Source organism: Onychomys torridus, chromosome 3 (genome assembly GCF_903995425.1).
Source record: "Onychomys torridus chromosome 3, mOncTor1.1, whole genome shotgun sequence".
Taxonomy (NCBI): domain Eukaryota; kingdom Metazoa; phylum Chordata; class Mammalia; order Rodentia; family Cricetidae; genus Onychomys; species Onychomys torridus.
In genome coordinates, this window is record NC_050445.1 from 13,106,770 (window position 1) to 13,173,763 (window position 66,994).

General features: G+C 48.3%; 2 protein-coding genes across 2 annotated transcripts in view; both read left to right on the top strand.

The window, feature by feature from the left end:
• Positions 1 to 3,544, top strand: part of Aqp1 (aquaporin 1 (Colton blood group)) — a 12,467-nt gene extending 8,923 nt beyond the window's left edge. The window contains exons 2-4 of the mRNA XM_036181519.1: positions 367 to 531; positions 813 to 893; positions 1,644 to 3,544. Of these exons, the coding sequence (XP_036037412.1) occupies positions 367 to 531; positions 813 to 893; positions 1,644 to 1,823 (426 nt within the window). The 3' untranslated portion in view covers positions 1,824 to 3,544. The remainder of the gene's footprint in view (positions 1 to 366; positions 532 to 812; positions 894 to 1,643) is intronic.
• Positions 3,545 to 30,128: 26,584 nt separating this feature from the next.
• On the top strand, positions 30,129 to 42,466 carry Ghrhr (growth hormone releasing hormone receptor). The gene is given in 15 exon segments (XM_036182801.1): positions 30,129 to 30,185; positions 32,755 to 32,857; positions 32,974 to 33,081; positions 33,688 to 33,785; positions 34,742 to 34,839; positions 35,676 to 35,808; positions 37,052 to 37,205; positions 37,472 to 37,532; positions 37,952 to 38,021; positions 38,587 to 38,678; positions 39,263 to 39,392; positions 40,603 to 40,644; positions 42,163 to 42,270; positions 42,396 to 42,434; positions 42,437 to 42,466. Coding segments are annotated over 15 exon segments (1,323 nt in total).
• Positions 42,467 to 66,994: the final 24,528 nt, after the last annotated feature.

The following is a 66,994-nucleotide window of genomic DNA, read 5'->3' on the forward strand; positions in this document are numbered from 1 at the left end:
CATGCTTCTCTTCTCCCATGGGTGTCCCTGACCCCTTCCTGGGCCTGAGGCTCACCTCTCACCTGTAATATTGAGCATTCCACAAGGAGGCCCTGCTTCACCCTGGGCCTCTGACCAGAGTGAGGCAGGGTCTAGACGGGACTAGGGATCAAGCTAGAGGATCATCAGGTGTCGGAGGGGACAAGGGGTGATTTTCGTTACCTGCCTCATATGTCTGGTGCCCTCTGGGGTCACAGGGTGAGAAGGTGAGTAATAAGCTATGAAGCAGGTGAGCGTCTGTTGGTTCCTGTGCCTAGTGATCTGGGAATCTTGCTACATTTGCCAGCTGCCTGGCTCACTGGGCCTTCTTGCTCCTCCCCCTTGCAGCTGGCTCGAGGTGTAAACTCCGGCCAGGGTCTGGGCATCGAGATCATTGGCACTCTGCAGCTGGTGCTGTGCGTGCTGGCCACCACTGACCGGAGGCGCCGTGACTTAGGTGGCTCAGCACCCCTTGCCATTGGCTTGTCTGTGGCTCTGGGACATCTGCTGGCGGTGAGTAGGGGAATTCCTAGGTTGGGGCCATGGTGGGGGTGAGGGCCGTGTCAGGAACTGGTGAGTAGGGCTAGTGTGGTATCTGTGGTACTCTGGATAGAACTTTCACCATGGGGGGAGGGATAGCAGACCCACTCTGGGTGCCAGGACAAGGACACAAGGACCTCTGATTATGTCCCTTTCTCCTCTGGGGTTGATTTTCCCCTTCTCTGCTCTTCTTATCTCCCTACCCTCCCTGTCACTTTCTCCACATTCCTGTTATTTATATGCTCCCCTTCCAGATCGACTACACTGGCTGTGGTATCAACCCTGCTCGGTCATTTGGGTCTGCTGTGCTTACCCGTAACTTCTCAAACCACTGGGTAAGTTACCGTGGGCAGCCAGGCACATGGTGGAAACAAGTTATACCCCACCCTTGAGGCATATTTTCCTCTCACAGAGATTCTGGGAGACACATAGGGCAGAAAAAATAAAGGAATCAAAGCCTGAGATGAAGGAGGGGGTTTGCATCATGAAAAGACTGGTGTCTAGTCTCCACTCTGGCAGCTCAGGCCTACTTCCCTGGCCAATGTCCTTCCCTATTATCCTAACAATGCAGTAGAGAGTGGCGTTGGAATCTTGGCTCTGCCACCTTTGGATTTAGCAGCCCCAGACAGGCTTTGTGCCTTGGTTTCCCAGGCTGTGAATGCAGTAGGCTTAGGAGAGTTGGCTCTCCCAGGGTTTCTAGAATCAGAAGAGGACCCATGTCTACAAGCAGAGCTCTGAGCAGAGGAAACATTGCGTAGGCTTTAGCTCTAATTACTGTTGGTCTGTGTGCTCCTGGCCAGCCTTCTATTAGACTAGCCCATCTCTGGGGACCTTCCAAGGCTGGGAGAAGAGTGTAGTAGCCATCCTCAGGAATAGGCTGCTACAGAGATGCCTGAGTTGCGTTCAGAGGCCAGGACATGTCCCTACTATACACCCTAGTCCGGGCCCACTCTGAGGGGCATTGGAATCAGAAAGTAGGGGCCTAGTCTATCTACTTCTGACTCAAGACAGATAGTGGGAGGTCCCCAAGGGGAGAAGGGATGGTATGGCCAGCTGTCCTCTAAACTCTCATGCTTCTTTTCTAGATTTTCTGGGTGGGGCCATTCATTGGGGGTGCCCTGGCAGTGCTGATCTATGACTTCATCCTGGCCCCACGCAGCAGCGACCTCACGGACCGCATGAAGGTGTGGACCAGTGGCCAGGTGGAGGAGTATGACCTGGATGCTGACGACCTCAACTCCAGGGTGGAGATGAAACCCAAATAGAGGAGGCTTGGCCTAGGCATCCATATGGGGGTGGGGCAGGGATGGGCGGAGGGAGGGGAGGGCTGAAATCTTATTGTAGACACTCTGACAGGCTGACCAAAGACTCCCCAAGACCTGCCTGACCTGAGTGGTCCCGCCTTATCTGGGGCAGCATTATCACTGTCTTTCTTTCTGTTTCCTGGTCTCCAAGCTTCCTGGGGACCAAGATTTATCAACTCAGCACCTCATTCCATTGACATCATGGAGGAGTGAAAGGGAGGGACCCAACTGCTAGTTGTCCCCTCAGAGTGTGCTAGGAAGTGCCCCTCATCCCAAAGTTGCCCAGCAAGTCACCCGCCTTAGGTGCCTGGGATTCTGCCATTGTTGCTCCGTGCCTTTGATCATGGCCTTCCTTGAGTAGGCCTTCTGTCCCCAAAGGCACATTGAGGGAGAGGAGGTCCCCTAACTTCTGCCTTTGGTCTGACTTACCTCCAGGACCCTTCCCCTTAGACTCACTATAGGACCTTGAAATTGTCCCTCTGCTGGGACCTCAGTGACCACATCTGGAAAGTGGCAAAGATGAGACAGCCATGGACCCAAGTGTGGACATGCCACAGGTTCTAGAAGGAACAGTCTAGATATCACTGCTTTGTCTACCTGGCCCGAGCTCTTTCCCAAAATCCACAGCCATGAGCACATGTGGATGAACTAGAAAGCAGAGATGTAGTTCAGGATGCTGGAAGTGCCTGTCACCCAGAGAGGCTTCCCTTAGGTAGGTTTGCTGTAGCAGAATGAAGGCTGTTTTGTCGTGGAGGAAGAGCTCACACTCTAATATCTAGCTCTACTTGATCTGCCCATCTAGCATGGCACTGACTGGGTAGTTTATTTCAGTTCTCCAGTCCCTCTTGGAGTGTAGATCTGGGGAATGGGTTTGTTAGAGAGGATTGAACTAGCTGCAACACCATGTCTAAGGAGGGAAGCAGCGGATGTGGAGCAGTCCGGAGACAGATGCCCATGCTGGGTATGCAGGGGCTTGGGTGCCCCTAGTTCACATCATGATGAAGGAGGCCACTCCTGCCCTGGCTTATGAGCTCCTGGCCAGCTGCCTTTGGTCAGAGGCTGGACAACATGAACAGGCTTACTGTGTGACCCTAGGCATCATCTTTCTTTATTGACCTGATGAAGCAGCTTCTGCTGCAGCCCAAGGACAGCTCAGAGTAGAGTTAGTTCAGGGGTTGGCATCTTGAATTCAGCTAAGTTAGTCCATTCAATCCCATCAGGCCAGAGTTGCTCCAATACCATGCCATTAACCATGTTGTGAACATAAACTGAGAGATACATTCTTCAGGTGCTTAGGAGCAACAGGACAGTCAGGAGGCCTGTGGCTGCATACTCTTCTCCATTCCCTAGCAGGCACTGTAGCCCACTTAACAGATAAGGACACTGAGGACCCATGTGCCCAACTAAGTCATATTGGGTCAATCTTAGCAGCCAAGGCCATGTCTGATCACATCGTCAATGAAGTGGACTCCTCTCACCTCCAATGTCTCAGTTTCTGCCTAGGTAATAGCTCAGGGCTTGGGGTAGTGGTGAGGGATATGCTGGAGGGGGCGGGGCAGGCCCATCCCACCTGGTTCTGACCACTATGATCAAAGACCCTGCATCTGTCTGCTCTGTGTATGTTTCTTTGCAATTGAAATTTCATCTTATGGTAAGAAAATAAAGGAATGACTTATAAGGTCTTCTGGGCTTCCTGTGGTTTTTGCTTTGCTGGTGTTGCATCCCCACAAAGGAACCCTGATCCACAGGGGATAAGTCTCACTGCTATGCCACCCAGTCCAGGAAGAAGGCAGATGCTCTTGTGTCCTAAGGGGATGGGTACAGCTACACCACAGGCCCTAGGGGGCCCAGGGTCTTGCTCTTAATAAGGAGACTTCTGAGGATGTGGAGATCTTGGGACAACTGTGGAGAAGTGAAGGAAAATTTGGGACCAGTTTAAATGGAGTGATGGGAGTCATTTTGTGTTCCAGAGGATGGAAGGGTTAAGGAAAGCAGGGTTAAGATCATACCCCTGTTAACCCCTGTTCTCAGGGCAGAGTCTGAGAACCCACGGCTCTGCCAGGCCTCTACCCTCCCTCAGATCACCTTAGAAGCCCTGCCTATACTTGTGTCTTGGGACCCCCAGGAGAGCTTTTTGGGGTTGATTCATCAGAGAAAATGACTCTTGTGCTGTGGTATACTGAGATTTGGACAAAAGTTCCTGATACTGATTCCATGTGAGGCATATAACACACTTCAGGGAAACTGTGAACCAGGCTATGGGCAAGCCTGCTCCTTCCACAGAGGCTGGCCCTGGAAGGTGAGAACTCCCATCCTCATGGAATGCTCTCCAGACCACAAGCACAAGTGTCACCAGGAGTGTAGGCTGAGAAGGGAAGGGCACAAGGGAGGCTCTGCACTCCATCACGTTTCCTGATGACATAAGAGGTGATGTCGAAGAGGGCTTAGTGTTGTGCGAACAGTGCTTCTTACTGCAGTGTGGATGGAACCTGGAGCTGCTTCAGCCCATCCAAACTTCTCTGGCTTCTTCCTGGTGAGGTATTGTGTTGCTGGAATGAGAGAGTGGTTGCCAGACTATAGGAATATTATAGAGGCTAGCCCAAAGCCTCACAGCTTCACTGGTGAGGGTATGCCAAGGTGATGTCTCACAGTCCCTTTTAGCCTGCCTCCTCCTTGTTCCATCTCTCAGATCTCAGGTCCCTCAGTCTCCAACCACTGTGTGTTCCAGTTACTTAATTTCTGCTCAGCCACTCCCATCTCAGCTCCATTCCACACTTTCTTATATGACTTCTGTATGTTGCAATTTCTAGAATCCTAGAGCACAGAGGCAGGTCCTGGAGAAGAGGCCAAATTGGGATTTCTGGAGTACCTACTAGTTATTAGGGACCCTGCAGTGGCTTACAATTTTAGAAGGTAGAGCTATCTGCATTTACAGAGGTTGCTTAGGCTCCTGAAATCTTTTGCTTAAGGCTACACTACAGGAGTGGTATTGAGATTTGAACCTGCTCTGCCTGGCTTCAGTTGGCTGTCTCCATCATGTGATGCTGACCTGTTTTGTTGTGATGCTTTGCAGAGTTAGTTCTGGGCCAGCAGAGAAGCCAGGCTGACCTATAGATGCATCCACTCCTACAGGGTGATGGAGAGGCAGAAGGGAAAAGGGCTGGCCCTGGAGCCTTTAACACTCTGAGAAGCTTGCTCTTTCTAGATAGACTCATATGGTGATGACTTAAGGCACAACCAGGCTGAGGATACTTCCATGAAACTGTACCTATTCCTGACTAGAAGGGAATATGATCAACTTGCTTATAGAGTATATGAACAGGATAAGGCCAATGCTGCACCATGAGGGATAATAATGCACCAAGCCAGGTCTTCAATACCTTGTAGGTTTGGGTGTAATAGCTTTGAGGCCAGGCTGTCCCAGACTCTTCCTGTAGCCCATGGGATTAGTGTTCCAGGTATCCCTCTCCCTGGGGTCTGCAGACTTTGTTCTGCTCATGTTCTACTCGGCCCAGCACAGACGAGTGGGTTTGGGGAATAACTGGGATGGGATGGGACTTCTTGAGTAAGCAGAGGCCCTTGTCTGTTTTGTTCATTAGATTTTAACACAGGCAGCACATTTCCTGAAAGACTCCAGGACTCAACCTTTGTCCCCAGGCTCCTGAATAGTCTGGTGACTAGCACGTGAGGTGGCTTGGTGAGGGCACCTGTCACTGACCTCTAGATTGTGTCCTTGTTGAGATTAGATTACAGGTCACCCACCCCTATCAAAACTATTCACAGCATTAATCTGAGGATGATTCACGCCTCTTGCAGCTGGCCTACAAGGAAGCAGGATGTGTTCTAGCAGCCACTGAATCCTAGAATATTTGTCTTTCCATTAAACTCACAAGAGGCAAAATGCTGAAACACTACAATTGTCACACTTCACCAGAGGCCCCTGATCAGACCTGGGACAGGTTAGAAGCTTTTCCTAACTCCTTTACAGGGAGCACCAGCCATAGTTCTGTGTTCAGGGTCCTGTCAACAAGAGGTTGGATTAGTGTTGGGCGAATCATCTTTTGTTTCTAAACATGTAGAAGTCTGGAATCTTTGTGTGTGTGTGTGTGTGTGTGTGTGTGTGTGTGTGTGTGTGTGTGTGTGGTGTGTGTTCATGTATGTGGGTGTAAAGGTCCAAAGACAGCCTTCAGGTATCAGTAAGTGCCTTCCACCTTGTTTGAGGCAGAATCTCTTTGTGCCAGGCTAACTGGCTGCAACACGACTGGATATTGTTCTGTCTCTGCTTCCATCTTCCTGTAGGGACATGCTGAGTTTACAGATATTACTGCATTCTTTTTATTATTATTATTTTTAAATTGTTTTGTGTGTGGATTCTGAGGATTTGAACTCAAGTTATCGTGCTTTGCACAGCAAGTGCTTTTACCTACTATATCATCTCCCCAACTCCATATTTCTTCCTTTAGTAGCTCAAATTTCCCATCAGAATCAGAGGGATTCTGTGGTCTGGGTGCTGGCGAGGTCTGTAAGAGGATGGGCCTATGCAGGTAGTCTGGGCTAGATCACCCGCTGGTTAATGTGACATATGACACTGGCCGTGGTCCTGGCACCGTAACCTTTGGGCTCAAAGCTCCGGTGGAAGGTGTGGTGGTTTAAGGCATCCGCTTGCCACTTGACCCTACGGACCACAGTACCTTTGGGGAAGTTCATAGATGTCCGGAGGGTTCTTTTTCTTTGGAGCTCCCAGGCTGGTCCTCAACATCTTTGGAGCCAAAGCTAGAAGCCCAGTTGGAAAAGCACTGGAGGAACTGGTGCCAGGCCCCCACCCTCTATGTGGCCAGGCCGTGTGTGGGGCCATTAGGGTTTTTCCATGGCTCCTGTAGAGCATACCTTCGTTGGTCAGAGGCTTCTCAAGGAGGGGACAGTGATTAATGTTTTATGGACGAGCTGCTGGGCATGATGCCTTGTTTTCTTTAGGTTTAGAATACAATGAAGACGATGATTGGAATTCGCTGCCTAGCAAAGGGGGCTGGGTGAGGCCATTCTTGGGAGGCCAAGGACCAAAGGTGCTGCTGGTGTTTACCATTCTTTGTGCCAAAGGGAAGGAAGGCGAAGCCTTTTCTTAGAGGGCCATCTTTACCAGCTCCATGAGACCATCAGTCCCCGTTTGTACTTTGGGACCAATGTTCAGCAGGGCCTGTGACAAGGGGTATCTATCCAGAAATTTCAAGAAATTGCCTGCCCAGGTGGTTCCTCTTCATGCTGGTGAACTACTTTGACTACATGTAGAGTCTGTCCCATTACTCTTCTTGGAGCTCACTGATTGGGCACAGAGAGAGGGTTCCACTGCTCTGCAGCTCTAGGGCAACTGGGCTACACTTGGTTTTGTTGATTTGGGATGTTTGTTTATTTAGATAAAGTCTTCAGGTTGGCCTTGAAGTCTCTATGGAGCTAAGGATGAACTTGAACTTCTGATCCTCCGGCTTCTACCTCCTAAGTGCTGTGCCATCAAGCCTATTTTATGCAATGCTGGGGGCAGAATCCAGGGCCTTGGGGATGCTAGGCAAGTACCCTACCAACTGAGCTACATTCCTAGTCTCCGTGTCTGTTTTTAAAATATTATAATTGCTTCAGGTTGGAGAACACATTTAATTCCGAGTTGTCCATGCAGTAAAGGTTAAAGGCCAGAGTATGTGTGCCCATGCACTTGTGTTGGCCAGTGGGGACAACTTTCATCTATCATACCCTGTTTTAATTCATCCTTCTACAGACCCTTCCCTGTAGTTGACTGTCCTGAGGAAGGCCAGTTCAAGCCTTCAGGAGCACACAGACTCAGGTCTCTGGGGAATTGCAGCCTAGCCCAGGACCAAGTCTACCACACAAGCAGAGGCCACAGAAATATCCTATAGTTGTTCTAGCCACGGGTGCCGTTTGGTTTGCCTACCTCCATCCTGCTGTTTGCATTTAACTAGCTCAGCTTGGGTCACTGGGTGGCTAGCACATGTTTGAAAGTAAGCTGCAAAGTAAGTGACAAGCTCGTAATCTGTCTGCGGTTATGACATCATAGGCAGAGGAAGAGAAACTCTGCAATGTAGTCTAATCCAAAGAGGGGGAAATGAAAACCCAAAGCATTAGTTAAAGAGAGACGCATCCTCCAGGTGACTTGGCATGAGCAGGGGCCTGACATGCACAAGACCTTGCAGTCAGCATCCAAAATGTGTTATCCTGCATCCTGAATGTTCACCTGCACCTTGGGACTTCAATGATGGAGAGATGGATGGACAGGAACTTCCAGGCTCCCCTGGCACCTGATCCTTTTGCCTCCTGCCCCTCTCTGCACCATCTTTCCTTCTATTATGCTACAGACTCAAAGAAGCTTCTCTGCCCCTCCTGGGGATTTCTAGGCCCTGAGATGAAATGACTGCTCAGCCGCTCGTGAAGTTCCCGGGATCACTGATTCACCTGGACTGTGGCTGATGGGCCAGAGCACTGACCACGCGAGACGGACTCCAAGAACTGCACAGCTGCTGGTGACCTCCTGAGCTGGGAGAGGCAGCGCATCTGCCTCCAGGAATGTGGGGCCCAGAGATACCAGACCAGAAACTCAGGGACCAGAGACAACAGACTGGAAACTCTTAGAGGGGTCATGACTTTGCTTTCAGAAGATTCCAAGAGCCCCTGATCCCATTCCTTGTCAACTTTCTGTTTGAGTGGCAAGCCACCCTAAGGTCACCCTTGGCAGGATCTTTGGCAGGAAAAATATTCTAGAATGGTAGATCTGAAAGGAATTGAGCAGACTTGGGGATTTCAACCATGGTGATTTTCCATTTTCTTCTGTCTGCCCATCTCTGGAGGATGCAGGCCAACATGTCAGCCAGGGAGCTGTGGTCCCCACCAAATGCCACGCCACCTTGCCTTCACCTAGCTGTGGTACCCTGGCAGCCTCTTTCCATCTCAGGTCCCCCGAAATACAGCACTGAGAAGAAGGCCTAAAACAGGTCATCACAGGCTATACTTGGCAGAACCCCTCAGTGTTCTGGCCACAGGAGTAAGATCCACTCCAAGCTGCTTCCCTCACATGGTTGTCTGTCATTCCACATCCCTTGCAGCTTATCTAGGTGGAAACAGCACCCTACCCCTGAGCCCAACACTTTTGGAAGGTGCTGGAGAGTTACGTCCGAAGGCCTAGGTCTGCAGAAGCTGTTTATGAAGCCCTGTCCTCCAGACTTTCTCACTCATTCCTCCCTGCCTGGAGACTAAGCTGTTTCTGACCTCCTATGGGGCAGGTCCTGGGACTTAGTGGATCTCGGGACAGTTGGTTGAACAATGGAGAAAAGAAGGGTGTCTGGAGCTCAGGTTTTACTGGCTGTCCCCCAAAGGGTGGCCAGGAATGCTGGTTTCCCTAGTACTAAGTGGAGGGACTAGGGTATGGGGAGATAACTGGGGAGCAAGGGCTGTGGGAACTGTTGGAAGGGTTTGGAGTTCTCGGTAGCTATATATTTCAGGATGGAATCTGGGCCTGGAGGTTGGGGGTCCCTGACTAAAGCCCTCAGAGCAGAGAGGGAGGGCCTGCATTGCTCCTGCAGCATGTGTCATTGTACAGGGACTTTATAAACACACTAGCATACTTGATGTTGATAAATGAGCTGAGCGTGAGTGATTCCGTACTTACTACATCTGAGAAATCTGTATTAAGCTCCTCCTAGGTGCCAGGCACTATTCTGGCTGCTTGGTATTAAGCAGAAGGGGTAGCGTTTATGTTTTATGAAGAATAAGTCAAAGAGGCTAGGCAATAAGCCCAAGGTTGCCAGAAAAGGCAGACCAGGATACAGAGTCAGAGCTGGGGAGTTCTGAGATGGAGTTCTTTCCACATCTGGGTACTGGCTGGGCAGAAAGGCAGGGTGGTGAAGTAGAGGGCTTCAAACTACCTGGCTGTTTAAGTCAAGGCAGCTCACTTTTTGTTCTGAGCCTCATTTTTCTCAACTGACTTCTAGGCCCTTGGCCAAGCAGTGAGAAATTGCTCCTGGGCAATAATAGAAATTAAAATTTTGCATGAGAACAGCTGTCCACTTTTGAGCAAGGTCTAAGGCATTAGCTTCTTCGACATCTATAGGAAGGCGGGGATGGTTCCCCAGCAAGGGAAGGGATTTGCCAAAGCATCCCTGAACTCCACATGCCCTGGGCTCCTCCCAGTTCCCCAGAATTGGTCCTCGGGTTATCAGGGGAAGCAGCTGAGGCTGAGGACAAACAGGCAGGGCAGGCAGGGACACGGGGACATGTGGTTTATAAATAAGGGTGGGCAGGACAAGGACAAATCAGGTAGGAAGTGGGGAGGGGAGCTGCAGGGAGAGGCAGAAGGTCTCAGGTCTCCACCCCCACCTTGGATTGACATCCCTTCCCAAGGAGCAGGCTCCTCCTCAGATCAGAACTGACTGTCAGCCCCCTGCCCCAGCCCCAGCCCCAGCAGCTCTGAAGGAAACAGAAGGGGCAAAGTCCTGGCCCAACTCAGGTCCTCCCAGAGGGATTAAGACTGCTTCCTTCTCAAAGTCTTCCAGACTCTCTGGACCACATCAGGACACTCTCTAGGTTTGTAAATGGAAGGAGGAAGGAGGGGCACATCAACACCAGGTTCTTAGGTAAAGGAAGAGCTAATGGAGGTGTGTGTGTGTGTGTGTGTGTGTGTGTGTGTGTGTGTGTGTGTGTGCGCATGCGCACACACACACGCGCGCATGTGCACGCGCGCCCTAGCATTCACTCTCTCCAGCTTCTCACCTCTTGCTTAGGACTCTGTGGCCATCTCATTTTTTGTCACTTTCAGCTCTCCCAAGACACTTCAGTTATTTATTTCATTAAAAAATAGAATGTGTAGTCAGGCATTGGGGCATACTTCTATAATTCCAGCACTCTGGAGGTAGAGATAGAAGAATCAGAAATTCAAAGTCAACCATTTTGAGTTTGATGCCACCCTGGGCAACATGAGACAGAGTCAGACACCTTGGCTTAGAATCTGGGGTCTGATACCAGCAATGTGATCTTCAAGGGTCTCTGTGCCTCAGTTTCTCCATCTTAGAAAAGGTCACACCTCCAGAGGTGTGGGTGTAGATTCTCCACACTACAGTGCTCTGGCTCACCCCTCCTCATTTCCCTAACTCTACAGCCTCAGCCCTGTCCCACCTACACGTTGAAGACTGGATAAACCCCAAGTGGGGTTGGGATAACTATTTCCCCAGGGAACAAGTAGGGGGCACAGAGTAGAGTGGAGAAAGAAGCAGAGAATCAGGGCCAAAGAAGCAACCGATAAGGGCTTGGCCTGGAGGTGCCCCATTTTGTAGGTCCCACCACCTCTTCCATCTACTAGTGGCTCTAGGCAGAAGTGGCTGGTCAGGGGCCACTGGACCTGAGTCCTGACTTGGTGGTGGCTGGCTGTGTGATCCTGGATAGGACTGCTGCCCTCTCTGGTTCTCTGTGTTTCTACCCATAGAGACAAGTGAAAGGATTCCAATCCTGCCCGCATCAGCCTGAGGGCACTGTGCTTGACCTGACACACTCAGGGGCCAAGGCCAAGCTGGAGTTCAGTTTATAGCCCTGCTTGCTCCTTCTCAGCTGGGTCTTGGGGTTCCTTCCCTCAGCATGCTCCCATAGTGCTCTGTGGGTGCCACTCCCTGTGTTCCTTAAGCTAATATGCAATAACCACTTTACCACCCAAACCAAGACTTTGTAGATCTGAATAAAAACATCACAGGACATGGCAGCATGGGTATGGGGCTGTGTGCCTGCGGGTTCCCACTTAGAGAACCTTGGATGTCCCACTTTCTCCAGTGCAAACTCAAGCCAATTATCACACAGGGTACATGCAAGGAACAGCTGGGAGGAGGGCAAAGTCTGTGGAGAAGTTGGGAGTTTATAAAGGAATGAGTTATCCATGTACACATCAAAGTACTCCTTCCGCTAGAGAAAAACAAAGTGACACATTGTTCCCACATTGCCTGGCCTGGCTGGAGGCCAGCGCTCCTCCCCAGCCTTGCCTCTCACACTTACCCTGCCCTGTACCTCCACCTCCTTAGCGGTTGCCCTGAACAGATACCCAAAGGGGCCAGACTACTTCTGGTAGAAAGGGAAATGGGCATCCAGGAAATGAACCAGGGTCTGGGCAGGGTGGCCTTAGGTGGGCATGGCCAAGGTCAGGTAAAGATGTAGCATGGTCCTTCTACCCCCACTGGGGAAACTGGAATTCTCTTCCTCCATGCCCTAATTGTTTCTCACAGGTGACATTGGGCATCCAATGTCCAGTACGTGAACTCTAGGGACATAGTACCATAGAAGACCCAGTATACTTCTTACCTTGACTCCAATTCTGACCCCTAATTCTAAGCCAGAAGACATCCTAATAAACCCTGGACAGAAACAGTTCTGAGAGTGACCCATGAAGGCTGGGTCACCACAGGGATCAGGGGAGAGTGGCTATTGGCTGCAGATCTATGGCTAAGAAAGGGCTGGGGCTGGGGCATCTGCCTTTGTGTGATCCATTATGAGGTGCCAGGGCTCCGGCTTCTTCTAGACCAGTGGTCCTCAGCCTTCCTAGAACAAGGACCCTTTAGTACAGCTCTTCATGTTGTGGTGATCCCCAGCCATAAAAGTATTTTCGTAACTACCTCATAACTGTAATTTTGCCACTTTTATAAATTGTATTGTAAATATCTGATACGCAGGATATCTGATTTGCGACCCCTTTGGGGTCACGATGAGAATCTCTAGATTCTCTGTTCTAGACTTTTCTTTTCTCTGGAGGGAGGGCAATATGAGAGCAAAGCTTGGGATTGTGGTTATCCTGATCTTGCTCTGAGCACACCCTGCAACCTACAGCAAAAAGTCATTTGAGCCAAGTATGTAGAGGCAGCTGACCCCCTGAACCTGTCCATGTCTAAGGCCCTAACCCCAGACTGGATAAGTGTTAGAGAATCTTGACATTCCTTGGGATCGTCTCCTGAGTCTGCTGCTGGAAGACGATGTAGATGCTCACGTTCACCACCAGGGGCGGTGGACGCAGGCGGGACCAAATGTCTCAGAGTGGCTTTGGCAGCTTTGCAGACACCAGGCGGCTCTCCGTGCCAGGGAGAAGCCAAGTGCCCACTATCAAGGAGTCCACCTGTTTATGGGATGGGCAGAAAGACTTCACCCTGGTATCTCCAGTGCTCACCCAGCGTGGCAGGAAACCCCTACCATTCGCTACTGCCATAGTTTAAATGTAATTGTATATGTGGTGTCCAGATAAATATTTTTTTAAAATTAGAGTATTGGAATAAAAGATAATGCTTGTTTTGGCGGTTTACCCACATTACAGAACTCCATGCCCTGGCCCTGGAAATGTCTAGACTTTCACAAGACACTTTTATATACAAACATAGGGTTTTCCTTAAAAAAAGAAAAAAACAAAACAAAAGCCCTATTTCTGTACTTTCTGTTTTTGTCTTAAGACCTATGTATTTTAATTAGATTTATTGAATAATGGTTTACATATAATATATTTCTAAATATAGGATTTGGGGGATTTTACCCAGTGTGCATAACCGCAACCTCTGGAACATTCCTAGCATCCCCAAGCATTCTCTCCCCAGCCAACCCTGGACTGTTCATCCACACCCCTCCCCCATGCCCCAGTTTCCTTCAGCTTTTCTGCTGCTGCAGTTTTGTTCTTCTAGAATTTCACCTGGAAGGAATCATACCGAGCCTGACTTCTTTCACTTAGCACAATGCCCTTGACATTCACCTCTGTGGTGTGTAAGTGCTACATCCCTTTTTATCATCAAGTTATATGCCGTGTGGACTCCAGCCAGTGGGGAATCTCTGGAGTCTCCCAGGTTTGAGCTACAGTGGATAGAGATCTCTGGATATTTGAATACAAGTCTTTGTTTTATCCTGTTTTTGTTGGTCTTGGGCAAATATGTACTTAGAAGGAAGATTATGGGCTCCTATAAATGTGTTTGACTTCATATTTAACTTCTAGCCTGTTTTCTAGATAGGCTCTGTTTTGTATTCCAGAACTGTGGATGCTCCCATCTTTGCCAATGCTTGCATTTGCCCTTCACGCAGTTAGCCTTTCTAGTTTGGTGTGCAGTGGGGTGTCATGGTGGAGTTTATATTTCCCTAATGGCCAGTGATGCTGAATATCTTGAAGAGCTCTCTTATTGGCTATTCATAGCTTCCTTGCCTAATAAACTGTCCATTCTTCTAAAATCTTTATGCTCCCTTATCATTAAGTAGTAGGTGGTTTTTGATTTTTTTTTTTTAATGAAATATATGCTTTAGAAACATTCCCTCCCAGGAACTTTCCTTTTCATCTTAGGTAGTTTTACTTGGAGAGAACATTAGAACTATTGCAGAGGTCACACTGAGTTCTCCTAATGGTGAATCTCAGCCACAGTACAGTGATCAAAAGTTAGAATCAACACTAACACCGCATTGTAAATAGCTGCCTGCTTTCTCAAGACCAAGATCCAGTTATATCTCCCTGGTCTGTTCTAACCTGTGTTGGTCTAGCATTTTATAAGAAGCCCTCCAGTGCTTTGTACAAGGCTTTCTCCTATTAGATTGGGCTCCTAGACTTGAAGAATATGACACGTTCTCATTACAGCACACCACAGTGCACCCAACTTCTCACTGGAGGTGATAGCTTTGAATGTTTCATATCTGATGGCTTTCTCTACTGGTTAAGTTACCATTTTCCTCCTTTATGTCTAATGCAAATTTGAGAGAGACACTTGGAGACCAGACAAATATCCCATTCTTCCTAAATGTTTGCACTCAGTGGTGGATTTGCTGGTAGTGATTGCTCCCGTGATATTCTGACAGTGATGTTGAGTCTCTTGTTTCAGCTACCTGTACTGACTGGAGTCCTATTGCAGGGAAGCATTCCCTTCTCTGTCATTTATTTACAGCACTGTGTGGGTGTTTGCTTTTCTCTTTAGATCATAACTCCACACCTCTGCCCTTTATTTGGCCGCTCACCTGCCCAGTCCCTGCAGTGGGAGCTCTGCCAGCTTTGGCTGGTCCTGTGATGCCTGGGTTTTCTCTTTTTCTTCCTCCTGAATGCTTATGCTGTTTCTATCATCAAGAAAAAATCCTCCAGGATCATTCTGAATTATTTGGGATGTAGTTCCCAAGCCAATACTTTCTTAAACAACCTTAGGTCCTATACTGTAGGTGTTATTTAAATGCATTTAAATACCAGCCAGCTACTAGGTGCTGTGGGGATATTGCTGCTTCTGTGATGTCATAGGCCAGAACCAGGACATTTTTGAACATGAATATGTGTGCACATGTATGTTTGTTTATGGACTGACCAATTTGTATATTGATAATCTGTTGATCTGTCAACCCACCATCCAGCATATCATCTATTAAAAGGAAGCCCGATTTTATACTAACACTGATTCTGGTCCAGCACAAACTGTTTATTACTCTTTACTTCCTAGCTTCCAAACTATAATATTTGTTCCACCATACAGTAACCATTCAGATTTCTTGACTTACATCCTGCCAAGTAACATGCTGAGAGAGCATAATATTTGTACAATTCTTTTTGTCTTTAGCCTCACAGCAGCCAGGTGAAATATTTAAACCATATCCTCTCCTTTCTCTCTGCTACAGGTGACTAAGTCATACATTTGTGATCCAGCCAAGCTAATTTGTCACAGCCTGCTCTCATCAGTAAAATAGGGACTGCACAATGCAAAGAATCATACATCCAACACCACACACACACACACGCACACGCCAGCCCCTTCTCCTTCTCTAAGCCTTAGGTAATTACTAACTTGCTTCCTGGCCCACCATATTGCCTTCCCCTAGAGTGCCATAGAAATAGAATGGTATAGAAATAGAATGGTATGGCATATAGCCTATAGGATTTGACTTCTTATATTTTTAGTCTGTGAGGGTGGATATTAATCTATCTATCTACACTGTTATGTGAATCAAGCATTCCTTTTCACTGATGCATAATTTTCCCATGAGCAAGCATTCACACGTTGAAGGCCATCTAGGTAACACACAGGCTTTTGGAATAAATATACCTACTATAAGCATTTGTGTATAGGTGAACTTACATGTTCAATTAACCTGGACATACACCTTGGAGTAGGATTGATTGCAGGTGTATGTGTAACATGAAAATAACCCATCACATGGCTGGCAGGAATCCTGTGCTCATTTGGACAGACATCACAAATAGGCAGGGCAGCTTCTTCAGTGCTGGCAACCCCAAGTTCCAGAGGGCCAGATGCTTGGGGCCAGGGTTGTCAAACCTAGGCTTGTCACCTGGCCTCTGAGACCTGGAATCTTATAGCTCGACTGTCAAATACAGAGACAAGTTCTGGGCCCTCGAAGTTAGCAGCCCTGCTGATGTCATGAAGACCCCTGAGCTGCAGTCACTGGCATGCTTGGCTCTTAGCCCTACCCAGTTCTCTGGAAGTCTCATGACTCAGTCTCACTGTCTTGGCTTTTCACAGCCTCTTGCCTTCTGTCCTCAGCTTTCTGCGGTCTGTCTTAGTGTTTATGCCCTCCTTATAGTCTCTGTTCTTGTTACTCTCTGGAGCTCCCAGCAGTCTCCTGAGTCCTAACTAGGCTGCAGACCCATTGGCTGTGGGGTTCATGGAGTTGTTGTCATGGCAACAATCCTTTACATCTACCTCCTGGCTACTGCTAGTGGGGTCTTGGGACTGGAAGTCAAGGATTCTCCTGTTTACCAACTCAGCTTCCTCAACTTGGGAGAAAAGTCAGAAGTAGACCATCAACAACCCAAAAGAAAAAAACTAAAAGACAAGCCTTTAGTTTGGGGGTGACCCACCTGAGATAAGCCTGCAGGAACAGAATGATCCTCAAACGGTGACAACCAACCAGCTTATCTGCTAGAAGAGGGGCATGCACAGGCACGGTCTTTGACAGCTTCTGGTTTCATCAATCACAAGCCTCCCACAAACCACCACAGGTTCTCTGCTAAGTCACTGAGGAGGTGCCCCCTTCCTGCTGCAGGGTGACCAGAGCCATCTTTACCTCAGGAGGCTGATGGCCCATGTGAAGTCTGTGTGGAACATTAACTATGTAAAGTCGTGTTACATTTGTTTATGTTGCAGAATATTATTTTTAACTATGTAAAGGTGTGTTACATTTGTTTTTGCTGCCTGTTTAATTATTTAAATGTGTGTTGCATTTGTTTAGGCTGCATTTGTTTAAGTATGTAAAGATGTGTTGCTGTGTCACCTTGCCTGCCTAAGGCACCTGATTGGTCTAATAAAAAGCTGAACAACCAGTAGCTAGGCAGTAGGGGGATAGGTGTGGCTGGTGGACAGAGAGAATAGGAGGAAGAACTTGGGTGGAGGGAAAAAGGGAGAATGAGGGAGAAAGAGAAGGAGACACCTGGGGCCAGACAGCCACCAGACAGCCAGACACAGAGTAGGACATACAGAATGCAAAATGTAGATAAAGAGAAACAGGTTAAGTTATAAAAGCTAGTGGGATAAGCATAAGATAAGGCCGAGCATTCATAATTGATAATACATCTCCATGTCTTGATTTGGGGGCTGGCGGTCCTAGAAAGCCTGCTACAGAAGTCTCCTTGACTTGTGCAAGGTGTCTGGAGTAGTGGTGTCTTGAGCAAGCCGCCCAGGACCAGAAACTGTGATTGCAGAACTCCTGCAACCTGCACGGGCCTCCCTGTGTGCCTATGGTGTGTTCAAATCAGCTGAGCTGCCATGTGACCATCTGGCTGATTGTTCAAGGAGGCGTTGTTTGGTTGACATCTCCCAGCTCAAGGCAATCAGCACAGGTGAAGATTTGACAACTGTCAATCAAAGGGTCAAAAAGAACCCATCTCCCCAGTAGCTTAGCTTATCTGAAGGTAAACTAGGTATCGAAGAGTGTTTATAGTAAGGACTTATCATGACATTGAGATTTTCAACAGTACTTAGTGGTGTTTAACCTCTGGCCAACTGTCCTTAGGGAGATGTGGACCCCTTCTGTCTTTCTCATTATAGAGTGTTTTCAAACTCAGGGGCACTGTTTGACATTCTTAGCAAAGGTTACAGAGGGCTCCAGTTGCTCTGCATCTTTGTAAATACTTAGTTTTATCAGTTTCCATTTTTTAGCCATTCTAGTAGGTGCTAAAAGGTATATAGTTTGTATTTTGTAGCTTGTGGTTTTAATTTTCTTAGTGACCTATGTGGAGAATATTCTCAAATACCATTTGCCATTGATATGTTTTCTTGGAGAAGTACCTGCTTAGTTCTTTTGCACATTTAGAATTTTACTTTGTTTTTCTCTAACTGGGTTTTGAATGCTTTCTCTATGTTATTGGCACAATTCTGATTTAAGATCTGATATCTGGCCAGGCGGTGGTGGCGCACGCCTTTAATCCCAGCACTGGGAGGCAGAGGCAGGTGGATCTCTGTGAGTTCGAGGCCAGCCTGGGCTACCAAGTGAGTTCCAGGAAAGGTGCAAAGCTACACAGAGAAACCCTGTCTCGAAAAACCAAAAAAAAAAAAAAAAAAAAAAAGGATCTGATATCTGATCTGTAAGTCCTTTAAGAAATAATAAACTGATCTATGGTTTGTTTTCATCTCTTTGCAGAACATATGGCTTTACTCTGTTGGATAATAATGTGCTCATTTCCCCCTCACATTGGTTTTGCTGTGAATTGTCTCCACTATGGACAAACTCAAAGACCTGCAAATCTCCCTGAGCTTTCTTCTGTGTTATTTATTGGTTTTGGGCCTATGATCTGCTTTAGGTTAGGTTTGTAAATGCTGTATGGTATATATTGAGGTTTACTTTTTTTCTTTCGTGTATGGACATTCAGTTGTTCGAGCAGGGTTTGTTAAAGGGATGATCCTTTCTCACCAAATTGCCTTTGTACCTAAATTTTGTAGCACAAATCTTAAATTGAGCACATCATTATCCAACAGAGGTTTTGTATAGTGGAGTCTGTAGCATGAATCTTAAAGAGTCTTATAAATAAAATCAAACCTGAGGCCAGTTATTGGGGTGAATACTGGAAGATCAGAGAAGCAGAACAAGCCATAGCAACCTCACCTTGCCAATTCCTCAGCTGATCCTATTTCCTCAGACTGGAAACCTCTGTGTCCTCATTTCTGAGCTGAACTGCTGCTCCAAAGCTTAAAAGCTTAGCCAGCCAAATGCTGCTAGTTTCTGGTCCTCATGCCTTATATATCTTTCCGCCTTCTACCGTCACTTCCTGGAATTAAAGGCTCGCTTTCTGGGATTAAAGGCGTGAGTCACCATGCTTGGCTGTATCCTTGAACAGATGGATTTCTGCCTCTGGAATGCTAGGATTAAAGGCGTGTGCTACCACTGCCTATCTTCTATGTTTAAGATTGTGGATGTTCTGTATCTGATCCCAGGTAAGTTTATTAGGGTGCACAATATTTTGGGGAACACAATACCACCACACAATTTGAGCGGCTCTATTTCTGGGCACCCTGTATTGTTTTCGTTCTTCTGTGTGGCTGTCCTTTTGCCAATACCACACCAGCATGTCTACTGTAGCCTTGAGGTAGGTTTTTAAATTGGATGGTGGGCACCAGGATCTGAGCATGTTAGATTGCCCATGGCTCATCTCTGAAGTGCTTGTGGTGTTATTTTCAAGGCTGTGGAGCTGTTAGGGAGTGGAGCCTTGGCAGCAGGAGGACACTTTTGAAGATCCTACCCACTTCTGGTACTAGCCTGCATTCTCTCTTTCACATCCTGCAAGATGCCACCTGTCTGTCACCATAGAGCCATTCTGCTGTGCATTCCTAACTGTGGGGGGCTGGAACCCTCTGAAAACACAAGCCAAGGCAACCTTTCCTTCCTGAGTCCTTTCTGCCAGATATGTTGCCACATCGGTTCAAGTGGTGTCTCCCACAGCAGGGTCCTTTAACTTCCCTTCTTTAACAGAACTATGTTACCTATTTTACTTCCTTTGGTTCTCTGTAAAATTACTAAAACATGTTGGCAAAGCAGCTACCTGAAGCTATGTTGATTTTACAGTTCAGATCAGAGAGAACTAAAAAAAGCATTTTCTTTTTAATGTTTTTTTTTTATTCTTTGCAAATTGCATATATCTATAGAATTTATGTTAATCATATTTATCCACCATCCCTTCCTCCAACTCTCTCTAGTGCCCCTGCTCCTTCCCCCTCCCAGATTCATGTCATCTTTTAGTTTAACTTAACTCTGTTATGTTAGTAATAACTCCTGAGTCCAATTAGTGCTATCTGTATGCACATGGGTGTAGGACCATCCACTGGATCATGAACAACTCATTATGGCCACATCCCCAGTGAAGAGTGACTGTCCCTTGCTCAGCAGTCTTCACCTGCCTATAGCTCATCTGTTAGGGTAGGACTTTGCGGACCCCTCTACCACTCATGCTAGCATTTTGATTAACTTGCTTATTATGCAAGCAACCACAGCTGCTGTGAGTTGATGCATGTGAAAGCTATATCAAGCCCAGAAGTTAGCATTTCACAGCCCTCCTGCCCATCCACCAGCCCTCCTGCCCATCCACCAGCCCTCCTGCCCATCCACCAGCCCTCCTGCCCATCCACCAGCCCTCCTGCCCATCCACCAGCCCTCCTGCCCATCCACCAGCCCTCCTGCCCATCCACCAGCCCTCCTGCCCATCCACCAGCCCTCCTGCCCATCCACCAGCCCTCCTGCCCATCCACCAGCCCTCCTGCCCATCCACCAGCCCTCCTGCCCATCCACCAGCCCTCCTGCCCATCCACCAGCCCTCCTGCCCATCCACCAGCCCTCCTGCCCATCCACCAGCCCTCCTGCCCATCCACCAGCCCTCCTGCCCATCCACCAGCTCTTACGTTCTTTCTGCTCCCTCTTCTAGGATATTCCCTGAGCTTTGGAAGATGGGAAGTTGATATAGATGACCTATCCACAGGTAAGCACTCAGTGCTATTTATACTCAGCACTTCAAGAGTTAGGAGTTAATGCATTAACTTCTACCCATTGCAAAAGAAGCTCCTCTGATCAAAGTTGAGAGCAGCACAAATCCATGGATATAACTATTAAGATCTAGAAGGTAGTTTGATAATATGACTATTTATCAAAACAACAACAGTAGGTTACCCCCTAGGGCCTATTATCTCCTGGTCATGGGCATCTGACTCAGTTGGAAAGTAATTGGTTACCAATCAGAAAGTAGTTGGTTATCACCAAAAACATCATGTCACTATTGCACCAGTGAGCACATTTTGCTAGCAGTTAAGTGTTATATCACAAAGGCTCCAGACTGTTGATGCCTTTTCTCCCCCAGAAGGCTGCATAGACCTAACCCTTCTGGCATTAGCCATCAGGGAGATGGGTTTCTGATCAGTTCCAGGTTGAGTTCTCTTTGCCTTGCCTGCAAAGTGGGTGATGTCTTCAGCAATGGGGTATTATCATCTAGTTGTGGTGGAAAACCAAGGATAATGGCAATACCTTGTGTTGTTTTGGCTGCCTCTGGGGCCTCCCTGATCAACAACTCATAGAGATGCATCTAAAATACCTACCAATGAGATTTTCATTTAATAGCCCTTATATTCTCGGAGCAGATTGTCCACCCATGAAGGTACTTCTGTTCAAATTCCTTTTGAAAATACATTGTTGTTGTTTTTAATTGCAGCACTTTTAATAATGAAGTTTGAAAATAATTAAAAATATATGTTATATATATTTTAATATTAATATTAGCTCATAAACTGGTGGGTTTCCACAAGGTTTCTTCATATATCCTTAGTTTTAGCTCTACTTCAGCTTTCACCTGTTGCCAACCTCCCACTTAGACCTCTAACCTCAAGTACATCCCACCTCTCCTTTCATGCCACGTATGTTCTAGTGTCTCCTTCTAATTGAAATTTTTCTTGCATTAGAAGTTTCCATATAGCTTTTTCCATGCATACTTCATTTTTATTAAGGCTCTTGCAAGCATCTCATTTCCCTATCCACCCCACTCCAGGCTTAAATGTTTCTGCATCCAGGATCCCCACTCCCTCTTTTTAAACTTCCTTTTGCTTTATCTGTACTTTACAATTGGATGTCTACACCCAGTGGTCCATTTCCTAGCATCCTGGCTTCCACATGTACCCTGGGTTAAACATACCAGACAAAAGTATTAAAGCCAAGGTCTACATATGAGAAACAACACGCCACATTTGTTTTTCTGTGCCTGGAGGACTTCACTCAGTATCTTTTTTTTTCTAACTCCATCCATTTACTGGTATCTTAGTTACTTTTCTATTGCTGGGATAAGACACTATCACCAAAGCAACTTACAGAAGAGTTTACTGGTGGCTTACTGTTTAGAGGGTTAGAGTCCATGACTACTGTGGTGGCAGGAAGGCACGAGGCTGGTGCAATATCTGAGAGCTTATATCCTGACCTGCAAGTAGGAGGCAGAAGGAGCTAACTGGAAATGACATGGGCTCTTGAAATTTCAAAGCTCACCCTCAGTGACACACCTCCTCCAACAAGGACACTCTTCCTAATCCTTCTCAAACTGTTCCACCAACTGATAACCAAACATTCAAATATATGAGTCCATGGGATCATTCTTATCAAAACCACAACATTTTGCAAAGTTCATGATTTCAGTTTTCTTTACAACTGAATAATATTCCCTTGTATGTATGCACTACATTCCTCTTATCCATTCATGAGTTGATAGCTTGAGAAATTCCATTTCCTAGCTATTGTGAATCAAGACACAGTGAACATGAATGTTCAGGGTTTCTGTAGAAAGATCTACACTCCATTGGGTATATACCAGGAATAATAGGGCTGGGTCAAATGGTAGTTCTATATCTAGTTTTAGAGAAACCTCTGGATTGATTTCCACTGATGGTTTATAAGGGTTCCTCTTTCTCCACATTCATACCAGTATTTGTTGTCATTTGTATTCCTGATCCTGGCTCTCCATGACACTACTTAATCCACCAACTAGTTCTAGGAACTTTGCTGTGGGTGTCTTGAGTTTTCTACAAATTATGATGTCTACTAAAAGAAATCCAGAACAAAACAAAATTAAAAAATAAGCTTTACTTTTTCCATTGCCATCTATAGCTCCCGACTTTCCTTTTGATACTGAGTAGGAGTAGGGAAGGATGCCCTGTTCTTAGATCCCTATCTTAGGAGAAATAACTAACCTTTTGTCATTTATCACAGCAATAGCAGTGCTTTGAAATGTTATTTGTTTATTTAGAGAATTTCCCATGTGAGTAGTGTATTCACATCATTTCTCCCCTTATATGGCCCTGCCCCGAGATTAATAGCTATAAATCAATGGCTGCTGAGAGAGGGAAAAATTCATCTTCTTTAGGGATGAGAACCCTGAAAGATTATCCAATTCCAAGCAGTCAGCCCTGATCACTTATACATATGAGCAACAGTAAACATATTTAGCAAATTATATTAGAAATATATATGTAATAATAATTAAAGAATAAGAGGCCATGATTTTGAGAACGAATTGTGGGGGCAACACACAGGAGGAGTCTGAGAGAGAAGCCCATTATAGCACGGGTGTGACCTGTGAAAGCTGCTTTTCTGGAGGCCTCTATGCCACTTGTGGGCAGCTCAACAATCAAAGAATCTCTTCTCATCAGCAAGTGTTATCTATCTATCTATCTCCTTATGAAAGACGTAAACAAATTCTCTGGTAAGTAGACATGGAGAGGGGCCATAGCTAAGAAATAAAGATGGTAAACTTCAAGGATGGCCAGCTTCTTCCTCACTCTCCTGACCTGAGATGAAAGCCAGCAGCTTAAAACAAAGGCCCTGTGGGATCTTTCTCTGCCTATAGGTCCCTTGTTGATGGACTGACTCAACAAGTTCAAGGCTGGATCAGGCCCAACAGTTGGCCAATCAGCTATCCCAGTCAGTTTCTTCAAACTAACCCTAGATTAGGGGGGTGGGGGACGACTTTTTACACTTTAAAAACTCTCTGCCTTCAAGGAGAAGCTATGCTTTGGCTTTTCCCTGGGTGCCTGCTGTAGGTGTGTGCTTTCTCACCCCAATAAAGGCCTTTGTCAACTGTTGATTCTGTCTGCTCCTGTTTGCTGCATTAACAGCTGCCACAGCTGTTACCTGTCATGCTTGAGACTTTTCCTGCCCTTTAACTTGTAGAAAAAACAAACCTGATCAAGACCCCCTAGATGCTATCAGTTTGGGAAAGGGCTTGTAAGTTTCAGGATCTTCCTGAGTCACAGCATTTCATCAGGTTCCTGAGTTGTGGCTTGTATGTGCCAGTCTACTGGAGACTGATTTCCCTCATATTTCCTCAGCCTTTGTCTCCTTGAGCAATGAGTATTTTACATATCTGACTGGGTTTTTCTGTTTCCACAGCTTGCTACCTCATGTTCCATAGCCTCACCAGTTAGTCTGTGAGAGGCTCTTTTATTCATTATTTGAATCCTTTTTGGTGCAAGTAGTTCAGATGCTGAATGCTCCCTGATTATCAGTTTCCTGTACTGGGCTGGTACTGAGGCTCCCATTTGAACCATAGGTTTTACTCTTTGTATTTACATTAAATACTGAACCCGAGGGCTGTCTTTTATCACTTCTATCACATTCTTTTCACTATCCAGTTCTTCCCCTTTGGATCCTAGAAAGCACTCTTTAACACAGATATAACTTACATTCTTATTCTCTCACCTCCTTCAACCATTAAGACACAGCAAGACAATACCTCCAACTCATCTCCTGTATTATCTGTTTTTTCCTGCCAAATCAGAGGCTTGTGTGCCGGTGTTTTTATCACTGTTCTGTTACTGCGAAGAGACACCAGGGCCATGAAAACTCTTACAGAGAAAGCATTTTAGCCGGGTGGTGGTGGCGCACACCTTTAATCCCAGCACTCAGGAGGCAGAGACAGGCGGATCTCTGTAAGTTTGAGACCAGCCTGGTCTACAGAGTGAGTTCCATGCAGCCAGGGCTACACAAAGAAACTTTGTTTTAGGAGAGAGGGGGGAGGAGAGAGAGGGAGAGGCAGAGGGAGGGAGAGAGAACATTTAATTGGGGGCTTGCTTCTAGTTTCAGAGGCTTTAGTCCATCGTCATCATCATGGTGGGGAGCATGGTGGCAGGCATGGCAGGCGCTGGAGAAGTAGTTGGGAGCTACATCCAGAGAGAGTGAGACTGAGCCTGGTAGGGGGTTTTGAAATCTCAAAGCCCACCCCCAGTGACACACTTCCTCCAACAAGGCACGCCTCCTAATTCTTCTCAAATAGTGCCACTCCCTGGTGACTAAGCATTCAAACACATGAGCCTAAGGGGCCATTCTTATTCAAACCACCACAGCTAGGTAGCATCTTCATGTCCTTTTCTTATGGTAACTGTTTTGTTACATGGGCAACTTCTTTGGGGGTCAACAGATTAATGTCTCAATATTGAAATTGACTGCACAGTCTGCTTCTAGTTCTGTCTCACATATGCTACTTGAGAGTGCACAATGTTCTTTAACCCATCGACCATTTAGGAAGCTATACCGTATTGCATTTGTGTGATGGACCCCATTCATCAAGGAGGCACGCTACCCTATTTAGAAGAACATCATCACCTTGGAATTCCTCAAGGATACACCACTCTCAGAGAGCTTGGCTTTGTTAGCATGTCTTAGCATGTTTATCACAGGATCATGCAATCACCACTATGGCAAGGAGGTACACCATGAGGAAAGGAGCCCATGTTGAGACTGCCTCCTCAGACACTCAATCTTCACCTAGTTCAGCCTCAGTTACATGTCTCATCACCCATCGCAGAGGCCAAACAGTTGTTCCCAACTCATTTTTGGTCATGGCTTGGTCACCAGCTGTGTTGTGTGACTTTTTCTGGAGAGACATGAACTCTCTGGACACTCTTCTTCTCATTGCTCAGTTTCCACCTCCTTTGCTTACCAGGACCACAGCCTGAGTCTGGGTTCCTCCTCTTCTAATTGTGTCCTGGAAACCATCCAGGTGCAAAGGGCTCAGTGTGTCTGTGATGTTAGATTATGAGGGGGTTTTTTTTTTGTTTGTTTTTTTTTGTTTTTTGTTTTTTTTTTTTTTTTTTTTTTTTTTTTTTTTTTGAGGTAGGTCTGTCTGTATAACTCAGGTTCACCTGAACTTTCTATGGAGCCCAGACAGTCTCCAAACTTATAATCCCACCTCTGCCTTTCAAGTGCTGGGTATGTGCTGGGTAATTTTGCTTTGTTTCCAGTGTTAGAAAAAGCAATGCTCTGTTCAGATTTCTGGCTCTCTTGTTATTAAGGTGGAAGAGCAAATCAGTCCCTGATATTCCATGATGACTGGAAGCAGTTTCTCAAAAAGCATTTCTGATGTATTTCCATATCGAAACAAGTAAATTTAACCATATTTTTGTATCCATTTTTTTTTTTTTTGGCATCAAGGACAGAACCAAGAGCTGTGTGTTTTCTCAGCAAGCACTCTACTACTGATCCACACCACTAACCAAATTCAAGTTCATGTTTCAATTTTTTTCTTATTCATTGATTGATTGATTTTGGTTTTGTATGTGTATGCATGTGTATGTTGTGGTACATGTGTGGAAGTCAGTGGACAACTTGTGGAAGTTGTTTTTTCCCTTCTACTATATGGGTCCCAGGGGTCAAACTCAAGTCATCAGGGTTGGTGGTAAGTGTCTTTACCAGCGAAGCCATCTCACCAGCCCCATAGTTTGTACTTTTACTCATTTTATGGTTAGGTTACATTTCAAGGCAACCTTCTAGTAGAATAAAAATATGCAGAAATAGAACTTCTTGCTTTTAAGACATGTTCATTATAGAGTCAGAGTCAGTAGGTTGTTATTTTTCAGAGCTGTTCAGTAGCATTTTCATCCATTTTCATCCACACACACAGACACAGACACAGACACACACAGACACACACACACACACACACACACACACACACACACACACACACACACAGAGAGAGAGAGAGAGAGAGAGAGAGAGAGAGAGAGAGAGAGAGAGACTTATTTCCTCACATCATAATGGTACATTATCAAACACAAAAGTTTTGAGCTGGGGCTGGAAAGATGACCTGATGGATAAGAGCCATATATAGAGTTTATAGGTACTGTTCTTGTGGAGGACCTGGGCTCCGTTCCCAGGACCCACACTGGGAGGCTTGTAACCACCTAGAACTCTGGCTCTAAGGGATCCAATGCCCTCTTCTGGCTTCCATGGACACTGGAACTCTTCTTCCCTTAATACATACACAAATTAAAAATAAAACAAAGCTTGAAAATAATATTAAGACAATGTAAAGAAGAGGGTAACAATACTTTTTCACTTTCTTGAGTACTATTAATGTTAAGCATATTTTCTCATCTGTTCAGTGATATATATGTTTTCCTTTTTTCAATTTCTTGTATGTATATATCCTTAGCTCCGTTTTCTGTTGCATTTCTCCTTATTAATCATATGTGAGTATTTTGAAAGCTATGCATCTATTTGTCAGTGCTGTTGGCAAATGTTTTTTAGTGCGGAACTTGTGTTTGATTTTCATCCAGTGTTCTTTCTTGAACATGCATTTATCTTAATGTTCACAAGGCCAGTCTTAACAGATAGTGCCCTTACAGTTTTATTTTATTATGTAAGAAAGTCTTCTTATTTTAAGATCATGTAATGGATTTCTGTTTTCACAAAGTTCTTATTATTCTACCATTTTATAGTTAGGGGTTTAAATATTTTCAAATTTATATTTCACAATTGTGACTGGAGTTCTGATCTCTTTTGATACAAAGGATCTGTGGTGCCAGCTTTGTTGATGGTCCATTCTTAGATGTGCTGGTTATTGTCCATTGAGAAGCAAGGCTCTAGATGAAGGCTCTACACATCTTTCCTTGTCTGTGTTAATCCATGTGCTGGAGAGTTTTATGTCAACTTGACACAAACTAAAGCCATCCAAGAGGATAGACCCTCAACTGAGAAAATGTTGCCATAAGATTTGGCTGTAGGCTAGCCCGTAGGGAGCTTTTTAAATGAGTGATTGATGTGGGAGGGCCTAGCCCATTGTGGGTGATGCCACCCCTTGGTTGGTGGTCCTGGCTTCTATGAGAAAGCAGACTGAAAAACCATGGGGAGCAAGTCAGTAAGCAGCATCCCTCCATGCCTCTGCATCAGCTCTTGCTTCCAGGTTCCTGCCCTGTTTGAGTTTCTGCCCTGACTTCCCTTAGTGATAAAATGGTTACCTGGTAGTGTAAGCCAAATAAACCCTTTCCTCCCCAAGTGGATTTAGTCATGGTGTTTCATCACAGCAATAGTAACCCTAATTAGAACACCCCAGTTTTTACAAGTGAGAAAACAGAAGCTCAGTAAGATGTATGGCAGCAAGCAAGTGGTGGCGGCACCCCACACCCTGGGTGCTGCGTGACACCAGGGTGTTTTAAGGACTATCCTGGGAAATTTGTGGAGAAGCAGAAACGGGTAGTTAGTCCAGTCTTGTCCTGATGACCTCTCGGACTGGGTGGTTTTGTTTTTGTTTTTGTATGGTTTCAGGAGCTTCCTACCACACACTAGTAGTACCTGGCTGCCTTCCTCTCCATGCCCAGCCCTTGCCTGTGGTAGTAAAACATACTGCCAGACACTGTTAAATGTCTCCAAGGGAGGCAACGTTTCTCTGCCAAGTGCTACTTATTTAACTAATGCGAATGGCTATGAATTGTTGATATCGATTATTAATACCACCAGTGCTAGTGAGAGAGATGCTAATTATGAAGCATGATCAATCATGTATTTCTTCTGGTGCGGTGGCCTCTGTCCTCATTCAGTCATGCCTTCTCTACCACCAATGATTTCTTCCTGCCCGAGTCTCCTCAGCCTGCCAGAGTGGAGCCGCGCATGCCACCCACGCTGGGCAACATGTGTAGAAAATATTTTCAGCGTTTTGTTGACAACGAATAAGAGTGGAAAAATAAAGCCCTGCTGATGTCAGATGATTCCTAAATGCAGATGTGGTGGCGGGAAGCTCTCCACATTCATGACACAAATTCACTAGAAACACATCTGGCACCCCCAGCATACAGCCCAGCAGCTCTGTAAATGGAGATGGCCATTCAGTGATCAAGACCCCTGAGTGACCCCATCATTCAGAGTTGTTAAAGGTGACACTTTCAATTTCCAAATGCTGAGCAAGATCTAGTCTGGTTGAGGACATTGTCATTAGCCTGGCCAAGAGAGAGCTTGTATTTTTAAAGTCAAAATAACTAGAGTGGATTTCTTCACTCCTGTAACGGAAGATGGATGCCTTAACCCTCTTGAATGGCCCAGCTCCAGGGATCCCTCTGAGAGACCTCCAGTTAGCTTCAGTTTCCCCTCTGGACAGGAGGATTATTGAAAAATTTTGCTTAGCCCCATGTGAAGTTGGGGAGCCTTGATGTTGCAGATGTTACCTCACTGTCTAAGTGTCTCTGTCAGGTAAATAATGTGGCACATTCTTGGGCAGCACAAAGTGTGTTTAGTGACTGCTTCTTTTTTTTGTGGTGGCAGAGATCTGAACTCAGAGCCTCACACATGTTGAGCAAATGCTTTACCACTGAGCCACAACCCCAGACCCTGATGGCCATTTTCCATAATGCTCATTCAAACCTTCCAGGCTCCAATGTCACCTGCCCCACTTCTTCTGGGTCCCCCCAGCTTTGAGCTCACCTTCCAGTTCCATGGGAGAGACTGGGGGAGTCAACAGATCTGGGGATCCTTAAAGGCAGATCTGGGTTACCTTCTTATTTTTCTGAGGTCCCCTCGCTCTGATGTGGGTATAGGAGGTCCCTTATCCTGATGCAGGTATAGGAGGTCCCTTCATCCTGATGCAGATATAGGGCTATCCTATACTTCCAGGTAAGACCATCGGGGAACTGGGCTCAGTAAATGACAGGAAAGCATACTGACTAAGTACAGCAGTGTCCTGGGGTTGTCACTTCTCTGTGTCCTCTAGATTCTGGCTGGCATTACAGATACACTCAGACATAGAGGCAGAGTGAAGTGGTGTAGCAGAGCTCAGCCACCCCCTGCTGAGGACACAGAGTCCCATCTAGGACTAGCTAGCAGCAACACAATGTCCCACCATGCTGTTCAATATTCAGCTGGGTGTCCCTTCTGTTGGCCCTGCCTATACAGTTCCTGGGCAGGTGAGGCAACAGAAGGTGCACCTAGGTGGCATTGGTAGAGACAGTCTGGAGGGAAGGTCCAAGGCTCATTGAGGGGCTGAGTGCAGGTGTTACAGCCATGGACTGCCTGCTGTGGGGTACCTGTGTCCTCTGCTTGCTGAACCTGTTGGGAGTTGTAAGTAGCCAGCTCAGGCCTCCTTCTCTTTTCTTCTCCAGCTGGGTGGTGGCAGGCTGTGTCTGGGGAACTCCCAAGTCTGCTGGCTCCCTCTTTTCTTCCCCTGACTAGTCTCAGATTCTGCCTGGATGTGAGATGTCCCCTTGTTCCCTCACCCATGTTTTACCTGTTTCCTCTGGAGCTCCTAGAGACGTGTGTCCAAAGACTCTTACCTTGGAATTGCTGAGATCAGATAGGGCCGCCCTGTCACACTGGAGCCTGCCCCTTCTCTAAGCCACACATCTCCAGGCTGCCCCCTGTTCCTTCTCAAAAAGAACCACCCCCCCCATTGTCCTGTATCCTGAGCCATCTCCAGCTTGGGGTGTGGCCAGCGACCCTGTGGGGCCTGCGGGAGTTAGCTCTTCTGGCTGTGGCATTTGCGGACTCTTTCTTTGGTGATGCCGGGCTTGGAGAGGCTTCAGAAACCAGCCACTGCTCCCTGGCCTGTGCATCAGGGTGTGGGTCAGCCAAAAGAAGAGGCTTCCCTGAATGTGCTGCAACTTCCCAGCAGACTTTCTGGGTCACTGAAAGTAGCATCAAGGGCCAGGAGGAAGGAGTCACAGGCACTAGTGGGAGCACGTGGAGACTGAGGCTGCCTTCTTCCTCTGCTGCCTTGCCAGGGTGGCCATCCATCCTGGTACCTCACTGCCCTTCACTCAAGGTGCTGGCGTCTGGGGACCACAAAGTGAGCTGTGTGACACTTGAGACTCCATTTGTCTCTGTAAAAAAGAGAAACTTGAGTGTACTGTGGCGGCTCACACCTGTAGCCTCAGCACTTGCAGAGGCAAGAGTATAACAATGAGTTTGATGTTAGTCTGGGCTACACGGAGAATTATAGGGCAGCCTACATGGGGCTGCCATGCCTGGGGGAGGGGGAGGGGATGAGTGATCTGACTTGTCAAGGGCTGGCATGTGGATACCATGTAGGTAACTTCCATGAGCTCCCTATATGTCGCAAATGACTCACACTCTCCTCTGTGTACATAGCCCCATGAAAGCTTCTTTGGGGGAGGGAACCCAAGACCTGAACCTGTCCTTCAGCAACTGGGGTAGATACCTGATTAAGAACTAGAGTTGATAGATCTCTCTCTCTCTCTCTCTCTCTCTCTCTCTCTCTCTCTCTCTCTCTCTCTCTCAGTGTGTGTGTGTGTGTGTGTGTGTGTGTGTGTGTGTGTGTGTGTGTGTGTATGATCTTGCAAGGGTGTTGGGGTAAGTCTTGAGAGATGTTAGGAATTCTAGTTATCTTAAGAAAAGGTCAAATGCCAAATCCTAAACATGCCCCAGATCACTTGGGCTCCAGATGGCCTCAGAATCACCCTTCAGAAACACAGAGATGTCCAGAAAAACTTAGAGACCATTTCTTGTGGCTTCCGGGCTATGGGAGGTTCCCAACCTGCAATCTTGATGATCACCAAGCCACACATGAAGGTGGCATCCTTCTATCCATCTAATGATCAACTCAGCCACCCTGATACAAGACCCTTATCATCCACCATACCTCCATGCATCCTTATGTGACCATCTTCCCCCATCTCACTATCTGTGTGTCTGAACAGCCATCCACCACACCAGCCCGCCAGCTAGGTCCCCCTCTCCCAGGGGCCTCCTTCCTTCCTGCTCAGTGTTCCTTTTCCTCAGTCGGGTGCTATTGTCTTCTTGCTCTCCCAGCCACCTGTATACTCTCCCACTCACTAGTCTACACATTTGCTTGTGTAACTTGCCTGAGACACGCCAGAAAGCCAACATGCTTGTCAATGGGCTAAACCCAAATGCTTGGCAGGGCTGCGGTCCTTCTGGAGTCTCCTTCTCTGGCCTGAGGCACCTCTTCACCTTTATGCTGTAAGCAAAGTAGCTCCTTCCACCCTCTCTTCCCATCATTTTCTCTCTGACTTGATCCTTGGGCCCCCTGATGACTCTGGGCCCACTCAGATGCACATCTTGCTTGGAGAGATTACTAAGTCCCTTGGCTGTGTCGGGCTTTGCGGATTGGGAAATGGACATCTTTGGGAACCACTGTCCTACCTACCAGGGTTGTTTATGCAGAAGCACTTTCAGGGTCTAGAAGTGTAGAGAGTGTGTGTGTGGGTGGGGGGGGGTGATGGGGAAGGAGAAAAGGCCAGGTTAGGGACTGCACTGTCCATGGGATCTCTAGATGGCTTTCTTTAACGTGTCTCAGGACTCTGCCATGAGATGGATGGAAAAGTGCATTCATCCCTCCCTTTTCCCTTCCTCTCTCTACCTCTCCCTCCCTTCTTTTCCTTTCTCTCCCATTTTCTTCTGCTCTCTTTCCCCCCTCTTTCTCTCCCCCGATTCTTCTCTCCTTCCTGAACTTTCTCCTCCATTCCCTACTCTCTCCTTCTTTATGCCCCACTACCCACCAAATGTGCCTTGATACCGGTGGAGCAGATGAGTCTTTCTCAGAATCAGGGCACATAAATGTCTCCGTCTTGGACTCTGTCTTCAGATCACCAGAGCTAGAGAGCCCGAGGCTGCCGGTGGGCTTGGCTCATCCTGTCACTATTTCTCCTAGGCACTGGGTCACCTCCACCCAGAATGTGACTTCATCTCTCAGCTGAGAGAGGATGAGCTTGCATGTCTTCAGGTGGCAGAGGGGACCAACAACACCTCTCTGGGTATGAGGGGGTGGGGGATGGATCATCCCTGATCCTGACATCTCCAGCTTTGCCCTTCAGAATGCCATATCCACTTCCCTCATAGGTCACTCTGTGTCTTCTTCCTCTCCACCTAGGCTGCCCTGGGACCTGGGATGGGCTGCTGTGCTGGCCCCCAACAGGCTCTGGCCAGTGGGTGGCCCTCCCTTGCCCTGACTTCTTTTCTCACTTTAGCTCAGAGCCAGGTGAGTGGCCAAGTATGGCAGGGGTGGGGAGCAGGTGGTCCTTTCTAGGTTGCACATCACTGATTTGGTGACAGACATCCTGGGTCTGAGTGTCACCTTCTGTTTCCTAGTGTTACCCTGAAAAATTTAGTCATCTTGAATAAGGATTGATAACACCAACCTCTCAGTGCAGGATCCGTGACAGCATGAGGGGTGGGGGTGGGGGCAGGGCTGTCATCTACCCAATGCTCTCTGTCTCTTACCAGGAGGTGGTACCATGCTGAGGAGGGTGGGGGTTACCGCCTCCTCCGCTTCACTGTCTGGCCTTCCTCTCTCTTATGTGGAAGAGGGTGTATGCTTTCTTCCTTCCTGCCCTTAGGATGTAGAGGTTCATCATTCCACTCTGTGTTCCTCCGATGAATATTGTTCAACATAGGTTTCTTGGAGGCCAGAAGTAGACCAGGCTGGTCTGGAACCCTGGCCTCTAGAGAGGAGGACTCTTCTCTTCTCATGTTGAAGAACTCCTTGTGCACACCTCACTGGGACACTTGATTGACAGCCAGGGCCCTCTCATCACCACCTGGGAAAGGGAGAATTCTGTCATCAGAGACTCTTGCTTGCCTCTAGGGGATGTGAAGAGGGACTGTACCATCACTGGCTGGTCTGATCCCTTCCCACCATACCCTGTGGCCTGCCCTGTGCCCTTGGAGCTGCTAACCGAGGAGGTAAGCGGCTCCTAGCCAGCATCCTGGAGGAAGGTGACCACAAATACAGATAAAGGTGGTGATAGATCACTATCTCGGTAGGTGGCTGCCATTCCCACCATAGCCATCTTGTGGGCATAGTATTTACAAGAGTTGTCCAGCAGATGGCAGTAAAGTGCCTAGTGAAAGTGGCCCATTTATTCAAGGGTGACACTTGGGCTCCTTTGCTTTGCTGGAGAAGGGAAGCAGAGGGCCAGCTGAAAGTTCTGGTCACCCTCCTCTTGGCCAGCCTTTTCTGTTCTCAGGTTCCAGTGCAGGAGCTTTAGTTATTCCAGGGGAAGCAAAGACTGCTGCCCGTGCTAGACAAGAAGTGCTTGCGTTCTCTGGTCCTCAGCCTGTAGGACATGAGGAACTCAAGGATGTGGTAACTACAGAGACCCCTGGCTCTGGCCAGTGTACCTCACACTCTGCACAGAGCAGGGTCTTCACAAGGCCCATCCACACTCACAATCCCGTTTCCCTCAGCCCTCAGACCTAAGAGCGGAAGTGTGGGCGTGCTTATCTTTCAGATATAGATCCAGGTCAGAGAGGCACAGGAATTGCCTGAGATGAACAGCAGGGCTGGAGTCGAGGCAGTACCTGGCCATATTACATCCCCAACTCTGGCTGATTCAGACACTTGGGCCCTATAGAGCCTTTTCCTGCCTGCCTGAGGCAGTTCCTGGTATCCTGGATGCCACCTTTACCTGGGAGTGACTGTGATCTCAAAAGGGCAGTTAGCTGGTGTCAGTGAACAGGGCTAATTTCTTCTTGGACTTTTGTTAGTCTCCAGGGAGGTGGTTTCTGCTGCCCTGTCCCATTCCTGCTGGCTCGGTGCCCATACGGGGCTTTCTGTGGCATCAGTGACTGGGAGGTTGGTGGAGCTGCAGGCCACCTGCTTGGTTGCCAAACCTCTGTTCTGCTTCTTTTGTCCCCAGAAATCTTACTTCTCCACGGTGAAGATCATCTACACCACAGGCCACAGCATCTCCATTGTCGCCCTCTGCATGGCTATCACCGTCCTGGTTACCCTCAGGTGCACTATCCTTGTCACCTGCTCAGGAACCTTCACTGACTCCCTACTGTCCGGGGACCAAGTTCTTTGCCTGGATGGTCAGGAGGGGCTCAGGCCTACGTGAGACAACCATGGCTGACTTCTTGCCTTTTCCCCAGTGTGTGGGCCATCTCTTCACACACCAGAACTCAGTTCTGTGGCCACACCTTTGCTCATACAGAGTTCAATCTGTTTGCTTCCAGTGCCTTCTTTGGTTTGGTGGTGTGTTCACCCCCTGCCAACACTGGAAGTCCAGCTCTCTTCAGGCTCTAAGAATCCTCCTTGCCCCTGTATGACACTCTTTGGTGGATGCAACCTTCTGAGCACTATAGTGCTTCTTGGTTTGGTTTTCAGGATTGGGGCTTGAATCCAGGGTCCCCTGCATGGGCTCTATCACCAAGCCCACCCTCTGCCCTTGCTACTGGGTGCAATGGCTTTCTAGCCTTCAGAGGCTGAGTTCCCTGTGGGGCTGTGTCTCTCTGATCACCCAGAAGCTCTGATAGGCTCTGCTGGGCTGTGACTGCCTCTGAACCCACAATTATAGAGCTATCAGAAGGTGAGGCTGTAGTCATCTTGCTCTTGTACTTGAACCTAGCCCAGGAGGGTGCTGGCCAGATGACCTCTGGGGTCAGACTGACACACTCGGTTTACTTCTACTCAGTTCTTTGGGTTTGGTTTTATTTGATGCGGCATTAGCTGCTTTGCATGTGCTCACTTCTGCCCAGCTGCCCAGCTCCCCAGCCACACCAGGCCTACTATAGGCCCTGGGAAGCTCTCTTGCAGCCAGAGCCCTGATTCTCCTCTCCTGTCCCTTCCAGGAGGCTCCACTGCCCTCGGAACTACATCCACATGCAGCTGTTTGCCACTTTCATCCTCAAGGCCAGCGCTGTGTTCCTGAAGGATGCCGCCCTCTTCCAGGGCGACAGCACCGACCACTGCGGCTTGTCCACTGTAAAGGCTGTGGCTGGAGGGGGCTGGGGCAGAGGGAGGAGGGCAGAGGACAGGACTGCCACACAGGCTGACCCTGTACTCATGGCCAGTGACAAGTGCACACATTCACAGATCACCACGTCAAACCACGCTGCTCCCTGTTGCCAGGGCACCCCATAGCACTGTTCCTCTTTCTCCCATGCTCCCGTTTCAGTTGGCTCCCGTGCCCAGCCAGCCATTCCATTGCCTTGAATGAGTATACAAGGACCTGGGTGGAGCTTGGGCCCCCCTCCTTCCAGAAGCACCAAGGGGACAGGAAGTACTCAGATCTGGGGACTAGTGGGTGAAGAAAGCTGAGAACTAATGAAAGGGCTTCAGGGAGGAGGTGGCCTTGGAGCTGTGTTGGCACAACAGTAAAGAGCCAGGGAGGAAGCCTTCAGTGATAGCAGAGCCACCAAACTGGAATTCTAAGTGGAGGAGCCGGGAAAGGAGGAGAGGAACAGATTGCAGGGCTCAGAGTTCAAGGTCTTTGAAAGTGTTCTGGAAATGAATAGATAAGTGACTCCCCAGACCAACAAGTGGCCCGATTTAATTAATGGATTAATTGCTGAATGAGAGGCACATTTACTTAGGCCGGGCAGCACACCAAGTACTTTACATGTATTGTCTCATGTCATCTTCAAATGCCATGAAAGCCTCACTTTAAGCCCCTTTTGTTAATGAGGGGCAGCTGGCCAGGTCACCCAGCTACACAGTCGGAGAGTGGATAGAGCTTGGGCAGCCGGGCTCAGAGGCGGTACTGTTACCCACATAGGCAGGTGAGGGAGCAAGGCCGATGGTCACATGCATGATGAAAGAGCATCTATATGTGAAGATCGCAGATCAAAGCTGTGCATGGATGACCAGGCCATGGTTATCACTCTAAAGAACTTCAGTTTTGGAAGGTCATATGGCAGAGGACATAGAGCAGTTCCTAGTGACCCTGAGACAAGGCCATGAGAGGGCCTGGAGTTCTTCCTTTCACAGAGAATGTTGAGGCTGAGGTGGTTTACATGTTTGACAGAGGGCACACATGAACCCAACCTGTCTGTCCTCTGTCCATCACAATTATACTGTCAAATTCCTTGGGGGAAGCCCATGGAATAGAGCGGTCCAGCCCAGAGTAGAGGGGACTTGAGGGTTTAGTGTCTCAGTGGGGTGAAAGAGACCCAGTGGGGGCTGAAATGGGGCCCCAAGATCTGACGCGTCATTTCCCTGCTTCCAGATCCTGTGCAAGGTCTCTGTGGCCGTCTCCCACTTTGCCACCATGACCAACTTCAGCTGGCTGCTGGCGGAAGCTGTCTATCTGAGCTGCCTATTGGCCTCCACATCCCCCAGGTCCCAACCGGCTTTCTGGTGGCTGGTTCTTGCTGGCTGGGGTGAGCATCAGGGGCTCATTGGCCACCATAGGGGAGGTGGAGGCTGGGAAGGCCCAGGGAGTTCATAAAGGGCCTTTCTTATTGTGGGTGACCCTGAGGCCCAGGGAGGGGAAGGGACAGGCTACAGTCCTGTAGTGAGCATGGGGAAGTAGACCAGATCCTCACAAGCCATTGCCTGGTCCCCATTGTTATGGTCTGCATGTGGCTTACAGATTGGTGGGAAGCATGCGGGGCGCTCGCTCACTCCAGTGTTGTCTCACCCGCAGGGCTCCCTGTGCTATGCACTGGTACATGGGTGGGCTGCAAACTGGCTTTCGAGGACACGGAGTGAGTAAAACAGCTCCCTCACCCCCATGCTGTCAGCAGGGCGTGCAGTAGACCATCTAAGGAGGAGGAGGAGAAGGGAACCCCTAGCTTGGAGTGTCTCAGGTGTACAGGTGCACAGGGGTGGGGGTGGGGTGGGAGCTCAGGCAGGAGAGGCTGTCAGAGCTGTGTATCTCAGGAGACCAGCTCTGAGCAGGCCTTTTACAGGAAGGGAAATGTCCGGACAAGGATGAGAAGAGTCAGCCAGCCTTCACTGGGGTTCTCCTATAGAAAGGCTGAGACAGAAGTTCAGGCCACAGGGAGATAGAGGGAGGCTGAAGGCTTGAGCTCTAGAGGATCCCAGCAGTCATAGAATGTATGGTGAGGAGGTGCGTCACCGTTAGGAAAGGGGCACCTTCAAGCCCAGGCTGTCTTCTTCCCAGGTGCTGGGACCTAGACGACAGCTCCCCCTACTGGTGGATCATCAAAGGGCCCATAGTCCTCTCTGTTGGGGTCAGTCTCTGAGGCCAGTGTCCTTTGCCTTATTCAGCTACCCTCTAGGTTTCTTTGTATGGTCCTGCAGGGGTGGTGACATGACTACCCGAAGGAAATCAGGAAACCGGTGTCTAGCTTCTCTGGCAGCCTCTCCGGGCCACACTACTGGTTGGTTTGTCAGCTCTTAGACCTGTTTTCCAGCTTCCACGTGTCTGGCTTGCAGAGCATCTCTTGCTGGGGTGGTAATGGTTGGAGATGGTGCCTATAGGGGAGCACTCAGCTGCTCCCACTCTTGATGTGGCATGGCTCCTGTGAATGTGTTATTTCTCCCCAGCAGAGAAACTGCCCAGTGATGGACAGCTGCTTTATACCTTAGTGACCCTGGGAGGTGGCTGGAGGCAGATGGCCCGCCCTGACTCTCACCCTTGCTGGCAGGGCTGGAGAGGGAGGGGAGCCCTCAGTCTTCCTTTGAATTGCATCTCATGGGCTTGAGGTTCCTAGTCACCAAAGAGATGGGGCCAATCCTAGGCCACCAAGTGCTGCCTCTGACTTTTGCCTCCACTATCCTGTGCCTCATTTTCAGGTGAACTTTGGGCTGTTTCTCAATATAATTTGCATCCTGCTGAGGAAACTGGAGCCTGCACAGGGTGGCCTCCACACTCGGGCTCAGTACTGGTACTGTGCATGTGTTCGTCTGTCTGTCTGTCTGTCTGTCTGTCTGTCTGTCTCTCTCTCTCTCTCTGTGTGTGTGTGTGTGTGTGTGTGTGTGTGTGTGTGTGTGTGTGTGTGTGTTGTATATTTGTGGGATCCTCATGGAAAGCACTTGGAGGGAATGACATTTGTTTTTGTCTCATCTGGCAGTTATTTATTACCCTGGTCCTGTCCTCTTCCCTATGCCCCCTAGAGAGAGAACAGAACTGGCACCTGCCTCCCATGAGATCACAGTACAGGAAAGTGGGACACAAAACTGCCAGTTGCCATGGCAAATGGCTGACAAGTGCTGCATCTGTTTCTATGGGGGCCTGGAGAAGGAGATTAAATCTAGATGGGGAATATCTAGAAAGGGGACTTAGAGAAGGCTTCCTGGAAGAAGCAGACTTTGAAAGCTATATCTAGACTCTGGAGTAGCTGGGATAACTGCATGGCCACAGCAGTGTGATGAGCCTTAGTAAAGAAGCCCAGAGATTTGTGGGAAGGACAGAGTCTCCAGTCTGGATGATGGGAGGCAGCTTCATAATCTAGAATTTGTCTTCTCCAAGGCGGCTTTCCAAGTCAACACTTCTCCTTATCCCGCTGTTTGGAATTCATTATATCATCTTCAACTTCCTGCCTGACAGTGCTGGCCTTGGCATCCGCCTACCCCTAGAGCTGGGACTGGGCTCCTTCCAGGTGAGACTCCCTCATGGGCATTCCTTCCTTCCAAGGACTATGGCATCAGACCTTGACTAACTTCATGTTAGGGTGAGGCCTATCATTATACATTGTCTATTCAATTATCCGTCCATCCATCCACTTGTCCATCTTCCACTTACCCTTATATCTCTCTATTAATACATTCGTCTGCCTATTCCCCAGATATTCATTCATCCACCTATGTACCCATCCACTCACCCACTCACTCACCCATCCATCCACCAAATCAATTCAGCACTGTTTCTTCCTTCCAATCATCCCCACCTACCTATCCATCACCTGCTTATCCATCCATCATCTATTATCTACCCATCAATTCTTTTTTCCTTCCTCCCTCTCATTCATTTATCCACCATTTGTTATCAATTGATCTACCCACCCACCTATTCATCTTTCCATCCATCTTTTCTTTCTTTTCTTCCCTTCCTTCCTCTTTCCTTCCATTTGCTCCACTCACTCCTGCATCATTCCACCCACTCTTCATCCATCCATCCATCCATCCATCCATCTGTCTTTCCTTCTACCCATCCATTTATCCATCATTCATCAATTCATATTTCTTTCCATATATCATCTATCTACATATCCATTCTTCCTTTCATTCCTTTTTCCTTCAGTCCACTTGCCTATCCATTCATTCTTTTTTCTACTCATCTGTTCATCTATCCTCTATCCATATGTCAACCTATCCATCCATCCATCTGTCCATCCTTCTTTCCATCTATCCATATCCATCCACCCATTCTTTGATCTATCATCTATCCATATATCCATTTTTCCTTCTACTCCTCCTTCCTTCAATCCACTTGCTCATACATTCATTCTTCTTTACGTCTATCTTCCCATCCACCCATCCGTATGTTCACCCACTTGTCCATTTGTTCTTCCTTCCTTCCTCTTACCCATATGTCCACTCCTTTATCCATTCATCCATTCATTTATTCACCTATCTTATCTCTTCAGTTCTTATGGAATACCTATCATGTATCAGGTTGCGTGTTCACTAATGTAGATACAAAAATGAAGATACACAGTGAGATGGGGCTATCTACACAGCCTGGCAGGTGTGACTTGGTATGTCTAGAGCACTGTGAGTAATGGATGAGGGAGAAAACAACAGAAAGACTGCCACCTTCCAAGGTCAGCCAAAGTGTTCTCATGGAGTCCTTCCTCTTTGATCCCACAGGGCTTCATTGTTGCTGTCCTCTACTGCTTTCTCAACCAAGAGGTATGTGTGCTCCCAGTGGCTCACCTTTACTCAACAAGCAGACTTTTTCCTCAGTCTCCTTTTCTTTTGCCCCTGCCCTGTAAATTCCAGTTAGGCTGACTCCCATAATCCTCCACTCTTGTGAGCCTTTGTGGGAGCAGGTCCGGAGTTCCTGAATCAATTTGAACTTGGATACTTTCTGAAGACCTTGTACATATCCCTCTTCTGAACTGGGATATGTTCTACCACCAACTCATGAGATGGAGGAGGTCTTTCAGGGGTCAAGGAAGGGTGGAGGACAAAGCAGATCAGTTGGTGGACAGAGGGCGAAAGAACAGAGACAGGAACCAAGAAAGTCAGAGGTTCATATAGAAGGAACTAGGGAAAAGCATCAGATGCAGAGACTGGAAGAGCCAGAGCAGAACAGAAACTAGAGAAAAACTCTGGAAGAAAGGGGATCTAGACCAAGATGCTAGAAGTGGAGGCAGAGGTGGAGCCCGCAGATAGCACAGAGGCTGTGTGGAGACAGGCAGTGTGCACAGCGACATCACAGATCCTCCTGATGGGCTGGTATTTGGCAGGGCGCTGTGGTCGGCCAACCTGGACAATTCCTGTCCTATTTCTCTATGGCTAGGAAATTCCTTCCTTCCTCCCTCTCTTCCTCCTTCCTTCTGTCCTTCCTTTAACCTGCCCATCTGTTGGTCTTTCTTTCCATCCATCTGTACGTTCATCCCACCTTATCTGCCACCTCTGTCCCCAACTGTCCTTCCTCCTCTCTGATGCTCAGTGCACCCAACCTGGTCTCTGAGTCTTGCTCAGTCTTATCAGTGATGTCAACACAAGGCCATAGTATCTGAGACTAGAAGTCCCAAGGTTCCTGGGAGCTCTGGAAGAGGGTGGAGTAAGGATCAACCCCACTGAGGTGAGTTCAGTCTGGGAAAGGAGTTCCCAGAAAGTAGGTTGTGAGGGGATCTGTTTTAGGAAGCAAAGTTGGACATGAGGTGGTCACATACTTTTGGCAACAGGGAACTCACTTCCTTTCAATTACACTTTCTATTTTGGATTCCCAGAACAGGAACCAGTTTCCCCTTTCTCTATCATACAGCCCCAGATTAGCTATCAGGCAGAACATCTCTCAGTTTCCTCTGTCCCTCAGCCAGACACAGATATAGATGGCTCCACTCCCTCTTCCCAGCTTTCTCTATCCACTGGCCTCCATGACTTGAACATTAAGACAAGGGTAGGTCAAAGCCACTCAGAGAGAACCATCTAGTGATCTGGGCAGGAGGTGCAGAGGGTACCCACGTGTTTGAGTGGCCTCAGACGCAGGTAGTGCTGAAAGAAACACAGTTAAAGGCAAATGCCAGAAAGACTCCAAGGAAGGCCTCCAGAGGCTGTACATGGCAGGGCCCATGACCAGGCTTCCCTAGTCTTCCCTATTTCTCCCACACCATCTCTCCGGGCACCTTTAGTCTCCTGAGGTTAAGTTGAGGAGAGGCAATGGGGTCTTTTTTAACATCCTCTGCCTTGTCTGTGGAGGTGAGGACAGAGATCTCACGCAAATGGTATGGCCACGACCCTGAACTTCTGCCAGCACGTCGGACCTGCACTGAGTGGACCACGCCTCCCCGACCGAGAGTGAAGAAGGTGCTGACCTCAGAGTGCTAGGCCAGCCATCGCCAGGGGCTGAGCCCCATTCCCTGTACTCAGCCTGCCGTGCCACTGTGGGCAAGGAGGCCCTCCTTCCTGCTCTTGGCATCTTCTTTCTCCAGGTGCCTGCATGTCAACCTCTGACTTTCTCAGCTCCTGTCTCTGCCCCCATCTCTTCTTTCCTCCCATCTAGGGCTATTGCCTAAGGCCCAGAGAAACCAATAAACTTGTATGTGAATGATCCGTGGTTGAGTCAATGTGGCTGTGAAGGGGAGCTCTGCAGCAGCCATCATTTGTACTTCCGGTGCCTTCCTCACTCCTTGGCTCCAGCTGCCTCATTGCCATTTGTCTCTATAAGAATTCTCATGTTTTATTTATTTTTTAAAAGCACTCTCTTTTGTCCTAACCCCTCCTCCCATCCCCCCACTTCCACAGGCAAAGATGCGAATCTTTGCATTTCTATGTGTCTTGCAAGTGTGGAGTGTGCCACGTGTCTGTGTTTGAATTCCAATAAATGCTATCCATTATGTGTCTCATCCTGCCGCTAACATTTTCCCCCAGCACTGTGCTTTTAAGAGCTCCACTGGGTTGCTGGGTGTACATCTGGTCCCCTGTTTTGACTGCACTGGGCCACCTGACACCATTGCCCACGGGTTACCCAGTCCCCCTCCCTCTAGGTGAGTGCCCATCTGCCTGTCATTCCAAGGACTGTAAGACAAGTCTTTCTCTGGGAATTACCAGGAACAGAGCCCTGGGGCATCAGTGGCACCCCCCTTTCCATATGACTCAGTAGTGCCAGATTGCAAGCTTGCGAATCGGCACCCTAGCATCCCTTGCTGTTCGGCAATCCCTGTAGCTCCAGGAGCATTTGGCATTCTCCTTCCTCCTAATGTTTACAAGCTAAATGGGTGTAAAGTGGCAGCAGGCTTTGGTCCCTTTCCTCTGATGTCAAACAAGCGTGAACAGCTCTTCTTGCTGCTGTTAGCCTTCTGGGCTGGGTCTGGAAACCGCTCACATCTCTGTTTTTCGGAGAGGTGGGAGTCTCCAGCTTTACACCTTTCTCCTTTGTTCTCCTGAACAAATACCAGAAAGAGGCAACTGAAGGGAAAGAGAATTGATTTTGGCTCACAGTTTAAGAAAGCGCACTTCACCGTGTGGGGAAAGCATGGTTGGGGGAAACAGGTCCCACCTGGGATAGCTGGGTTGGGAGATAGTTGGTTTCATTGCATCAACAGTCAGGAAGGCGGGGGATCTGGCCGGATCCAGAATCAGGCCAGGCTGTTACCGGTATGTGCCCATTCTCCAGTAACCCATCTCTTCCACCAAGGCCTCACTCTGAAGTTTCTACAGCCTCCCTGGACAGTGCTATGTAGGGACCAAGTGTTCAAACATACGAGCTGATGGGGGCTATTTCCCGTCCAAACACTAACGTATGTCCTTCTCTGCCCGAGCCTTCTGCCAGCTGCTCTCACTCAATGCAGGCTTCCTTGATGGCACACATCCTCACTCTCCATCATCTTCCACCCTCCTCCTTGGCAGGGGGAAGGAGAAAGAGAGCAGGCGCTGTCCTCAGGGACTTGTTTGCTGACTGATGGGGTGGGGGATTTAATTAGGACAGGAAGAAGTATACACGGTGTTGTGTCAGCAGACAACCCCTCTTCGACTTGGTCTACCACAGCAGCCGTGCTCTGCAGAGCCCAGCTCCTCCCTAGCAGGAAGCGCCCCCACTCCCCACAGCCCTCCTCCTCTCCTGCTGCCCTAAGAGCTCAGATTTCCTAGTCTGTCTGTCTAGCCCAGTGGTTCTTAACATGCGGGGCACGACCCCCTCAGGAGTCAAGTTACCCTTTCACAGGGGTTGCATATCAGATGTCTTGAATATCAGATATTTACATTATGATATATAACAGTAGCAAAATTACAGTTATGAAGTAACAATGGAAATAATTTTATGATCGGGGGTCACCACAACATGAGGAACTGTATTAAGGGATCGAAGCATTAGGACTGATTGAGAACCACTGCTCTAGTCCCTGCCCACTTGGGCTGATGACCAGGTGCTGCTTCCTTTATTCCAGACTTTGCTTGTGGCTCTAGGATGCTCTACAATCTTGTGTTGTAGGAAGGATCTACTCATCCTGCATGGCCACATTTTCTACCCAGGCTTCCTTTTCTATGTACTGGGAACAGAAAGGCTAGCCTGTTGGTGTGCAGTGTGTCTGATGGGGGAGGATGACATTTTTTTTCTCACATTCAGGAGGGCTCCTGAGAGGGGTGCAGCTGTATGCAGCCGTGATGTCTTGCTACAGAGCTTCTGCCTTGGAAGGTGGCAGGCATATGTCAAAATCAGTGTGATCCTATCTGAAAACCACTGTACATTCCTGCCTTTAGTCTCAGATCACATAAGTAATTAACAGTCATTACACCATTTGGGGCATACAGAAGGGGTTACAAAACAAATAAAAGCCAGCTATATTCATACACCAACACATGCATCCTAAGATTTCTTGTTTCCTGAAAGATTTTTTTCCCCTCTGCATTTCAGAAATGTTTCAGTGTCATAATAAATTTGTTAGTTTGCTTCTTGTTGTTATGCTTAAAAATAACATTTAAAGACAATAAGCACATGGATGGGTAGTCAGCAGCAGTAGTCATTAGGAAAATACAGATAAATTCACACTGAGATACAATCACACTTAGGACAATGAGGGCAATGAAGAAAACCAGACACTAACAAATGTTGTTAAGGATGTGGAGAGACTGGAACTCACACACCCCTGGAGAGAGTGTAAAATGGCCACAGTGACTAGTGAAAGTTGCTGCAGGACATTTGCAGACTTCTTCTTTTTTTTTTTTTTTTTTTTTGCTGCTATGAAGTTTGCAAAGGCTGTATGATGTCCTTTATTTAGCTGATGGTTATTTATGAACTTGTCTTTGGTGAAGACTTCCTCCTCCTCCTCCTCCTCTTCTTTACTTCCTTCTCCCCTCCTCTTCCATCTTCTTCATCCTGCTCCTTCTACTCCTTCCTCTTCTTCTCTTTCTTCTTCCTTCATTCCTTCCTTCCTTCCTTCCTTCCTTTCTTTCTTTCTTTCTTTCTTTCTTTCTTCCTTCCTTTCTTTCTAAGTAGATAGCTGTGGTGGCAAACTTTCTTTCAGGACATTCTTTGTGAACTTTGACAAAGGGGGGATTTGGGATAAACAGAGACTTCCAGAGTCAATTCTCCTAGACCTAGGATCCTTGTATCAAATATAGACTGCTCCCCACAAAGGTGGTTTGGTGCTTGCGTCACAGTGACACTGTGATGGATTTCCTGCACTGTTCCCATGGAAACACTTTTCACTAATACTCTGACTGGTGTTGCACTATTGCAGTGGTGTTGGTTTAATGGTTAGTGTTAGCTCAGTTAGTGTTAACCTTAGTGGTCAATTAGTGGTGAGTGGCTAGTTAGTGTTAGCAGTTAGAGTCTAGTGTCAGTCAATGTTAGTGCTGAGTGTTAGTGGTTAATGGGAAGTTAGTTGCTAGTTAATGGTTAGTGGCAGTAAATGCTAGTTAGTGGCTAGGTAGTACTTTCCCAATGAAGCTTATGCTGTCAGTTTTGGTGGAAACAATGGCTTTGGGAATTATGTATCTGGCCCTAGGGGTTTTAATGTGGTTAATTCTTAGTCCCTTCCAATTTCATTCTGAGCATCAAATTCCCACCACTTCTTTTTTCTTTTATTTATTAAGAAATTTATTCATTTTACATACCAACCACAGAGTCCCCTCTCTTCCCTCCTCCTGCACCCCCCATTTCCCTCCTCTGAAAAGGCAAAGTCTCCCGTGAGGAGTCTGCAAAGCTGTACATTCAGTTGAGGCAGGTCCAAGCCCCTCTCCCTGCATCAAGGCTGGGCAAGGTGTCCCACCATAGGTAATGGGCTCCAAAAAGCCGTGTCACCCACCAGGGATGGATCCTTATTCTACTGCCAGGGGCCCCTTAAGCCAACCAAGCTACACAACTGTCTTATGCAGAGGGCCTAATCCAGTCCCATGCAGGCTCCACAGCGGTTGGTCTAAAGTTCACGAGTTTCCATTAGCTTGGTTTGGTTGTCTCTGTAGGTTTCCCCATCATGATTTTGCCCACCATTTCTTTAATCTACCCTGTGACAGGGCTCTGTGGACTTAGAATATATCTGCACATGCAAGTTCACGGTAAATCTCTTGACTGGCAAACTCTCTCTCTCAGAACCTTGGCTTTCCCTCAGTGTCAGGAGAGAATGTCTAGAAGACGATGTCTGAGGGTTTTCTTGAGGGACACTGGATGAGCTGGTGTATAGTTAGTTCAGTGGTAGAACCCACATATGGAAAAAACACAGGGACGAGAAAAAGCAATGTTCATCCTGGCCACCAGGTGGCATATGAACTGTGGCCAAGTTTAGGAACTGGGCAGTTGGTGCTCCCTGGAGGAGGTCCTGACCTGGAGAGGGACAGAAGACTGGCAAAATCTGGCTTGGGGCAAGTCTAAGAGGCTGGTGGAAGAAGGGTCCTGGAAGAAGGGAGCCTTGCTGAGTAAGAACTGTATAAGGAGAGGGAGCTCTGAGGAGACAGGAAAATCAGTGTCCCCTGGGGTCTCCGTACAAGCGTCAAGCCACAGGCAGCTTCCTGGGGACCCTGGCTTTTTTTGGAAAAAGTTCTTTTTCATTCTCTAATCCACATGCTCCTTTTGGCACCTCTCTTCAGATCCTGAGAGGAGTTTTGTATGGAGACAGAAAGAAAGGAAAGAGAGGGAGGGAGGAAGGAAGGGAGGGAGGGAGGGAGGGAGGGAGGGAGGGAGGGACTTTCCTTGGTGTTTGGGCACCTCCACTTCTAGGTATGTGCAAAGCCCTAAGATAGAGCCTGGGGCTGGATGTGAGAACAGCCATGTTGGATGTGGATGATTAGGGCAGAGGGTATGGGCAAAGCCAGGGTTGGCTAAGGAACAAGTGCTTGGCTGACTGTGTATCTTGGAACCCAGCTGGGCTGGGCTGCACAGGGGGGTGTCCTGGCTCTGCTGCCCCAGTGACAAGACCGTGACTCAAGACTGTGTCTGATTTCAGTGCTGAGAGCCATGCTTCGAGGAAACATGTGGAGGATGATGAGCCTCAGACTTGGTTTTGCAGTCCCCTGGGACTCTCTTGGGCTTCATTCCTGACAGGACACCAGTTTCCTCATTAGACAAGTATCAGGCTCAGTGACAGTGGGTGTGCTAGAGTCTGGAGATAGCGGTGGTCTTCTCAGGGTTTCAAGATTGATGAGGAAGGTGAGGGTCAGTTTATGTGTTCACTTGATAGAGGCATTTAACTAGGAGTTGTTTATGGACTGTAAGGATGTGAATGGGTAGGCCAAGTCAAACACTTGGCCTTTCCTGAGGTCAGTGGACACCGCCCCACTGTCCAAGGAGAAGAGAACAGAAATCTTGAAGACTGGAAGCACACCTCCTCTGTCTGACCGTTGAGCTGGAACATGTGCTTTCTACCTGACTGGCCCTAGTCTGAGGCCTTCTAGTAGAGCATCTGGCTCCCTGTGAGCAGACGTGAGCAGACTTCCATAACTACATGAGCCAGTGCTATGTAGATTTCTTTTTAGCACTGAGGGAGCGACTTAGTGGTAGGGTGGTAGACCACTTTCCTAGTAAGTACAAGGTCCTGGGTTTGATTCACAGCAACACAACATGCACACACACACACACACACACACACACACATACACACTCACATGTGACGCAGGCACATATGCAGGCACACGCACATACTTCATCTTTCTGAAGAACCTTGATGAGTGCAGAGGGTGTTAAGAATGCCTCCATTTCACTTTCCACTCTGCAGGAACATGATACAGTCAAGGCTTTTGTGTGGTCCTTGGTCTCTGGGGGCTAGGACTCAGGGTAGAGGCCGAGTAGCCATGAGCAGTGCATGTCTCACACCACGATGGCCAACACTGCTTCCCACTGTTTTTAGTCATGGATGTAGCAGTTCACACCAGTAACACTGGGGACAGAATGCCAGAATCCCTGCCTGGCTGTCCTGAGACGCTATAGTCTCTTACTCTCACGCTTTTCAAAAACCCAGCCCTACCTGGTCCTAGATGTAGAGGAATTTCTAAATGGCCTTATACAATTAAAAATCATGGAGTCAAATATCGGGGTGAAAGCCGTAGAGATCAGGGAAATAGGGAGAGCCACCAACCTTACCTCTCCAGCTCTGCAGCTGCCAAAAGTGAGCTCCATCCAGTCTACCTGCGCCTCTATTGCCTTGCTGTTCTGCCCTCTCATTGACTCTTAGCTACCTCATTTCCTTGTTACTGCCTGTCTGCACAGACCTCCAGGTCTCTATGGTTGGGACTGGGATTAAAGGCGTGTGTCACCACGCTTGGCTCTGTTCCCAGTGTGACCTTGAACACACAGAGACCCTGCCTGCCAAGGGATCAGATTAGGGGTGTGTGCTACCACTGCCTGACTTCTATGTTTATTTAAAAATGGCTGGCCTTTTCCCCCTTGATCTCCAGGCATGCTTTATTTATTAACATACAAATAAAATATCCCCACATTTCAGCACAAATAAAATGTCACTGCACCTAGACTCCTTGTGTTGCCTTTTTTTAACCAGTCCCACGGAGCATTTGCTGATAGAGAGAGCCTCAGCCCGTACTTCAGCGGGGCTGGGACAGCAAATCCACGGCAGGGTCCTCCTTCTGTAGCAAGCACCTCAGACATAGGAAGGTCATTCCAAACAAGCTGGCCAGCCACTAATGTGACAGATGTTCGGCACAGGGAGACAAATGGCCACTCTAATGACTGTATTAGCCATAAGCCTGAAAAAGAAAAGTCGAATGTGAAGAGAACAAGAGTCTGGAGGACCAAACATAGTATAGGGATCTTGTTATGGTTGTTATTTTTTTTGAAGGCAGTTCCTGTAGGAAGGCATATCTAAGCTGAGTTAGACCATGAATATGAGTTGGCTAGGTGAAGCCCAGGTAGAGGAAACAATATGTGCAAAGGCCCTGTGGCAGGGAGGATCTTGGCACTGAGGGGACTAGAAAGAGGTACAGTGGATGAATTCCAGTGAGGAAAGAAGGTGACCCAGACCATAATGGGGCAGGCCAGGCCGTACTCAGATAGCAAAGTGCCAGGAGAACCACGAGCGGGAGGTGTTATCCCAAGAGCTATCAAAAATGTCTGAAATAATGAAGGTTATGCATGGAAAATAGTCCTCCCCCCACCAAGCTGGTATGTGCAGACTGAATTTCAAACAGAGACCTCTACCAAAAAACGCTGAGATCCAAATCAGGGGCTCTCACTAGGGAGATAGTGGTTTAAGCCACAAAGGCAGACTTAAAAGGTATTAACAATTGAAGCTAATGTGTGAAGCAATTTCTCAGAGGTTTCCTGGTGTGTGCAGGGACAGAGAGGAGAGAGTGTTAGAGGAGAGTGGCCATCCATCTGAGCAGATCCATAGGGGTAGCCATGAAACTTCCAGTGAGGTACACATGATGTCTGTGGGCCGCAGGGAGCAGTGGGGTTGAAAGACTTTGGAGTTGGGGATGGTGGCTGCTGGAATATGACTGGGTTTCAACACCAAGAGCATGGGTGAAGCCACCTCATGGGGAACAACACCAGCTCGACTTCCTCCCAGGTCTGACTGAGAAGCTGGAGTTCCTGAGGAGGCTGAGAAGGAACAGCCAGAGAGGTGGGAGGAAAGCAGATGAACGGTGGAATCATGGGGCCAAACAAAGAGTGTGGCAAGGAGTTGCTGGCGAAGGGTCTGAGCACTGCTGAGCAGCCTTTCAAGAGGAGGCTGGAGACACATCCAGGATTTGGCAGCACCTCGCACAGCAAGAGCAGATTTGGCAGAGGACTGGCAGACGTGGGAGCCAGACAGAAGGATACTGAGAAGTGAATGGGTCGTGGGAAAGTGGAGGCAGTGTATGCAGCAGCTCCTGACAGAGGTGTGCCCGGGACTGGAGGGAGCATCCTAGGTAGCAGGAGACAATCGAGGTCCAAGTGGACGCAGGCAGATGTGGCTGTGTTTGGCTGTGAGGAATAGGGCACAAATGCCGTTTAGATGGAGATGGAGCCGCTGATGACTGAGGGTGTGAAGCAATCAAGGGAAGGTGGCTGGACACTGAGGAGGACCAAGAACACAGGTGGGGGCACAGCTGGGAAGAGGGTATTTGCCCAGAGGTAGTAGCAGAGGCCCATGAGGCTTGGCATAACAGTGGGCAGTAGAGGGGGGTGAGCCACTGGCTCCTAGTCCACCATAATAGCTAGGTACATGGTTGGCTGGAGCTGGGGTGGCAGATAGTAGGTGCAATCTTGTGGAAGCATGATGATGGGAAATGATAGTATCTGGATGCTACAAAGCAGGAGGGCAAGGCACATGGGGACTGCCAGCCAGTATTAGTAATGTGGGTACCTCAATTAGAGAAGGCAGGATTAGACTTTCTCAGAGACAGGCAACAAGAGACTTGGCCGCATTTGCAAGAGGACTTATGCAGTGGGCATGGAGCTAAGAGGAAGGATGCCGACTGAGTGGGACATGGACCTGGGATGTTTGGTGTCAGGGTGGAGCAGAGTGCTGAGGAGGAGCCCTGGGAAGAGATGAGGTTTTATCCATGCAGTAGGCTTTAGAGCACTCTTGAGGCAGCATGTAGCTGCTTCCAGGGCTCCTGAAAGAGTGAAGGAGGAGACTGTGTGGAGCTGAGGGGGCCTCTGGAGACAAGGAGAAAGGGGACTGCTAGGCTGGGTGTTGACCATTAGCCTGGGCATTACTGTCAGCCAAGAGGAAGACTGGGGTTTGAGGGGCCAGGAGAACTTGAGCCCGAGTCTCCGGAACCTTGGGAACCCTGAGGAAGACTAGGAATCTCAGGAAGTTGAACTTAACATGGGGGTGACGGCACAGAGATAAAGTCAGGTTCCGGATGGAGGGGACCTGGGGAAGCAGCAATTGCCACAGGAAGCCCAGGACCTGGACTTTGGATGCCACGTGTGATGGCTTTACCCTGCAGCTTCTGGGGCTACCAGAGGCTTGGGTCCTGGAGCCCTTGATGATAAATCGTGGCGTTTGAATATAACAGGAAACAGCGGGGTTGGATTTTTTTTTCCTCCCAGTCTGCTCTGGTTGGCTCACTCATGTGTATGAACCTCTTCCTGTGGACAGTGCTCTTTCTGGCTGGCTCACAAGCCTATGCTCTCTTCATTCCTCCCCCTAGGAGGCCCCAGCTCCCAGATTCAGGGCAATGAAACCAGAATACACATAAAGAAGCTGTCCTGCCTGTATGATACCAAACATCTGGCCGCTGGGACTGCCAGAGGTGCCTGGAGCCTTCCTGTATGCGGACGGTCAACTACTAGCTAGTTAGCATTTTCCTCTGCCCCCACTTTGCTTTTCCTACCCTCTCTTCCCCATTCAGGACCATTCTAACCCAGGCAGGGTGTTGTGTACATGACTGAGAATGTGTGGCTTTTTACCTGCCCTCCAGAGGGGAGTTGCAGGTGGGTGACATACATGCTCATAGACTCTTTTGGGGCTCTGGCTTCCTTGCAGCAAGTAGGTGGGCCTGTGAGCCTCCCTCCCTCAGAGGCATTGCATAAGCAGCCGCAGCCCCAAGTACATTCCCATGGTTACCAGGCTGGGAAAGGCTGGCCGAGATGGCATCGCCATGGCACCGGCATGGTCCAGAGCTCTGCTGGGCGTGACTCTGGCATGTGTAGTTCTGGGCTCTTGCTGGACAGATGGCCTTCACAGAGTCCCTCCCAGACATCCAGTGGCCTTGGATATTGTGATGTGAGGTAAGCAGACAGGAGCAGACTAGGTGAAGTATGAGGGCTTCTCATGTCCTCCAGATCCTCCCTGAAGGCCTTCAGTCACTTAGCCAGCAGCCATGCTGTGTGGTTGCCTCTGAAGCCAACCTTTCTACATCAAGGGCTCAACACTTATCAGGTAGGCCAAGTTACAGTGCTGCCCATTATCCACACCCCCTTGGGAGCCCCTTACTCAGGCCCACAGGAATGTGGAGCTTGGACTCCATAACCATGTGTGCCCTGCCACCATCCAGCAGCTTGTGCCCAGGGATACCACAGAGTGAGGGATAAGAGTTCCAGGACTGGCTCTGTCTCAAGGACACGGGAGGAAGGAGAACAAAGACAGGGTGGCTCAACTATCAAGGTAGCAGTGGGGAGGGGCTTGAGGGGAGACGGCCAGGGAAGGGAGCCAGCAAGGAGGCAGAGGCAAAGATAGTGTCCATCAGATGAGTCTCAGTGACTGACTGTGTATGGAAGTGCCCAAAGCTGGGCTCCATGTTGCTGGAGCACAGGAATCTACCTGTAAAAAGTGGGATGGTGGAGAACAAGCCTCCAGGATGCCATGTGGGGCCCAGGAAGCCTTTGCAGATAGACCTCTCACAGGGCACACCAGATGTAGCCAAGTGGTCCCCATAAGACTCAAGTTTGCATCTGTGTTTGTTCCGTAAGATGCCCCATGAAGGGACACTCAGCTCTCCTGGCCTGGCTCCCTGCGCCACTGATGCTGGCTTTCCCATTAGCACTTCGTCCTCACTTGAGCAGTTAGTTCTTCCACATCTCCCCATCTCCTCGCCAGCCCAGCCAACTAGTCAGGATCATCCCAACCAGTCTAAGCAGGGTGTCCTAACCCACCCTCTTGTCGCTGCTTTCCATGTATAAGCCATCTCATGTCACAACAGGTTCCCTACAGACCCCAAACTGAGACCCTCTGGCCCTTCATGGCCCATGTAATAGGGACAAAAAACATGACCTTGCTACCTCCCTGATGTGGCAACTCTTTTTAAAATTACGGGACCTGGAACAAGAAGGCAGAGTGTCCTCTCTTTTGGCTGGGCACCATGTGTGAAGCGACTCGAACATTTGAGAATGGCCGTGAAAGTGTAGTGAGTATTGACTTTGGGGCTAGAGAGCAGGAAATTCACCAATGTGAAACCTCCACAGATGGAGAGGGTCACAGTCATGATCCATAGCAGATGTCTGTCTTAAAGCCATTTTGTGTTGCTACGACAAAATACTTCTGGTTGAGTGATTCCTAAAAGCCAGCCACATAATTAACTCATAGTTCTAGATATGCCCAGAGGCATGGGGTCAGCATCTCAGATATGGTGAGGACCTCTAAGCTGTCTCAACACAGGGTGCACACATCACACTGGGAGCACCTGTGAAATGGGGAGGGGCTGTCATAGAGCAAGAAGGAAGGGGAAGTCTGTCTGTCAGAAGTAGCTTTGTAGCACCCTGTTCTCCCGAGAATCAACTCAGTTCCCAGTATCAGCATTACGTCCTCCCAAGAGTGGTTCTGACTTAATTTATGTGCCACGTGGCTCCACTTCTTAAATCTTCCCCAACATAAGCACTGACACCTGGGATCTTCCGGCACATGCTCTTTCTGGGACCCCATCAAGCCACGAAAGTACCAACAATGTCCAATGACACACAAGCATGGGAACACAGAGTGCTTATGGGGGAAGGGATAAGGCATTGCTTTCTAGTGCTAAAAAAAGCCAGGCGGGAGAGGGAAGGGAGATTCTGGCAGGAAAATGGGGTCTATAAGAAAGCCCTTGTCCCATAGTGTCCCTTTATCCCCATTATCTGTCCTTGTTGTCAGACTCATCATTTGCTATGGAGATGGAGGAGGGGGAGGATACTGTGGCATAGAGCGCTCTCTCTGGTAGGATGAACATGACACGGTGTGTACACACAGCTTGGCTGAGAATCCTGGTCCTGAATGAGTGTGCATGTGTATGTGAATGTGCATGCATCAGGGTGCACGTGTGAGTATGGCGATGTTTGTGAGTGCACACACACACGAAAGGGAGCATGCATTCCCAGTGGTGAGGCACATGTGTAAGCATGTGCCTGGCCCTGTTCTGATGAGGTCTGCTGGCTTGCTAGCAGCTGGAGTGCTTTGCTATACTGACAGGGCCTGTAATCACGGGAAATTACCCAGCCCCGAACTAAAATTAAGGCTGAGGCTGCTACCACAAGACCTGCTTACAGAGCAGGCTCCCGGAAGAAGCTGGGTGAAGAATCTGCTGGGAGTTGGGACTTCTGGGGAGGACAAGGCCTGGCTTAGAGGCCCAGATGGAAAAAAGCCCAGCTCCTATCTGGCCAGTGACTGCCCAGGGCCGAGAACCCTGTTGACTGTTTGCATGCTGCCTTTCACTCCCTTTCCTACAGCTCAGCATCCCTCTCCACCAGGGAGGTGGACATAGTCCTCTTCACCTCTGAGAGGAGAGACCGAGTCTCCCTGAGGCTGAGTAGTGAGGTTCGCCACTATAGCTCTTTAAGGACAGGGCTGTATGACAGGAGCGTGGTGCCTGAGCAGGAAGAAGGCAACTCTCTGGGTCCTGTGTGGCTGAGCAGTGTGGGTCTTGAAGGATTTCTCTGCTTTTTTAATACTTGGTGGTCGAGTGCAAGGTACACCAAGAAGAAACCCCGGGGTTCCCAAACAATTCTCCTGGCTCTGTCTCTCCTCAAGATCTGAAGCATGACTATGGGAACCCACACAGCTCTCCAGGGAGCTCAGTGAGCCAAGCACCACTCCATCCAACTCTGTTTCCAGGCTTGGCCCCTTCAGACCTTATGGGCTCAAGGCTCTCCATGTTCACATAGGGAACCTGGGACCAGGCTTTCCAGCTGAGGACACTCCTAGCATCTTGTGTCTCTGCAAAGACCTCTCTGTGATCCTGTGAATGAATCTTCTCCCAAGCCAGTGAGTGTATTGTTCATGGACAGTGGATGGCATCTGGAAGGGGCTCCAGGGCAGGGTAGATGGTGGATATATACCGCCTTGCTCTTATCCATCAGTTCCCAGGAGAACCTAGATCAATGGTGTGGAGGCTATGGAGAGAAGAAGTGCTAGCCCAAGGCCCCATATGGCATCTGTTGGCACACAATCTGCTGGCCTGCCGCCCAGGACTGGCTGCATCTGACTGAGCAATGCAAAATGATCTGAGCGCCAGGCACTGTTCTAGGATTCAAGTGTGTGCATGCATGCCATTGAACAGTTATTACCAGCTCTGCTTCTCAGGTGGTGGAAGAGGCAGCTAGCCCCATGGTTTGTGCACAGCTGGGTAGCAATGGGATGCGACCCATCTACCAGCAGGTTGGCAGCGAAGCCTCTGTGCAATTGACTCTGTGAATACATCTGAATATGTCCAAATTAGGTACTCACCCTGCACAGTCCCCTGAAGATGGCTCTGCTCAGAGATCCTAAGTTGTGCTCATGCAGGACATCTGCTATCTGGTTCTGCATGCTTGGTCCCATGATGCCCCTTTGAGGACTTGGAAAAGACAGTCACAGGGCTATGAATGTACCCTCTCAATAGCCTATACCAACGGTTGCGAGCTGCCATGTGGGTGCTGGGAACTTGAACCTGGGTCCCTTGTAAGAGCAGCTAGTTAACCATCGAGCTTCCTCTAGGGTCCCCTGTTTTGCCTTTTAAACTTCATAAAGTTTGGAAATATTCAGCCCCATTCCATAGATAAGAAATAGAAACCCAGAGAACTTCATCTGCTTGCTCAGAGTCTCAGCTCCTGGGCTCAGCTCTGGGTCCCCAGCTCCATCTGTCTGCAGCTGTACCCCTGAGTTCTGCGTACCCTGACAACAACCAGCTGTGGGATCTGACTCTCACCATCCCACCTCTTTGGTCATCTCCTTCTCTTTCCTGTCGAGTTCCCTCAGGATGCCTCCCTAAAAGGACTGAGGGAGTCTGTTGGTTAGAAGCAATAATTTCCTCTGGTGATCTGAAGGCTTGCTGTGGTGTGGGGGGTAGGCCAGACTAGGGGGTTCTGCCTGGTTCAGTGGGGTCTGTTAAGCAATCCCTGGACCTAGACTCACTTATCCTTAGGACTTTGCTGCTCTTCTTTCCCACTCAGCAGCCTGAGGCAAGTTGACACCACATTTCTGGGAGGTGATATACCACAGGACGCATACATCCTCGGAGTGCCTCAGAGCCCAGCATGGCTGCTCCTTGGGCCTACCTCCTTCCTTCACTGGCCCAAGTCCCTGGCCCAGGGCTTACTTCCAGAACTAATGGGTCCTGTACTCTTGGCCTCTTCTTCCTCTGTGGGGTCCAAGTGAGGGGCGGAGTCATTAAGTAATACAGCAGCTAATCAAGTCCACAACCCACTGCCTGGCCTCTTTGTACCTTTGCCATCCAATCAATTATTTGTCAAGCCTTCTTGGGGTTCCTCACTCTAAGCAAACTGGTGAGCACATGGAAGTGTTGTGTGCCCTGCCTCTCGAGGCTGTCTGTTTCTTGCTTTTACTTCATAGACTTAGTTCCAGCATGCGGGTCTGTTTACTATTCCTGATCCAGGGGTCTTTGCAAGAGTCATTTTCTCACATGTCTCATGGGTCCCTTCTTCACCTCCGTGAGGCCTCCTGAGCAGATGGCTCCTGCAGCCAGGACTTTTACCACTTCCTCACTTTGCAGTTTTCTGTGTGTCACCTCCTGCTGAAACGCAGCTTAACTCATTCGCTTAGCTTCTCATTGGTTTGCTGCACTGGGATGTGTTCCATGAAGGTGGACATCTTTGTTATGTTCAACAGCACCTGGCCCAGGGTAGGCATTAGAGAAACAGGAACGTACCAGCCACAGACGTGGGCCAGTTGTGTGTCCTCTGCAGGCAAGACTCCAGGTGGGATCTCACCTACTGGTCGTGGTGATGATTAATTAGTCTGCACCATGTCTTACACATTATAAATGCCAAAGAAGTTATAATCACGAGGAAGAAATGGCATTCTGTGACATGAAAAAAGGAAAGAAAATGCTTGGAAATGAAATTGGATAAAAATAGATATAAAGATTGGAACTCTGATTTCTCCCATACCTTCCCCCAAACTTTCCTTTTAAATTCCTTGAAGCCAGGATCCCCTACCCATCTGTCTGGGATGCTCTTTTTGCCTCTAGCCTTTCCCTGTGTGGGATCCTGCTTCAGGCCAGGACCTGGCTCCATACAGCTTGCCACGAACCTGAGCAAGCACTCCAGGTGCTTTGTAAGGAGGACTGTCCACACAGACATGCCAGGCGGAGCTCACAGCCTGGGGAGGCCAACGGCATAGGCTGCAGTGGGATGTGTCTGTTTGGGACATTCTTTCTGTGGGCACCACAGACACACCTTTGTTTCTTCAGGGCTCAGAAACTGCCAGCGAGTAGTCAGAAAGCAGCAAACTGTGGCCACACAGGGAGCCTGCATCCAGGCAGGAGCTGAAAGCCTATCTCCTGCCTCAGCCTGAGGCCTTCCAACTGCTTTACATGTGTTCTTTGGAGCCCATGCAGGCAGCCTGGGTTCCCCAAGAGAATGCCATGGCCTTGACCCTGTCTCTTAAGCCTTCATGGCTGTTTCAGCACCCCTGGGGCCATGGAACTCAGTGTTGCTGAGGCCTGCAGGGCTGGCTGGAGGCGTGGGAGTCAGGGCAAAGCTAGTTCTCACCGATCTGAACTCCCATGCTCCCCCTTGCCCTGTGAGGATAGACAGTCCTTTCTGAATATCTCTGGGGAGACCACTGCTTACCTTCTTGGGATAGAATCTCCCAAGGGTGAAGAGAAATAGGATCATCAGAGCTAGAGGGGCTGTTGATACCTTCTTGCCATCCCAGAGACTAGGAACTGAGGGCCAAAAGGGAGGGTTCAACTAGGTCCATGGCCAGAGTCAAGGCAGGTGTGGGTCAGACTCCAAGGCCCTTTGCTTTCTTGGGCTCATGTCCAGGCATTTACCTTATGTGCTCAGTGACAGGGCACCCACTGGGTCAGTAGTATTTAGAACTTCCTGTCTACCCTTGTTCTCCTGACCTAGGGTCATGGGTCAAGTCCACACCATGGACCCTCCCTGCTTTCTCATTTGGTGCTTCAAGGGACCCTCACTGGCTGGGTCCAGAGGGGCCTCTCCATCTCCACAGATACACAAAAGGTCAGAGACAGTGTTTGCTCATCCTTCTCTCTCATGCCTTCAAACGTTTCTGTTGAACTTCGGCTGTCCTGTGTGCCAGAAACTGCTCCAGTGACCAAGACACACTGATGAAAACAAATACCAGACCCCAAGGACTTAATTGGCTCCTGCCTTGGCCTCTTTCTTACCCACGACATAGTCTCTTGCAGCTGTGAGGCCAGCAGCCAAAAGAGCAACTGGTCCAGGCAATAAGGAAACAGCAAGGATCTGAAGCACAAGTGGGGGTGAGGACGGGGAAAGTCAGAGCCATGATTTTCTCCCCCCAGAAATTACAGGGCTTCCTTTTGACCCTCTCAGGATTGGAGGCGGAGGAGTCTTTGGGGACATCTGGAACATCTGGTAGCCATCCTTCCCACTGAAGAGGACCGGGCAGGGGGTAGGAAGGACAAATAGAACCAGGTATCTTCCTGCTCCCAAATCTCAAAACACTGCCTTTAGGTCCCAGTGGCCTGACTTTCTCCCCAGCCACCCCCAGACACCACCAGACCTCCATCCCCTCTCCTGCCCTCACCTCTCAGCATGGACCTGCTCCTATACATTGTAGGGTCCAATTGGGAAATCAGATTCCCACAGGAACCCAGGCTGAGAGGTAAGGGTCTGAGATGAAAGGCTGGGATGTGGGAGGAGGATGCAGCTGGATCAGGTAGGAGACTTCCTGTAGGAGAGGTGCTGGAGGAGCTGAGTAGAGGTGGGATAGCAGGGCAGTGAGCTCATAGGATGTGAGATGAAATGAAATGGCTGTAACCTGAGGACTGGAGGTGCCCCAGGCTACTCTGTTCTCCCCCAAATCCACATTGCGCACTTTCAAACCTTAGCGTTCAGAATATGGTCATTTAGATATAGAACTTTCTTCACTTGTATTTTTGGTAGTGCTGGGTGGGGTTGGAACCTAAGGTCTCACTAAGTGGATGCTCTATCACTGAGCTATATCTGACACCTAAGTAGGATTTTAAGTTATTAAGGTAAAATGCTGCCACTGGGAAGGCTCTAAGTTAGTGGATTGGTGTCATGATGAGAAAAGGTGATCGAGGCAGAGACAAAAAGAAGGGAAGTCATGTGAAAAAGGAAGTATATCCACAAGCCAAGGAGTGAGGTCTCAGAGCACTGCCTGCCAAGTCCTTGATTTGGGCTCCTAGCCATCCACAACTATGAGGAAACAGATTTCTGTTGTTGAAGCACCCTGACTAGGATGTTTGTTACAGTGGCCCCAGCTAAGTCATCTAGGAGTCAGGCTATTGGATTATTATCCTGTTCTTTGTCTCAGGCTGTGTGCCTATGGGCCACATGGAGAGCCTGTTATCCCAGAATTCTGTTGAGAAGAGACAGATATTAGGGCCAGAGTCCTGGTTTATTATTGCCATGTGTTTGTGTCCAGTGGAGCCTCTTGTATCTATGAGGCACATCCAGAAAAGAAGGTGACATCCTTTATATGAAAACCAGACTGATCTTTGAAGGGAACTGGTGAGTTATGTTTGCTTTTAATAATGCAGGGGAAAAGCAGATGCAACCTTGCCAGCACAAGGAGGAGATGGATCAGACGTGGCACAGATGCTGTCTTCTTCGTGTGCTTTGAAGGGAGGGAGGTGCCTGTTTTACTACTTGAACCAGCAGAAAGCCTGAGGAAATCATTCATAAGCACCTATCTCATGCCTGGGCTACCAGTATCTTTCACAAAACTTCTGCAGGTGGCAGGTGCAGAAAGGAGATATTGAATGTCCATGGGATAATTCTAAAACTTTTCTCCTCTAGACACTACAGACTCCATGTTTTAACCATGTAACTCTTCAATAAGCCTCAACAAAGCCCAATGATGCAACATTGTTACTTCCCTGGCTTTTCGTATGAGAAGAGGGAGGCACAGAGAGATTCTGTGACAAAACCTACTACAGATGCTAAGAGGAAAGAGCAACATGGCCAGGTGGGATGGGGGTGTAAAGGGAGAAGGCCCCTGGGGAGGAGTTAGGGAGCAAGCATATGGGCCACCCCTCCAGAGTCTTGCCCTCAAGAGGGACTGTCCGGACACTTACCAGACTGTCATACTGAGGAGTGACAGCATGGCCAAACTGTCATTTCTCAGATGTGTCTACATTTATTTTTCTAGTATTCTAGTATGCTTTCACTCAAGGGTCTGTAAGAATTATTTTTGTTCCTTGCTTCTTATGTGGAGTGTTGTTGGGAATAGGAAGCAGTTGGGATGAGGAAGACGAACCATACAAGACTACTGGCTATAGAGATGAGTAAAACGGTCAGATGGATAAAGTATGAACAATGACACACAGACACCTTGGATGCTGGGAGACAGACCTAAAAGTGTGCAGATGCCAGGAAGCATCCAGGCCTCCCTGGACAGTGCACGAATAAGTGCTCTGTTTTATCGTGTTTATTGTTTTCAGAAACCACATTTACAGTGTTCATATTTGGCTTCTTATTCTGGTTTCTTCATAGGGTACAGGTAGTGGAAAGGACCACAGGCTACAGTTGGCTGTCTTTCTGTGCACAACATGGAATAGCCTTTCTGTGCCCATGAGAGGTTAGTTGTAGCTACATGACAGACATAGCCCATGACTGTATGAGAAATGGGGGTATTAATCTGACAGAAGAGTTAGTGTGTATGTATAGCATCAATCAGTATGGTACATGATCCGTGTGTATGATATCAAATAGGTGTTTCTGTGAGGCCCCAGGTACTGGAGATAATCAAAAGATGCTTGAACTATCTGGGTAGAACACAGACCTGAGCTCCAGCTGACACATGGTAGAAAAGACACATGACAAAATAAAGGCTGTGTGGTTTGGAACCGCTAAGACATGGGGCCCCTTGTTGCAGCAGTCCAATGTGTTTTAAACCAAGTAATTGGTGATCATTAGCAACCGGAGTCATGGCCTGCTGAGATGTGGTTGCTGTATCACTCATGAAGCAAGGCAAGCATAAGGACCTCTAGGATACCGTGAGGCAGCATGAATGTAGTGACCCCTGTGATGCACATGAAGAGATTTTTAATATGTGGATGGCATATACTCAGAAAAATGTTGTCCATTCTGATCATGCACAGATTTGTTTTACTGATAAGTATGACAATTGTTTGCTTGGCACTTATTTTATATTGGGTAATATAAGAATTCCAGAGATGTTTTAAATATATGAGGTATGTGTGGGTTATACATGAATACCATGCCATTTTGTGTAAGAAACTTGACCATCTCAGGATGTTGTATCCAAGGGGTATCTTAGAAGAAAGTCCACATGGTTACTAAGGAATGACTTCATGGCCCCGCTGTCACCTCTCAGATGTGTCTACATCTGTTTCTCTAGTATTTTAGTATTCTTTGGCCCTGAGGTCTGTAAGAATTATTTTGTTTCCCTGTTTTTCTTCCATGGAATATCCAGAAACTTACCTCTTTTTTCCATCATGTTATTTCTGTGATAAAAATGTGGAACACACCAATGTGACACCTGCTATTGGTTACTTTTGCCCCTTGCTAATTGATTTGGGGACCAGAGAGTCCTGTTCCGCCTTATCTAAGACAGTGTTTCTTCGGAGGCCATTTTGCTTCCTGCACTTCAATTTTTCCTCCTTTACTTGGGATAGTCATCCAGGATCCCCAGTTGATTTCCAGTCCTGCCAGATGTGGGGGTTGAGGGGTAGTGATTAATGTTCTCTGGTAATCCCCAGATGACCCCCATCTGCTTGAGCAAACTTGGACTATTTCTGGAAGACTTGGGTAAGAGGAAGGACTTGGTGTTACTAAGTGGGTGAATGGATAAGACCCAGTTGGCTGTGAAGTTTTCCTTTTGGAGGTTCAGAGAGAGGGTGTGGACTTGTGTGTCTTCATGAGGTGGAGCAGGCTAGGATACTTCCTAGGGCTGATGGGAGGCCTGATACCCACGCCCCAGTGGCTGTGGAAAGGATCTGCTCTAGTTTTTAGCCAAGGCCCTGGGTTTGCAATCAGGCCTGGAACAGTGGCCAGAGAAAAAGCAACCAGAAGCAATGTGCTGTGTGCCACTTTTCTCTGGATGAACGCAGCACAATGCTGAGGATAGTCATATACTCCCCATTTAATAAACCCAAGGAAAATGACCTGAGAAACTGAAAAGATAAGGAGGGGACCATTCGCTGTCTGTGCCCCCAACAAATGTGGTGTCTTTGCTGTGTTCACAGTAACTGCCACCTGAGCATGTGTGTGCTTCTGCCTCCTGCTGCATTCCCCAGGGAGAAAGCCTGGTTTGAGGAGATATACTGTGTAGTTATAGTTTGGACCAGAAGAGAGAGAGAGGAGACAGAGGGTAAAGGATGGCAGCAGAGGCCCTGGGGGAAAGAGGATGATGGCCTATGGAGGCGGGAAGAATGACAGGACCCTCTGGAGGTCTGCTTCTCAGCCACATATGTGTCAGATGATGGTACTGGGTACCAGAGTGGTATCCATGACCACCACTGTATCCCCTCATCTGTTCTTCCACAGAGGATTCTGGGAAAGGTTTCCTCTTCCGGCCTCTCATTCCTAGGGGTGGGAGTTGGGCCAGCTTCAGGATCCAGCCAAGGTCCCCCAGACCCTCCCCACCCCTGACAAGGAAAAGCCTGTCACCAGGAGAAGGATAACACTCCCGTGTCCAGGTCTTCCTTTCACTTGCCGCTCGGCACTAATCCAATTGCTGCCTCTAACCTAATTCTCCATTGTTGCTAGAGTCCTTTGCTTTGCCGATATTAAAACTCTTTTCATTTAATTGTGCAGAAGATAGATCCTCCTTGGCCATCAGGTGGTAAATATAGAATAGCTGATGTGCAGCTCTAATTTCTTCCCTGGCAGGCCTCCTGCAGCTCTGAGTAATTGGGGACCAAGTCCTTCTGGAAGGAAGGAGACAGGAAGGGAGAATAGGGACATTTCCAGGAGGTCACAGATAAAAGGCCGTCTGCCCATGTCTATAGGGCTGGTTGTTCCTCTCCTGACTCTTACATGTCACCTGGTGACTTGAGCTCTGAAATGCACAAGCATCTAGTGTTTCTGAACCAAAGGTGACTAAGGGATGCTAATCCATGGTAAAGAATGTGAAGGGCCACATTATTGCCCAGAGCTGGGACCACCAGAGAGGGGTGCTTTGGACAAGCCCCACATTTTCTCTCAGGGCTGGACTGCCCGCGTCTCTGCAAAGTCACCAAAGAGTCACACAACATCACAGTTCTTCTATTCTCTGAGGCCCCATGTGATGGTGCACTATAATCTTGTTTGGTGACCACAGGGTTTCTCAGCAAGATAAGGAAAGGCACGATAGCAGCGTGGGTGTGTTCATCTCCAGGTGGGGGAGAAGTAGCATGTGGAAGATGGGGCCACTGTGTTCCCATAGGTCGGGAGAGCAAGTGCATTACAGTAGGTTCCAGGGGCCCTTAGCATGCTCTGAGTTCTCCCAGGAGGGAGGGGTCCCAGTCTGAGTCACTGATGCAGTCTACAGTCACAGCTAGTTATGGAGGAAGAAGGAAGCATCCTTGGATGAACCACTGATCAACAGACAAGGTCATCTTGGCTGTGACAGTAGCTCACTGGAAGCTTCAGCTTTCACGAATCCCATAGGCACTAGAAAACTCAGCCACAGGGGGCTGGAGAGATGGCTCAGAGGTTAAGAGCACCAACTGTTCTTCCAGAGGTCCTGAGTTCAATTCCCAGCAACCACATAGTGGCTCACAACCATCTGTAATGAGATCAGGCATAATAAATAAGTAAATCTTAAAAAAAAAAGAAAGAAAGAAAAAGAAAAGAAAAAGAAAACCCAGCCACACACTCAATTTCCTCTAGGAGAGTGGTAGCTCCTCTGGGCCATATGCTCAGCTCCCTGAGCCTCTAGACCCCCTCTTTCAAGACTACAGGTGAACGTGAGTTTCTAGACTAGTTAGGTTTCCCATCAGAGGCACCCCTACACTGCAGTTTACTGGCTTCTCCTATCACCCCTGCTCCCCATGGGCTGGTCAGAACATTTCTCCCAGGCTAGGCCCTGGGCTGTCTTTTCTTCTTTCCAGCCTCACAGTAAGATATGGATCCAGCATCTCCTGAGGCTCCTCTCTCCTGAAATCTTAGGGACCTTTGGGAGTCCATTCCTTTCTGGCACTGTTACCCTAAGATCCTCAGGCAGGCTTGCAAACTCAGACTCCACCACAGCAGAACTCTGCAAGACCTGCCTCTCCCATACCCATTCTGATCCAACACCCTCAGAACAAAAGAGAGGACTCTCAAGGTTCAAATAGCCATGGAACCCTTTGAACTACAGTCTGAAGGCACCAAGGTAGTTTCCAAGACTCTAGCCTGGACTTGTCTCTACTGACTCTTAATTCAGACCCTAGGATCGAACATTCTGGTCTGCAGGTGACTTGCCTTCCTTGTCTTTCCATTTTCAGAATCAGGAACAGCAGAGCATGTGACTTCTGGAAACAGTGACCCAGATAGTTCATTCACAGTTGTATTGGGGCCAGAATAATCCTAGCTCTCAGGTCCTTTCTGTTCAGACAAGGAAACGGAGGCCTAGAGACCTAGCCTAGGAGGTGTACTCACTCCTAAATGTTGTCTTAGGATCCTGACTTTTTAGATTCTGACCTAGGATCAGCATTTCTGTTGCCGCAGTAAACCACTGAGGGACACTGACAGGGACAATGGTCAGAACTACAGGAATCTATCTCTGTCTTCATCCTCTTCCAGCTGGGTGACCACCCACAAATTACCTGACCTCTCTGGCCAGCAGTTTCCTCATCTATAAAATGAGGGTGACCATGTATCTGTCTCCTGAGGTGGCCTAAGAAGCTAGATAGCCTCTCCAAAGCCCCAGTGTAGCATCTGGAAAGTGGCACATGATAATTAGTTATCTCACATTATCCCTCCAACCAGTTCAAACCATAATGTTCCCTAGCAATTCCAGCAATCACCAAGCAGGCATTTAATTTATTGCCTTGGAAAATGAAAGGGTTCTGCATCAAGGGACTGTTTGGAAAGAGAGGATTGCACAGATGTCTTTTTTTCTCCTCCATAGAAGTTTCCTAGCTGGGAAGGGGCAGCAGAGTCACTCTGTCCCTCTTGAAGCTGCCTACAGGAAGCAAAGAGAGAGCCATAAAGTCAGGCCTCTGCTGGTATTCCCCTGAGAGGTTTCTTGACTTCTGCATGCCTTTCTCATCCCTGCATAGAGGATACAGTGCTGGGGGAGCCTTGCTCCCCATCTCAGGAAGCTTTGTCATAGTGCTAGGCAAAGAAGTGAGTTCTCCCAGGGCCGAGAAGAGAGGAATGTCACTCGCCTAGCACGAAACACACCAGGGACACCGCAAGCTCAGAATAGTAGCTCCTCTTGTTCATGGCTCATCCCAAGAACTTCAGCCTATGGCTCAAGATAAACTTATGAATTAGGCATAGCATATTAAGAGAGGGATGAACAACTAGTCATAAAGAACAGTTATAGCATACTGCCATGAGTTAAAAGGCTGTCGTCATTTTCTCTGTCAGAATAACTTAATGTATTGGACACGCATATCCCATGATGACATGATGTTTAGATGTCAAGTTGAAATGAAGGGAATGATGCTGGGGATCTTCTTAGGTTACTAGGTAAAGGATTCTGGAGGAGAAAGCATGTGGTGCCAGGGGAGTGGATCTGATAGGCCAGTGGTAGTATACACAGAGTGGACATTAATTAGATCAAGGGATAATTCCTGGTCCTGGGTGTGTGCGTATGGAGCTGAATGGTATGAATGTCATCCCATTACCCAGAATAGGTGGTTTAGTTCTGGAACTTTCCATTTAATATTTTTAGACTGTGGCTGAGTATGAGTAACTGAAAGCACAGAAAGCACAAGGGAGGGCTATTATAATATTTTATTAACATCATTTATTAAAAAATTAAAACTTAGTTTTAAAAATCCACAAAGAACAAAACATCAGACTTTTAAACAGAAAGACATCAGCCTTGTGCCTGTGGCCCCTGAAAGCAAGTGCCTCCTCCCTAACTTGCCTGACCTTGAGCCTCAGCCCTTCCCAGACCCATGAAGTCTGTGTCTCTTAAAGTAGAATCCAGAGTTCTGAAACTCCACAGTAACTCAGCTGTGAGAGGACCCAACCCTCCTGCTTTGAAGGAAGAAATGAGGGGAAGGCATTCAGCTGTAGAGAAGGCTGGGGTGCAATCTGGTCCCTTCAGGAGACTGGAGCTGGTGAAGTTAGTTGCAAGCAGATAGGTGAGACTCCGCCAAGGGCCCCGACATTCTGCTAGCCTGCATCTATCCTTATGGAGATCTTATTGTGATTCACTTTTGTGCAAACACTTAAAGAACTACAGACCAATGCAATGAATGAGTTTATTCTGTCCTTGAGGACACTGTGATGTAGTGTTTCCTACTCCAGATATTGGGAGTCCTCTCTACTGCTTGGCCTCCTCTGCCAACTTCCAGGCCCAGCCCAGTCTTCTCAGTCTACTCCATAATCATCCAGTCCCATGGATATACCTGTTGAGAGGTTTTTCTTAATTAAATAATTTCAAGTGGGAATACCCACCTTTAATCTAGGCCACACCTTCTGTGGCAGCCTATATAGAGGACATGGAAGAAGGAAGCTTTGCCTCTTTGACTGCTTGCCCTCATTCTCACTGGCAAGTCCATTCCTTCCCTGGTGTTAGTGCCCACTTCTTCAGGAGTATACTAAAGACCAGCTGAGACATCCAGGCTCATAGAGCAAACAACTATCGGATTCTTGGACTTTTCATTGGTAGACAGACAT